This window comes from Bactrocera neohumeralis, chromosome 2 (assembly GCF_024586455.1).
Source record: "Bactrocera neohumeralis isolate Rockhampton chromosome 2, APGP_CSIRO_Bneo_wtdbg2-racon-allhic-juicebox.fasta_v2, whole genome shotgun sequence".
Taxonomy (NCBI): domain Eukaryota; kingdom Metazoa; phylum Arthropoda; class Insecta; order Diptera; family Tephritidae; genus Bactrocera; species Bactrocera neohumeralis.
Genome location: NC_065919.1, coordinates 32,284,940 through 32,357,028, shown reverse-complemented (window position 1 = coordinate 32,357,028; position 72,089 = coordinate 32,284,940). Strand labels below are relative to the sequence as shown.

General features: G+C 33.8%; 2 protein-coding genes across 2 annotated transcripts in view; both read right to left on the bottom strand.

Annotated features, from left to right (window-relative positions):
• Nucleotides 1-13,635, bottom strand: part of LOC126763972 (saccharopine dehydrogenase-like oxidoreductase) — a 123,776-nt gene extending 110,141 nt beyond the window's left edge. Inside the window, exon 1 of the mRNA XM_050481753.1 lies at nt 13,495-13,635. Coding sequence (XP_050337710.1) covers nt 13,495-13,573 — 79 coding nt within the window. The 5' untranslated portion in view covers nt 13,574-13,635. The remainder of the gene's footprint in view (nt 1-13,494) is intronic.
• A 37,218-nt stretch (nt 13,636-50,853) lies between these two features.
• Nucleotides 50,854-59,828, bottom strand: LOC126763480 (protein hunchback). The gene is made up of 2 exons (XM_050481022.1): nt 59,312-59,828; nt 50,854-53,892 (listed from the first exon to the last, which is right to left on the bottom strand). Exon 2 carries the CDS (start codon nt 53,835-53,837, stop codon nt 51,426-51,428), a length of 2,412 nt encoding a protein of 803 aa, XP_050336979.1. The 5' UTR covers nt 53,838-53,892; nt 59,312-59,828; the 3' UTR covers nt 50,854-51,425.
• Nucleotides 59,829-72,089: the final 12,261 nt, after the last annotated feature.

The following is a 72,089-nucleotide window of genomic DNA, read 5'->3' as shown; positions in this document are numbered from 1 at the left end:
CTGTTCTATATTGATGGTTTGGTCGCAAGTGTCTGCTAAGCCCGCATTCGGGTTAAGGGTTGCCCTAACTATGCTGGGCCCCTGCCTGTTTAACACGTCTAAAGCTACCCTTCCTATTAGGTTTACGAGGTCATCCTCGTTTATTGTAACGTTAGCTGATCCTGAATTTCCTGAAGGATCATTCGCCCTGATTACCGGTGGACGAACCAGATTATTTGGGTTCGACATTGTTTATTTTGTTGTGGCTGTTAAAGAGTTCGTTTTATATTTTTCCTCACTGTGCACTACTCTTTACGTATCGGTTTCTTTTCTACATCAATAACGTTTCAGTTTTTGCACTTACAAATTAATGCTTAAAGGTTTTATTTCAATTTTAGTTTGAGAAAAAAAAAATTCACAATCTGGGTTTCACTTAATGTTCATAATTAGTAATTATCACTTAACTTACAATACAATAACGACTTTCATTCTTTGCCTCTTGATATTGTTGGTTGTTAATGTTGATAGGTGCTGATGAGTTGGCTTGAGTTCCAACGCGTCCTTTTTGCTCTGCTACTAAGGGGCCTGATCTCACACTAGCACAGTTGTTTTTATTATCACTCCACGTTCTCCGAAGAAGGATTCTTAACGCCTTTTGTTTTCCTTCGCGACGTAGGAGCTTATTTTAGCTCGGGCGCCAGTTATGGGTTTACTTGTCAAACTTTGTAAAAATTATTTTATTTTTCCGGTCTTACGACCTTTATTGTTCAACCGCTCGCGTGTCTTTTGGTTGCTTTAAATGTTATTGTTGCTAACTTATATATCGCTTAGTTTTAGGTGGTACGTACAGCCGTTAGGTGAACAAAACTAGAATCCTGTGTAGCAACAGGTCGCAAGAGTATAAAAATGATAAATTTGATAAATTCCTTAACCAAATTAACCAGAAACCCGGAAATCAATAAGAAGAATCAGAATAACTTATTAAATTATGATGTCAATTGCTGAAATAGTGCTACAAGTATGTAAGTAAAATCACTACTGTACTGTTAACTTCAATTAAAATAATGAATAAAGTGTAAAATCCGTCTGATTCCAATATCAAAAAACTTCCAACGTGAATGTAAGACAAAATTGACGCAGTCAGAAGGATCCTTTGAAAACAAGTTCAGTGAAACAAATAAGTATCCAGTGATATGTGAAAAAAAGTCGTGACCGAAAGCCGTTACCTGTTATATAATCCCTAAAATAATTCTGCGAATCTGTAGCCAACTCAGGAGTTGACCAGACACTCCAGAATATAACTAAATAAAAACAAAACAAGTAAGGAAGGGTTAAGTTCGGGTGTCACCGAACATTTTATACTCTCGCACGATAAACATTTCAAATACCGTATTTGTGTAAAGTTTTATTCCGCCATCATCATTGGTTCCTAATGTATATATGTACTCATATTATACAGAGAAGGCATCAGATGGAATTCAAAATAGCGTTATATTGGAAGAAGGCGTGGTTGTGAACTGATTTCACCCATATTTTGTACATGTCATCAGGGTGTTAAGAAAATATTACATACCGAATTTCATTGAAATCGGTCTAGTAGTTCCCGAGATATGGTTTTTGGTCCATAAGTGGGCGACGCCACGCCCATTTTCAATTTAAAAAAAAAGCCTGGGTGCAGCTTCCTTCTGCCAGTTCTTCCGTAAAATTTAGTGTTTCTGACGTTTTTTGTTAGTCGGTTAACGAACTTTTAGTGGTTTTCAACATAACCTTTGTATGGGAGGTGGGCGTGGTTATTAACCGATTTCATGGAAATGTCTGAAGGAAACGACTCTGTAGAGTTTAGTTGACATAGCTATAGTAGTTTCCGAGATATGTACAAAAAACTTAGTAGGGGGCGGGGCCACGCCCACTTTTCCAAAAAATTACGTCCAAATATGCTCCTCCCTAATGCGATCCTTTGTGCCAAATTTCACTTTAATATCTTTATTTATGGCTTAGTTATGACACTTTATAGGTTTTCGGTTTCCGCCATTTTGTGGGCGTGGCAGTGGGCCGATTTTGCCCATCTTCGAACTTAACCTTCTTATGGAGCCAAGAAATACGTGTACCAAGTTTCATCATGATATCTCAATTTTTACTCAAGTTACAGCTTGCACGGACGGACGGACGGACAGACGGACGGACAGACGGACGGAAGGACAGACAGACATCCGGATTTCGACTCTACTCGTCACCCTGATCACTTTGGTATATATAACCCTATATCTGACTCTTTTAGTTTTAGGACTTACATCCAACCGTTATGTGAACAAAACTATAAACCTTAGCAACATTGTTGCGAGAGTATGAAAAAGTTAACACTAGGAAACTTGACAACACACTCTACATACACATTAAAAGTATGGTAGGGCTAAGATCGGGTGTAACCGAACATTTTATACTCTTGCAACTTGCAAGAATCAAAGCCAGGGAAATACTTTAAAGTTTAAAACCATATATTTCATATAGAGTAAAGTCAGCCGGATGTTCGAAATTACTGGTATTGGTAATATTGGCCAAGTTTTCGTTCAAATTTATATATTTTAAGTACAAAGATACTCTGTTATGAAGTAACACACTCTCTTATTTTCAATGAGATAACTCACATATTGGTACAAAAACATCCAGTAGTTCGAAAATCTTTATATTAAGTATATGTGGCTAAAGGAATTATTGGTCCGATTCAACCCATTTTTGACATACAATCATAGAATTATAAGAGAAGGATTATCCCTAATAAGGTGTCACACACTAAATACACTATTCGTGCAAAGTTTTATCCCTTTATAAGTATTAATTGCTTCTTGATTTGTGTACTTGAAACTGAACGAAGCAAGTGGAATTTAAAATTGTGTTATATGAGAAGTAGGCGTGGTTGTTATCCGATTTCGTCCATTTTCACAATGTGACATAAGAATATAAGAAGAACGCCACGTACTAAACTTTGTCGAAATCGGTCAATCGAGTCTAAGATATGGGATTCCACCAAAAAGTGGGTGGTGCCACGCCCATCGTCCAATTTTCACACCGGCTGCAATAAAGCTCTCTCAAACCATATCGGTGGTAAAATTTAATTTCTCTGGCATATTTAGTTATTGATTTATCGCGCTTTTAGTAGCTTTTAACAGTACTATTATGGGGGGTGAGCGGGGTTATCTTAAGATTTTATCCTTTTTCATAGTGTCGGTAGAAGTTCTTATAATATTTGTACTAAGCAAATTTGGTATATGTAGCGTAAGTGGTTTAGGAGATATGTTCACAAACTTGGATGTTCACTTTTTATCAAATTACAGCTTCTTAACTTAATTTAGTTATTAGTTATGGCACTTTGTATGTTTTCGGTTAATGGCCATTCGTGGGCGTGTGCAGTGGTCCGATTTCGCCCATCTACGAACTTGAAATTTTTTTTGTACTAAGGAACCCACATACCAAGTCTCATCAAGATATCTCAATTTTTACTCAAGTTACAGCTTGCACGGACGGGCGGATGGAAAGACAGACAGTCAACCGGATTTCAACTTTTTTCGCCTTCCTGATCATTTATACATATACTATATAACTCTATATCGATCTTGCTTAGTTTAGGTGATACGTTAGGTGAACAAAACTATAATACTCTGTAGCAATTGGTTGCAAGAGTATAAAAATTATACATATGTGTAAACAAATAGAAAGATTGTTAAAGTGAACACCACAAAAAGGAAAGTCCAGTGAACAAAAACAAAAACGGCAAAAATAAGACGACAAAACATAGACGACTAGAGAAGAAAAATGAATGGGGAGCAGGCTCCGACGACAGCAGAGATCTTGCCCGCGAGGAACAGTAATTAGAGAAAATGCGGCAACCCTACCTGGAATTAAGAAATAAGACGGAAGAAACTAATGGCAGCATATGCCTTACTAAAAACCGTGAATGATCGGCATATCTTCCCGGGAACGGGAGTTATAACTAATAACTCCTTCTTTAGAATATCTGCTATCTTTCCATCAAAAACAGTGACCTACAAAAATAATTAACAAGGATCTTATTTTAACGAACAATACAAGGAGAGGCAAATGACACAATTAAAAATATCCCTCAACTGGACAACTGGCAGCTGATCAAAGAAACCCTGAAGCTGAGATACAGACCAGACGTAAAGCCGCATCTCCTTTACAAAAGGATCAGGAACCTTAAGGTAAGTTCAATAAAATATAAGTCGGAAGAATTGACAGATTACTATAGAGGTTACCATTCCATTGACTTAAGCAACATGGACATTATATTAGTAAATAGAAATGACACAAGGCGCTTTGTTAAAGTAATGCATGTAGCACGCTGGCTAGATCCGAATGGATTAAAACGCTCCAGCTCTGAAAGTGGAAGATATACTAATAAGTGTAGACCAACAAATTCGGGTTATTCGCAAAATTTAGACAACTTTAGACAAAATTTCGATCAAAACAAACCGAATCAATTTAGATAAAATTGTGGTTAATTTCATAATAATCAATATAGACGAATCAAGGTGAACCAATGGAGATAGACAATATTGAACAAAGATCAAAGAGCTCTCAATTAGCAGGACACCCTATATCGCAGCATGGCCAAGATTGCCTATGCTAGAATAGGTAAAGCCAATCAGATTACTCCAGAACTGATGTTGATAAAGAAGAGATTAATATTAGCATTTTGTTTATGAACCAAACTCGGAATCCTTACCTAAAGACAATTAATATTAAAGGAAAAAGTTATATTGCACTAATTGATACAGGAGCTAGTTTAAGTCTGACTATTAGCGAAATTACTAATACCCCTAGGACTAAATTTAAAAAATCCGTTAACCTTTAGTACGCTAGCAAATGAGGATAAAATTAATTATAAAGTTCGTACAGTAGCACCAGAAGAATTTAACTTACCTAATAATGCAAGAACGAAGTGGAGGGTCACACCGCTCAGAGGACGAAAGTATAATTTTATAATGGGCATGGATATATTTAATTTTCTCAGTGCATATTCTATTTAGCCATTAAAAGGGTAGAATAACTTTACAGCGAGAGGAAAGTACTGTTTTAATCAAATTAAATTACTTAAATCAAATTTGTACCCTTGAAACTGCTGATAGATTAACTAACACAACGGAAATTCAACACGATATTAAAACCACAACGCTGCAACAGATTTAAATATTCGAGTCCATTAATAGTAGTGCCGGAGAAAAAAAGATAGCTCAGGCGAAAGCAAATACAGAATTTTAATAGACTATAAAAAATTGAATAAGGTCACAGTAGATGACAAATACCCTCTTCCGAACATTGATTCCATTCAAGACAAATTATGGAGAGCCTAGTATTTTACTTCTTTGTATCTAGTGAAAGGATACCATCAAATTCTAGTAAAACCAGAAGATTGGGAAAAAACAACTTTTGTAACATCACATGGACTATATGCATTTATAAGAATGCCTTTCGGACCAAAGAATGCCCCAGTCACATGTCAACGCCTAATGAATGAAATGCTGATGGGTTATATAAACAAAACATGTGTTGTGTATCTAGAAGATGTCCTAATTTTTAGTACGTCACTGAACGAACATATTAAGGCTTAGGACACATTTTAACAAAGAACTGCATGAAGTCAATCAATTTTTAAAAGATAACTCTGGAGTAGCCCAACCAATAACCAAATATTCGAATGAAAGAATTTAAAATAAGTAAGGTAGGGCTAAGTTTGGGTGCAACCTAACATTTTATACTCTTGAAACTAGCAAGATTTAAAACCAGGGAAATGCTTTAAGGTGTAAAGCCAATCATATAGAGTAAAGTCAGCTGTATGTTCGAAAATCCTGATATTAGTTATATAGGAAATGGGTCAAGTTTTCGCCCAAGTTTATCTATTTTAGACAAAAAGATACACTGTTTACATATGTTTTTACATATTGTACCGCATATACAAAGTCAATCGGAAGTTCGAAAATCTTTATATTCAGTGTATGGGGGCTAAGGGAAGTAGTGGGCCGATTCAACTCATTTTTGACAAATAGACATGCCTTAGTATAAGAAAAATTATCCCTGATTTTCAATTATATATCTCACAAATTGACCAATATTTTCGATCAAAAGTCAATTATAGGTACTGAGGTCGAATTAATCGGTATCTAGGGGCTTGAAAAAATGTTCAAATGTTGGATTTGAAAAATTTTTGGTCATACGTTAGCATACACTAAAGGCATTATTCACGCTTCTTGATTTGTGTACTGAAAAGTGAAAAAATCAAGTGGAATTTGAATTGTGCGATATGGAAAGTAGGCGTGGTTGTACTCCGATTTCGCTCATTTTCACACTGTGGCATAGTAATATGAAAATAATGCTACATACAACTTTTGCAAAATCGGTCAGTCAGGTCCCGAGATATGAAATTTCCCCAAAATGTGGGCGGTGCCACGCCCATTGTCCAATTTTTACACCGGTTCCAATAAAGCCCTCTCATACGATCCCGGTGGTGGTAGAATTTACGGTTCTATATCTGAATTTAGTGCTTAGTTATGGCAGTGGTCCGATTACGGCCATCTACGAACTTGTACTAAGAAACCTGCATACCAAGTTTCATCAAGATATCTCAGTTTTTACTCAAGTTACAGCTTGCACGGACGGACGGACAGACAAACAGACAATCAACTTTTCTCGCCACCCTGATCATTTATATAAATGTAACCTTATACAAATCTCGTTTAATTTTATGTGATACGTACAACCGTTAGGTGAACAAAACTGCATTACTCTGTAGCAATTGGTTGCAAGAGTATAAAAATGATACATGGTAAAAGAATTATTTTAATTTCGGAATATGATTTCGATAGTATGAGTGAAATATTTAGGAAATATATAACAAAAAGTAAAATAGCAATATTTTTAAAAATATCTGAACGTTACTACAATGTAGTACAATAAAAGCTTATTGGAATGTTTTAAAATGATAGTCCAATAGAATTTATTAAATGTGCAATGAGAGCACAAGATATTGAGGAAGAAGTAGAAGCATTCAAACAGATTTCTTTATATCAAAAGAAAAATTTACGTTCTTGTATAAATTGAACAAAGAACTACCAGTAAAATAACTAATTCAAAAAGCTATTAGAAATTTTAACGATAGATTTCATTGGACAATTAAATGTACACCAAATCAAGTAGATGAAGAAATAGTAGAAAATAATTGAATAGCAACAAAGAATAAAGTTATAAATATATTGACTCAAAAAAGAGAAAGTTATGTTGTTAGACATAAGGAATAGAAGAAGGAAAAGCTGGAAAATGTCCACCCTTCTAACATAAAAAAACCATTGAAATTTTCAGATATTCTGATAATGATATTAATTGTGACAACCACAGAATTGGCAGCCCAATTAAGATTTATAGACATTCAAATCAGGACATAAGAAATAGTCAAGGGCACAGAAATAGTTGTACACAAAACAAACACTGTAGAAATAAAAAAAAACTTATTTAATGACAATATTATTTTACTGAAAATAAATCATAAAAACACATTACAAACAGAATTGTTAGAAGTAAAAAATAAATGTAGCGTTAATACAAAAAATAAAAAGAAAAAAGAGAGGTTTAGTAAATGACAGACAGACAATTCAAATGAAGTTTTAATGTTATAAATAAAATATCAACCAAATACAGTAAAATCTTCTTTTACACGGTAGATACGTTCCTAAGAAAACCGCGTAAATCCAAATCGTGTAAAAAAATACACGATTTATATGTAAATTTGGAGATCTGTTCCAAAACAAATAAAAATTGTGTAAAATGAAAAAATTCTAATATTTTCTTAAAGCGAATTTCAAGCCCTCACGAACTAAATTAACCATTAAAACCTGACCTTCCATGGCAAAGGAAACATGTGTAATGCAATCCAAAATATTAAACTTTTTCCATGCTTCCATAACATTCAAATTGTATTCTTCCACTCAATCTAAAATATATCTTAAAATTTACATGATGTGGTACATTTTAAGTGTTGCTGTAATACCCTGATCGAGTAGCTGAATCAGAGAAGTGGTACTACATAGGCGGCAAAACCAGCAACTAATTATTCGAATGTACCAGCACTGGGTGGCTACATGCATTATAAACAAGCAGAAGTATTTTGAATTCTAAACCTTTTTGTGTTTTATATTTCTGGACTTTAGGAACAAATACGGTTATTAAACCAATCTTTAAATAGATTGTTCGCTATAACATGAACTGGATGGAAGTTGTTTAATGTGCATACCTTTAAGGCATAAGGGATTTGTTCAATAATAATGAAATTCTGTAAGCAGTCACTAGCCACTATTTGAGACATTTTGAGGTAAAGTCTCAATTTGAGACTAGTTACTATTCACAAACAATCTCTAACATTAGTCTCAAATTATTGACTCAAATTTGAGACCTGATAGTTAGCAGGTCACAAAACTAAAAAGAACTCTTGTTTGCCATTTTGAATATACTGAATAGAGATCATCATAGATTTTAAACGATTGTCGTTTTTTTATATTTTGTGAGCAACTCAAACATGAAAAGGTTAAAAATAATTCAATTTTACTTAAATTTCGTAAATGAAACGAATTCAACATATATTTTTATTTTTATTGGTAATATAGTTTAATATTAATTTAATTATTATATAAAATAGTTTTTTGACTATGTTATAGAAAATTTAACATTTATTATCGACATATTTATTTTCATTCAAGTGTGAAAACATCTCTGAATAACGAAATGTAATAGATTTTGTGACTGTCACTTACAGAATAGCAGAAGCGTCTCAAGTCACAAAAATTGTCCCTAACTTAAAATCTCAAATTTAAACACTTATGACTGTATCACAGTACAGAATCGCACGGTAAGAGTGCTTTCAACATTTTATCGCCAGATGCGTTACTACAAAGCAAGAGAGTCACCCGATCTTTGACTGCTTTAAAGCCACCAGCTGTCTTTTGTGATTTTGCTATGAATGTTCTTTTTGGCATTAGCTACCAAAACAATGCCGTTTCGTCGGCATTAAATATTTGATATGGAGTTGATCTGCCCTCTTGAATTATTTTTGCGAGTTAATCCGGAGAGTTTTTTGCAGCATTTTCGTCTGAAAATGCCAATTCTCCTTGAATTTTTACATTGTGAAAATGGTGTCTTTTCAGAAAACCTTTCAGCCATTCATGACTTGCATTGAAAGCAATTTTATTAGTTCCCTAATGTGGTACTGATGGTTCGAACTCCTGAAGTCGTTTGTACAAGTATATTCTAAGTGCTTTCTCCTTAATAATCTTCCCATGTACAGTATTTTTTTCTGTAAATCTTCAATCCATAACACCATATGTTTTTCAGTCTTCTCAAAAGAAGGATTTCGACTATAAGAAGTTGTTTTTGAACTAAGGCTGAGCCAGAAATTACTGATTGTCGAATGGAACTGTCATTTTCGTTTAAACCAAAAGCTCTACTAACAGATGTTGAACCTTCGCAACTTCTAAGATAGCCTAGAATTTTTATTTTCGTGTCTAATGAAATTGTTAGTCTCAAAATAAAATGAAATTCCTTATTGAAATTTTCTAAGATAACAATCTAACACAATTTTACCTTTTGAAAAGTTGTTAACAACTCCGATTATGTAATTTGAAGATTTCATCAATTAATAAAAAATAACTAACTTAAACTTTAACTTTAACTTTAAGAACTTTACTGAAATTATATATTGCGTCATGAGCAAATTGATATGTTAAATAAAAAGGGTATTTCCTTTAAAGTAAACAAGACGTGAAGTAGAGTTGCCATTTGGATGATATCCAACACTTCAGAAAATCATGTAAAAAATTAAAAATTGTTTGGAACTCGTGTTAAATCAAAAATAACGTGTAAACAATTTAAAACTTTTTCTTAACGAACCGTGTTATTTCGAAATTGTGTAAAGAAAGATTTTACGGTGTGTAACTGTATCAACTGTAAAAAAATAAAATTGAACAAATTCAAAATATTTATAGTCTCAGCGAAAGACGGGATTGTTAACCCAAGCATTATGCCAAATCATGAAATAACTAAATAACTAAATATAATATAAATTGTGATACTTTGAATATTTGCAATTAGGCACAACAACTTTTAAAACGTTTTTAAACTTGGAATAAAAATACTAAAAAATTTATACAAGCCAAATTAAGAAAAATTGTACTAATACCAAATAAATATCAAAAAGAATTTGGTGCGAAAATATAAGAAGTTTTTACGTATGAAAACATGACAATGTTATTTGAAAACAAGAAAAAACGTTAACTTCGGCGGCACCGAAGCTAATATACCCTTCACAGGTGCATTTCTTTTAGTAATTATGTGTTCAGTTTGTATGGAAGCTATATGCTATAGTAATCCGATCTGAACAATTTTTTCGGAGATTACATTGTTGCCTTAGAAAATAATCTATACCAAATTTGGTGAAGATACATTGTCAAATGTGAAAGTTTTCCATACAAGAACTTGATTCCGATCGTTCAGTTTGTATGGTAGCTATATGCTATAGTTAACCGATCTGACCACTTTCCACGGAGATTACATTGTTGGCTTAGAAAATAATCTATACCAAATTTGGTGACGATACATTGTCAAATGTGAAAGTTTTCCATACAAGAACTTGATTCCGATCGTTCAGTTTGTATTGTAGCTATATGCTATAGTTAACCGATCTGAACAATTTCTTCGGAGATTACATTGTTGCCTTAGAAAATAATCTATACCAAATTTGGTGACGATACATTGTCAAATGTGAAAGTTTTCCTTACAAGAACTTGATTCCGATCGTTCAGTTTGTATGGTAGCTATATGCTATAGTTAACCGATCTGAACAATTTCTATGGAGATTACATTGTTGCCTTAGAAAATAATCTATACCAAATTTGGTGAAGATACATTGTCAAATGTGAAAGTTTTCCATACAAGAACTTGATTCCGATCGTTCAGTTTGTATGGTAGCTATATGCTATAGTAAACCGATCTGACCAATTTCTTCGAAGATTACATTGTTGGCTTCGAAAATAATCTGTACCAAATTTGGTGAAGATACATTGTCAAATGTGAAAGTTTTCCATACAAGAACTTGATTCCGATCGTTCAGTTTGTATGGAAGCTATATGCTATAGTAATCCGAACTGAACAATTTTTTCGGAGATTACATTGTTGCCTTAGAAAATAATCTGTACCAAATTTGGTGAAGATACATTGTCAAATGTGAAAGTTTTCCATACAAGAACTTGATTCCGATCGTTCAGTTTGTATTGTAGCTATATGCTATAGTTAACCGATCTGAACAATTTCTTCGGAGATTACATTGTTGCCTTAGAAAATAATCTATACCAAATTTGGTGACTATACATTGTCAAATGTGAAAGTTTTCCTTACAAGAACTTGATTCCGATCGTTCAGTTTGTATGGTAGCTATATGCTATAGTTAACCGATCTGAAAAATTTCTACGGAGATTACATTGTTGCCTTAGAAAATAATCTATACCAAATTTGGTGAAGATACATTGTCAAATGTGAAAGTTTTCCTTACAAAAACTTGATTCCGATCGTTCAGTTTGTATGGTAGCTATATGCTATAGTAAACCGATCTGACCAATTTCTTCGAAGATTACATTATTGGCTTAGAAAATAATCTGTACCAAATTTGGTGCATATATCTTGTCAAATGTGAAAGTTTTCCATACAAGAACTTGATTCCGATCGTTCAGTTTGTATTGTAGCTATATGCTATAGTTAACCGATCTGAACAATTTCCACGGAGATTACATTGTTGCCTTAGAAAATAATCTATACCAAATTTGGCGACGATACATTGTCAAATGTGAAAGTTTTCCTTACAAGAACTTGATTCCGATCGTTCAGTTTGTATTGTAGCTATATGCTATAGTTAACCGATCTGACCACTTTCCACGGAGATTACATTGTTGGCTTAGAAAATAATCTATACCAAATTTGGTGACGATACATTGTCAAATGTGAAAGTTTTCCATACAAGAACTTGATTCCGATCGTTCAGTTTATATGGCAGCTATATGTTATAGTGGTCCGATATCGGCCGTTGCGACAAATGAGCAGCTTCTTGAAGAGAAAACGACGTTTGCAAAATTTCAAAACGATATCTTAAAAACTGAGACACTAGTTCGAATATATACAGACAGACGGACGGACAGACGGACAGACAGACGGACATGGCTAAATCGACTCAACTCAACATACTGATCATTTATATATATACTTTATAAGGTCTCCGACGCTTCTTTCTGGGTGTTACAAACATCGTGACAAACTTAATATACCCTGTTCAGGGTATAAAAACAAACATATTAAACAATTAAAGCCTATCTTATCTAATTTAATCAGAAGTAAAGAATAATCAATTATTGTTAAAAATGCCAATAATCTATTAATTAATAACACTTGTAATAATAATGAAACTATTTTATGCGGAAATTTTGTAATACAATATAATAACTGCTCTATAAAAATCATTGATTACCATTTTTCTAATTTAATTGAAACAGCCGAAGGAATCATTATGAACATGAAATACGAAGATTTTAAAAACTTTAAAGAAAAGCTATTATTAGATAAAATAGATGGAGAATACAAGTTACATTTTGAAAATATTTCTTAATTGAATTTTCACGATAAAGTAATATATGGCTGTATGATATTTATGAAAATATTTCCGAGAATCAGAATAACTTATTTAATTATGATGTTAATTGCTTAGTCAACAGTATTTATTGCAGTACAGTATTGTAAAACATATGTATGTAATAAGTATGATAAGTAATAGTGCTATGTAAGCAAAATCACTCCTATATTGTTAACTCCAATTAAAATAATAAATAAAGTGTAAAATCCGTCTGATTCCAATATCCAAACCAAATCGTCTTCTCTTTGTACTGATTCGGAAAAAACTTTTTTAAATAAGTTTAAATGAGAATGTAAAACAAAATTCGCGCGATGTGCTGCGAGAGCCGAACCTTTCTGGTATTTTGGTAATAAATTGTCACGATTTGAAAACGTTGTTCCGAAGTAAGATTGGTTATTATGAAATGGCAAACTAGACAGTCAGTAATATAATCTCCGAAAAAAGTGTTGCCTCATTGAAAATCATACGTCTAAAAAAAACCGTTCAAACGGCGTAATATCAAATGTTGGTTTTTTTAAGGACTTCGTCCATTGTTATTTTTAAAAATGTGGTTATTGTAGTTACTCGTTTGGTGTCCTTAAGGTTTTTTAATAGCAGTTGAAAATATCTATTGGTGCCCACACAAGGGAATTTTATTAAATTTGCTTAATGCAATTTATTTATTTCTATTGATGCCTGCAGACTTTTTTGATTCGAATTCTTTTCCGCTTTTTTGCTCAATAACAGTTAAAAAACATTGGCTGGATTATAAATACTAACATTCTCTTGCACATGAAACATACCTCTCCATCGATGATGTTTCTGAATATTGCTCTCCTCACTTGTCGACCCAGAGCAATACCCTCCTGATACGAAACTCATGTAAAATGCGAGTAAATATATTTGTTTGCGTTTTTTTTTCTGAAAAAAGATTTTTATTAGACATAAATAGTCTAAACACAAAATTAAAAATTTTAAACTTCAAAATTCAATAACAATTCGGATCTTATTATTCATATACAATTCATATTTCTTAACGCTGCCACATATTCAAAATGAGCAGTAATAAATGAGTAATAAGTATTATTTCAGATATTGCAAAGTTAATGCATTTTCATCGCCAAAAACCGATTTGGTTAAAATCTCCCTAAAAAACCGTCATAAAATAAGACATTTTATGCATTTCACAAAAAAAAAAAAAATTTTAATGTTTTATTTTCCATTTCATTTATTAATTTTTTAAGTAATTTTGACAGAATAATTCAAAGAGTTCGTTACCACAATGTACTATTTTCCTGGTAACAATACTAGCTAGAGCGTTAGTATATGGTGACACATAACCTGTATTGGTTTGTATTATAGTATTGTTATTGCATGTTTGCCGCAGGCATTGCATACATATTCATATATACATATGTATGTATGCATCCATTTATAATAGCGTATAATTTAACTTCATTTACTATATATGTACATATATTAAATACTTATGTATGTATACGTGTAAAGTAAACCTACAAAATTTATGTAATAAATTGAAATAAAAGTCGCTTGAACGATATTAGTAGCTTGTGGTAGCCAGAATTAATTTGGTATGCTATTTGTATTCACTAAATAAGTCTGAATTTGTATAAGTTAATCGGTCCATAAATAAGTCCCATAGACAACGAAATAACAGTGAAATCCACTTGACGTAACTTAATACATTTTATTTAAAACTTAAGCTTCTATTTTCTGTCATTTTAAATAAACTATACTTTGCTTAATCAAACCATTTACAATTTTATAAAAATATGACAGAGTTTTTCCTCGAATTTGTGGTATATGCTTCCTACAATTCGATGAACTCTACAAATTTTTAACTCTTCTTTCCCCGTTGGGAATTATGTAAGCTTGCTTTAAGGACTTTTAACTATTTATAGACGAGTGTTTGCTGTTAGAAAATATCTTTTTTTTACAGTTAAGAATAGAAGAAAGTACTTGTAGTATAATATCTAATAATAATAATAATAATAATAATGTGAATACAGACCATAAGATACATAGTCTATAGGTTCGACAGTATTCACACGGTAGTATTTTTGAAGATGGTTAACATACTTTGCACGTGATATCACTTTACTCCAATTTAAGTTTGCATTCGTCCTAAAAGCAGTGGACTTCGAGTCTTACTATATGATTTTTGTCGAAATGCAAACGTTTTTGCTGGAACTTAAATTGAACAGAATTGAAAAAGTAAGGTGATTTTTTTGATTTTTGCCTTTCACTTATGTACTTTAATTGTGAATTGTGAAACATCACACAACCAAGAAAAGAAAGCAGATATTATACAAATTTTAAAAGGTGTCAAATTAGTGTTCTCGTTACTACATATAGTATAGAGAGTAAAAAATATTGACTGTAAGAAACAGAAAATTAAAGATTTCTATTGCTAAATGGTGAACATATCTGTACCTATTAACAAAACACATCCTTACATATTTAAAAATGTTAATTCAACCCCGCAATGAGTTACAAAAAACATGTGAACTACATAATTTAGTAGTCGCGTGCGGCCACGCCGTTTGACACGGGTTTTCACAAATTGATATGGTCGATCGCGGTAGTCAACCGGTGTTTTGTAGCGCAAGTATAAATATGTGCACACTACTTTAGATACATATGCACATACTAGTTCGAAAGCGTGTTGCACTCGTCCACGCACATACACATATTATCACGGAGATCGTTAAAAGACTGTTTTAAGGATCGCGCCGCTGGCACACTTGAATAACATGCACATACACACACATACACACATCAAAATTAACATATTATTTTACGTATATTGTTAAACTGCTACGAGGGAGGGAGGGTGCCAATATGCATAAGCAATTCATTAGAAATCAATATCCCAACGGATTGATCAGTATCCCGTGCTACCTTCAGAAATGTATGTTGTCCCCATCTTTACTTCTGAACCGCTCACCCCTAAGTCGTGTATTCCACGACAAATATGCGAGTACGAAAATGCTGCATAGGAGTGCATAATGACAGGAAGAAGCAGACTTCTTAGGAAATTTGAAACATCGTATTTTCGGATCGTTACAGGACCCTTGACGAACAACATCTTTCATGCGCGCATACCTCACACACACATATGTATATATAAATACATTTGTATATTCATTTATACATATATTTGAGTGGACTTAAGTTGGCTTGTGTAAATATTAGGAACGGGAGCACGTATTATTAAGGACTGGCGTCTATTTTGGTTTCAGCACCTTTCGCCGGCTGCTTCGCCTTTTGCTTTTTTTGTGCGTCTACTTCCTCTCACTTATGTTTACAGTTCATAACTTCTGACATTGCGTTGAACTTTTGTGATCCCAATTATGTCACATTACGGCACATGGCATATACATACGTACAGACATATTAACTGAGACGCGTGTATCGCATGCGATTAAACATTTTATATTTTTTACTCTTGCAAAATGTTTGCTAAAGAGTATAATAGTTCCGGTTATGCGTATCACTTAAAACTAATCGAGATATATGTAGGATTAGAACATAAATTATATGTTCAGGATGACGAGATGAGTTAAAATCCGGGTGACTGTCTGTCTGTCCGTCCGTGCCAGCTGACTTCAGTAAAAATTGATGATACTTGGTATGCGCGTTTCTTGGCAAAAAAAATATTAGAAGTTCGTAGTTGGGCGTAATCGGACCTCTGTCACGCCCACAAACCGTTATTAACAGAAAACCTATAAAGTGACATAACTAAGCACTAAATTCAGATATAAAAAATTTGTAAAGTTCTAATAAGGTTAATATATGTACACTTAAGCAACAACAACCAAATTCGCCTAGCGAAAATATAATAAGAATTTCTACCGACAGAGGCGGGTGTGTATCTTGGCTGCAACAAGATAGTGGTCCGAGTGGATGTTAGGATATCGGACCGTACGCACGTCTAAAACACTGGAGGTATGTCTTCCCTTTATCACAACACGATCGATCTGGTTGGTGGCTTTTCGAGCCGGAGACAGCTGGGTAGCTTGCTTTTCCTATGCTGGATTCTAGTACTACAGATAACCATATTTCGGTCTCCGACGATTTCGATCAGCCTCAACCCATTTGAGGATGATTCTTCATGGACGCTAAATTTACCGACTTTTGTGCCAAAAATACCTTCTTTGCCACCCTGGCGTTAAAGTCGCCTAGCACAATTTTGATATCATGACGGGGCAGCTCTCATAGGTGCGCTCCTAGCGTTCATAGAAGCCACCTTTGGTCACATCGCCCTTCTCTTCAATAGCGGCGTGGGCTCAAATCAACAATATGTTGAGGAACTTTGCTTTTTGTGACTAGTCGCAAAATAAAAACAATTATACGCTCGATTAACATAGCCAGATGCTATTTATCGCTTGTCAGGATTAAAATCACAAGGAAATATGACTTAATATCCACAAAAGATCAAACTTACGCTTGAATTGTAAAACCCAAAAGAAATTTCAATGCAATTCATCACCCAACAACTGATTATATAAAAAACATTATTAGTTTCTAATCTTGTCAGCGTGTGATTGGCGTGTGTTCAAGGTGATATGCCACATTGCGAATGTTTCAAATTTTTGCGCATGTTAGAAAGGAAGGAAATACTTTGCAGCGGAGGCTCTTGTGTAGATGTTGTCCAAAGTGCACAGAAAGCAGACAATAAAAACCAAATTGCTATCCAATGTTGACAATCAAAATCGCCAACCAAAGGGAAATGTCACGCTTATCAGTGCCCAACAATGACTGATCAGTGAGAGTGACTTTGAATACACGTATTATGGCGAATATATGTATATGTATGCATATGTATATGTACATGTATATTTGTGAGGGGCTGTTGCAAAAAGGGAGTTTGGAGTGTAAATACTGTAATGCATGACTATTACTTTTAAGATTGCAAGAGAAGCCTGTGTTATCGATTCACTCATTCATTCGAAGAACTTAACCGAAAATCGTGAAAGAAGTGCAAAAATTATAAATTTATCTAATTTAATATTTCAAAAATAATAAAAAAATCAGACTGTGAGCAAAAGTTTATAATACTTATAATAATGACCGTTTTCAACTGGTAGTATATAGAACCTTTTTACCTGTATCTTTTTTAACACAATAACTAACATATCAACTCCACATTAGTGAATACTACTGCATCTATTTTTGGTTTTATAATCCCAGTTTATATCATAACGTTGTATTTGAACGAAGGATTTGTCGAAAAAACATTTTTCGATCGATTTTTGTGGGTCTAAAAATTCAGTTTTTTCATTCACAAAAAAAACTTTTGTTTCAAATAAAAAATCCTTCGTTCAAGTGTGAAATTACATCGATAGGTCACATGGTTATTGAGAAACGTTGCTCAACGTAACGGTACTTTTTAAAAAGACATTATTTTGATATAAGCGTGACGAGCGGTCGGCATGGGAGAAGCGCGCTGTTGACAGCTGTAAGTTTGGTTCTAGTGCTCAGATCTCTATGAAATGTGGAAGAAATAATCTTAAAAGGATATACTTTAAGAAAATGCAATAAAAACTATCGATTTTTCCAACTCACACAAGTGTATATAACCCCTTAACTTTATTAGCATAAGGGACTATAGAGCGTCAAGGTCATCTATATTCATATTTTTTTCTTAAAAAATAACGTAAAAGTTACATATATCTTAACACATTCATTGGTGCTTGATATGCATACTGGTAAGTGAAAGAATCATATGGAATTTTAAATTGTGTTATTTGGAAAGTAGGCGTGGTTGGAGTCCGATTTAGCTCTTTTTCACACTGGAACATAGGAATGTCAAGATAATATCATAATATTATGCCAAATATGGTCAATATCGGGCGGATAGGTTTTGATTAATTTAATATAAATACATATACATATATATATATATTTATTTAATATATATATATATATATTTAATATTTTTATTATTTTTTATTTATTAATATTTAATATAGTTTTTAACGAAACCGTTATATGGTGATCCATCCATCTGAACAGCGTCGGTTGATTTGCTTAAAGGATTTATACTGAGGATTTTTTGGATTTCGATTTTATATCCAAATGTTTTGGATAATTTATCTTAAATGGTTTAAGAGATATGTAAGTATGTACGTTAAGCCTCTTAGAGGGCGTTGTTACCATGATTCTCAGTGTCAAATAAAGTGTAATTAGGCATAGTTATGGCACTTTATAAATTTTCATTTAAGGGGTCAGTACGGTAATCTGGCTTGTTTTTTTACACTTTTTTCATAGAAAGTTTTATTCTACAATAAAACTTTTTTCACATATCATGAGGTATATCGTGGAGTGTATAAACAATTTTTTCGGAATTTTTTGATGGCATCTGTCGGAGAAATGGCTGGGTGAATGAGATGCGTTTTGGCGGACACGATTTCTCATGTTTAAATCATCTGAAGCACAAAAACCCAATTAATTCTTAAAAAGTAAGTGAATGGTTATCGTCCCTACTAGAATCATACAAAAATGTTGATAAATAAAAAAGTAATTAACGTTTTTTTTTTAATTTTTGCCCATGTTTTTTTACATAAATTTTGTCATAACATTGTCAATAAATTATAAATAAATATAGGGACGATAGCTAGGCGTTTTGTGAACATTAAAAACAAATTATGCAAATCGGCTGAGTAGTTCGACCGGAATCATGTCCGCCAGTTTAAAAAAGTGTGTTTTGAAAAAAACGAGTTTAAAGTTTAAGGTGTGCACTCCGAGCGCTCCGAACGTCTAGCGGTATTATTATTTTTGGACCTTTTGGACTCGAAACCTTTCAATGATAAAGTGGGTTTCTACATTAATTCTAAGGGTATAAAGGAACAGAAAATGCAAAAAAAAAAAAAATCTTTTGAAAAAAGATTACCCAGTGGTCCGATTACGTTTATCTACGAGCTCGTTCTCACTGTTTTGCCAAGGAACACGTGTACCAAGTTTTAATAAGATATCTTAATTATTACTCAAGCTCCATCAAGGACCAGTGTGTATCGATGGTACGGTGAATTCAATCAAGGTCGTAGATCACTGCAAAACGAATTTTGGGAAGGTCGTCCAAAATCAGTTATTGTTCCGGAAGCTGTTGATGCTGTGGCAAACTGATATTGCAAGATCGTCATGTGACTTATCTTGAAATTGAAACAACTATAGGCATTAATGGGACTAGCATATATTTAATATTGCATGAACATTTGATTGTAAAAAAAATTGTTCACGTTAGATCCCACACACAAAGTCTTGACTTGGCACCAAATAACTTCTTTTTATTCCCTTACGGAAAAAAACTAAGAGGTAAACGTTTTTTGACACCCAAAGAGTTGGTTGATGGGTTCAGAAGACATGTTTTGGAGATATCTCAATCAGAGTTGCTTAAGAAAATTGGTTCAAATGCATGAAAAAGTGTTTGTATCTTAATGGAGAATATTTTGAAAAACAATAAAGCCATTTTATATGATTAAAATTTGTTTTTGTTCTCGAAGCCCGAAATATAAAAGGTGCTCTACGTACATACATACATATGTATGTATATAATTATTCATAATGAAGAGCCCACGTCAAAAAGTTACATGCTCCTGGATCAAGTGAGGTTATGTGGGCAATTAAATTATCATATTTACATTTGCTCAATCTTATTCCATTTGTTTACATAAAAAACTCCCCTCCAAATTATCAGGGCATTTATTGTAACATTTACCCATGTTATTAGTATAAAAAATAGACAAAACCACATGTGAAATGGCCTCGTGATAGCGCCACTTAAAAAAATTTGTTTAAGTGGTGCTTAAAATCAAAATAAGGGCTGTTTTTAATTACTTATATGATTACAATCTAATTTACCTCATGCTATTTTTTATGTACTTCATAGGTCCGGAAGGTCGGATGCGTGTGTCCCGCGTTAGAAAAAACGGAAGTTGTTATTTTTTATTTTGTACGCCTTTTTATTGGTGGTTAATTTGACACTCGCTTGCTCGGCGTAATTGATATGACGAGGGCAATCCCCTCTCCATTTTTTTTTGACTTCTGATGCCTCGCATGCTCTTTTGTTTGTTGCGCAACAAGTAAGGGTTGTGTACAAAAAAATCATAACGATGAAAAGTAAAAAATTACTGAATTTGTTCGTAGGGAAGTATACCTGGTAGCACATTTGAACGAAAGTCTGCACGCTCACAGATGCATACATACATACATACATATGTATGTTTTGATCTATAGCCGTTGCGGTGGATATCCATGAAACAGCCGACCAATGAACTGCTGACATTCTTATATAAATAAACACGCAAGCAACCACTCAACAACATTGGATTATGAAAGGGTGTGAAATGGGATTTAATTTCATTTTAAATCTTTTAGGCAATAATAGTTTATATGTACGCATATGTCAATACATACATATTTACGCATGTGTACGCATTTTATGTGTTATTTATCAATATGAGGTTATGCTCTCCCAATTTCATATATGTACACTTGTGAAAGAGTAAAAATGTAAAAAATAAGCATACGTATACAAGCTACACTTTAATACATTGATAATTAATGTGTTTGAATGTACTAATATATTTCACATACATATGTATACTAATTAGTTCGCTTGTAACCGAACATTTTATACTCTTGCAACTTGCGAGCAAAGCAGGCGAAATACTTATAAATAGGTTTTAGCAGAACTTTATATTAACCTAGCGCATTGGCCGATATTTGTGATATAGAGTGATAACTGGAAGCTCGAAAATTTGTATTTCCTTGAATTTTAGTAAGGTATCTCACAGATTGACTAATATTTTCGGCAAAAAGTCAGCCAACGCATTGGGGTCCACATGTATGTATGTAGCGTCTGGGTTATTGAAAAGTTATGTATAGTTCCATTTCAAAAATTTTTGGGCTTAAGATAAAATACTGAGGGGGCTCTATTTGTACAAAGTTGTATCTGGATACATTGAATGGTTGTTGATTTGTATTGGTGTTTTACTGGAAATAGGCGTGCTTTTGTCTGATTTCTCAGTTTTGTAATAAATGGCAAGTTCCGAGATATGGATTTTCATCTAAATATGGCCGGTGCCGCGACCATCGTCCAATTTTGACACCTTTACAGGAGCATATCCTGTCATCCTGAATTGAATGTCTCTAACGCATTTAGTTACCATATTGATTTATCGTGCTCTTAGTTTGGGTTATTTGGGTAGTGGGTGTGGTTATCTTCCGATTTCATCTATACAGTACCCAGGGGCGTCGCGAGGATCCAGATCATGGGGGGGTGAGTCCCTTTGAAATGCCGACTCATTTCAAGAATTTGCCGATTTAATGTATATGTTTATAAATATATATAAAATAAGGATATCTTCATTTCTGATAAGGTATTACGGAGAAGTTTGACAACATAATAGCATAATTCATTATTTTATTCTCAAATAAGTATTGTACATATTAATCATCATTTAATATGTTTCTCTTAATATAAAATACAAAGAACGTTCACATGAAGCTGACGTGACAGGAGCGGTCATTATGTAATGAACAATTTTGTACGCAGAAGGAATGACCTTTCTCAATTTGTACGCTACTATAGAAATGTCATCGAAAGATTTACACTCTTTACATGAATCAAAAAGAATTTGTGTTTCAGCAAAAATGCAATCTAGATCTTCACTGAAGAACTTAGGTTCCAATTGCACAACAAATTGTATAGATTCTATTGTAATATTACTTCTGTTAGCTGGAATCCTGAACATCTCTTGAATGGGTTTGAAGGTTGACATAGTTTCTTGCAAATTATCTTGAATACAATTTGTGAAATTTTCGAGGACAATTTTGAATTCTTTTCTATAAAATGTCTGGAAATCAAAATTACAAGCAGTTGCTGGATTATCGTCATATTTCTTCGGAGCACGGCGTGTTCTGTGGTGTTTCGAAAAGTCATTTTCAGGGTTGATCTGACACTTTTCAGCAAATGCAACTGAACTCGCTAGCAATGCGTTAATTTGTGAATCGTCATTCATTTGTTGAAATGATGCTGATGTGCTTTCAATCAGCAATAATGCGTCAATGACGTTCAATTTCTCGGCTTCCAAACTTTCTGTCAAATTTTTTACTTTAAACATTACATTTTTACAAAAAAAAACGAGCTAATAAAATCAAAATCCAGAATTTTTTTAAGCAGACCAGAAGCTAATGTACGTGTATTGTTATCAAAATTTTCTGAATCTTTTTGAATGACTTCCAAAGCGTTAACAATACCTTCGAAAGAAATCCACACAGCTTTTACTGTTTCAGCCCGAGCAGTCCATTGTGTTATTGACAGGTTTTTCAGTTACAATGCATTCTCTATATCATTTAATTCTTTTCGCAAACTAAGAAAACGTTTCGTACTTCCAGAAAAAAAACGTACAGTTTTTTAATAATCCTCGTGGAAATTACGAAAAGGTGTCTTTTTAAGCTTGCTTCCGCAATTATTAATTATTATAGAGCTATTTATTGCGTTTTACTGAAGTTAGAATTTTCATAAATGCCGGCTAGTGAATTCGCAATGGATATGACGTAAAAATTAATGTGCAATAATATATTTTGATGAAAATCTTAAACATATTCAATAAGTTTTGACAACAAATTTCCGGGTACTTGGCAACTCTTACTGGAATTGCCGAAATGAACTTTAAAATTTTTAGTTATGATATTAAAACGGCCGAAAATGCCGACTCGTTCATAGATGGGGGGTGTCACACCACTCAGATGAAAGAGAATTGCATCGGAGAAGATTATTTTATTTAAAGAAATCGTTATCGTTTTCAAGTTGTTTCAAGATAAAATCAGCAAATTCACTATGTTTACGGTGATTCATTGGCTCCAGTTCTTGAAGGAGAGCAATTTTATCTGGACGAAAGCCCAAATCCTTTCTTAGAACCCGCCAGGTTGTGGTTTGAGACAGTCCCAATTCTTGAAAGCGTCTTAGTATCGACAAATTGCGGTCTTCAGCAACACTTGGCTGCAATATTTTCATTACTTCGAGCGGTTCTTTGACTTATTGGCACTTGAACATTATGTAAAAAAAACAAGTAAGGAAGGGCTAAGTTCGGGTGTCACCGAACATTTTATACTCTCGCATGATAAAGTGATAATCGAGATTTCATTATACGTCATTTACATATTTTTCAAATACCGTATTTTCGTAAAGTTTTATTCCGCTATCATCATTGGTTCCTAATGTATATACTCGTATTATACAGAAAAGGAAGGTATCAGATGGAATTCAAAATAGCGTTATATTGGAAGAAGGCGTGGTTGTGAACCGATTTCACCCATATTTCGTACATGTAATCAGGGTGTTAAGAAAATATTATATACCGAATTTCATTCAAATCGGTCTAGTAGTTCCTGAGATATGGTTTTTGGTCCATAAGTGGGCGAGGCCACGCCCATTTTAAATTTTTAAAAAAAGCCTGGGTGCAGCTTCCTTCTGAAATTTCTTCCGTAAAATTTAGTGTTTCTGACGGTTTTTGTTAGTCGGTTAACGCACTTTTGGTGATTTTCAACATAACCTTTGTATGGGAGGTGGGCGTGGTTATTATCCGATTTCTTCGATATTTGAACTGTATATGGAAATGCCTGAAGGAAACTACTCTGTAGAGTTTGGTTGACATAGCTATAGTAGTTTCCGAGATATGTACAAAAAACTTAGTAGGGGCGGGGCCACACCCACTTTTCCAAAAAAAATGCGTCCAAATATGCCCCTCCCTAATTCGATCCTTTGTGCCAAATTTCACTTTAATATCTTTATTTATGGCTTAGTTATGACACTTTATAGGTTTTCGGTTTCCGCCATTTTGTGGGCGTGGCAGTGGGCCGATTTTGCCTATCTTCGAACTTAACCTTCTTATGGAGCCAAGGAATACGTGTACCAAGTTTCATCATGATATCTCAATTTTTACTCAAGTTACAGCTTGCACGGACGGACGGACAGACAGACATCCAGATTTCGACTCTACTCGTCACCCTGATCACTTTGGTATACATAACCCTATATCTGACTCTTTTAGTTTTAGGACTTACAAACAACCGTTATTTGAACAAAAATATAATACTCTCCTTAGCAACATTGTTGAGAGAGTATAAAAATACAGATCATTACGTATTAAAAATGGCCGAAACTTAGAAGTCATATCGTCCCTACTGGAAAACATGGTACATATAGAATTGGTCACTATGACGATCTAAGTCGATTTAGCCATGTTCCTCTGACCACTATCAACCAAAAATTTTGCATATTTTTCTTTCTCTCAAAGCAGTGAATAGTTTGCTCACCGCCGATATGGGACCATATAAACAGACCGATCAAAATCGAAATCTATACCATTTTATGATATAAACAAGGAAAACCGTTAACTTCGGTTGCACCGAAGCTAAATACCCTTCACAGGTGCATTTCTGTTAGTAACTATGTGTTCAGTACGTATTGCAGCTATATGCTATAGTTAACCGATCTGAACAATTTCTTCGGAGATTACATTGTTGCTTTAGAAAATAATATATACCAAATTTCGTGAATATATCTTGTCAAATGTGAAAGTTTTCCATACAAGCATTTGATTCCGATCGTTCAGTTTGTATAGCAGCTATATGCTATAGTTAACCGATCTGAACAATTTCTTCGGAGATTATATTGTTGCCTTAGAAAATAACATATACCAAATTTCGTGAATATATCTTGTCAAATGTGAAAGTTTTCCATACAAGCATTTGATTCCGATCGTTCAGTTTGTATGGCAGCTATATGTTATAGTGGTCCGATATCGGCCGTTCCGACAAATGAGCAGCTTCTTGAAGAGAAAATGACGTTTGCAAAATTTCAAAACGATATCTTAAAAACTGAGGGACTAGTTCGTATATATACAGACAGACAGACAAACAGACAGACAGACAGACGGACATGGCTAAATCGACTCAGCTCGACATACTGATCATTTATATATATACTTTATAGGGTCTCCGACGATTCCTTCTGGGTGTTACAAACTTCGTGACAAACTTAATATACCCTGTTCAGGGTATAAAAAATGTTCCTATGAAGGGCGTAGCCGAAGTTAACTTTTTTTGTTTGCACTAACCAACTCTGACACTTGCTTGCGGTACATACGAGTACTAGTTGCAAAGTATAGTCCTTAGCTTATAATCAGTTGCTTCATCTTCGGGATCACTTTTATGAGTAACACCTCTTCCGTCAAATATTTAAAAACTGTAATTTGGCCAACGTTAAACACTTTCCAAAAGAATAGCAGAATTTTTTTGTTTCATTTACCGCTGAATGAGGTCACCGGTAACACCGGACTGTGATCTATGTGCCATGCTCTTAAACTTTATTCGTATGTACTATTAACAATATTTACATACATATATAATATTATGAGTGGATGCATCAATGAAACTCAATGAATTTGGTAGAATCGCTGACAGCTGAAAAAATGTAAAGAGGAGCTCCTACACATTTGCACACATACACACACATGTGCATGTATCAAATATTCAAGGGTATGAACAATGGTACTGATTTTAAAAGGATGAAAGTGAAAACAAAACATCTTGCAAAATTCCGTGGCGAATTGTTATAAAATTGATAGATGATTTTTAGAAGTGTTTCAATTATGTATTTACTGAAAAGTTTTGCGAAATTGAGTGAAAATGCAGTTGTTTTCGTGATTTGGCACCTGCGAAAATGACGGACGGAATACCCTTTTCAAACAATGACTTTTCAAATATGTATATGTACATGCCATGGTGAGGTGTTGAAGTACTACCATATCCATTCAAAGTTAGCGAATACAAAGTTAAGGGTGGATTAATTCTTTATTCCGGTTAACATCATGCAACTCACTACTCAAAATATCATTTGAATTCTGTGTACGAGTAGAAGAAGAGCACGTTAGATCGTGCAGCTGATTTTATGAATCAGAACTGGAGTTCCATACAATACAGAACTATATTTGTATATGCTGTCATAGAAATATACTAATCCTCTATATTGAAACTGTTAGGCTTTAAACTACCAGTGACGCACATGCCATTATGAAAACAAGGTATTTGATAGCTCATCCATCTGCACCTAATCTATCGCCACCACACCCAATTCAGCAAACCTTTTCAAACACATATGTATGACTCTGTCTAGAAGATGGGCGTATAACTGTTTCCAAAATGGATCATTGTTTTCCATACATCTTGTATTTCGCGTGTGCTAAGTTCCTTTTTGTAGGAAAACAGTTTCCGAAACTTTAAACCGCATCCGTGTTTTTAATACACTGCCGAAAATTGATACGGCAGACCACAATGGACATATACAAATACGTATCCAGTTATATAAGTCCTAAACACGGTATATACGTTTATATGTGAACCATTGTCGTTAAGTGATTTGTTCTCATATTTCTCCACAAGTTGTTATATTGACATTTTGGTCGGTTTAATGACAATGATATTTTAAACATCAAGCAATGTCATCATACATTGACATGCAGTAATAAAAATACTATATACTTTTCAGTATTGCTGAAAACATTTTGAGGAATACCTGTTTTACTCAAGTGTGTGTTGTTTCAGTCAGTGCAGATAACTAAAATTGGGTCTACAGCCTTGCATAAAAATTATTTTGAAAATTACATAAAAACAGCGTTAACTCCTTAAAGAAAAATGTCAGAAGCACTAAACTTTGCAAAAAAGTGGTACCTAAATGTTAATATGAACCTCATTACCCATAACTGACCTTATAACAAAAATATCGGGCAATATGAGAGATATCTTATTGAAATGCAAAGGGATAATAATGAAACATCTAATGTTCGACCGATTCCCAAATCTTCGCCAATACAGATACTGATCCCCTAAAGAATTAACTGAATATTCATTAGTACCTGAATAAAACTATTGAAATAAAAATCCTGCATAATAACAAAAAATACAAGTAAGGAATGGTTAAGTTCGTGTGCAACTGAACATTTCATCCTCTTGCATCTTGCATCAGAATTAAAGCCAGGGAGATTCTTTATGGTGTAAAACGTCAACCTGAGGATCGAAATCCAAGAAATTTTATATACATATATGTACATACATATACTATACATAACTCCTGTACTGACAGACACATAAGGTTTGTTAGAAAAACGAAAACCATTATGTGTAGTATATGGAAGTTGGGGTGTATTGACCAGATTTTATTTATTCTTCACAATACCACATACTATTATCATGTCACTTACTAAAAAACTAATCATATAGAGTAAACTCAGCCGGATGTTTGAAAATCCTGATTTTAGTTATATAGGGGATAGGCCAAGTTTTCGCTTGAATTTATCTATTTTTGGCACAAAGATACACTGTTATGAGTAAAACATGGTACCTAGGAGCTAAAAGAGTTTTTGTTGGACTTTAACAATTTTTGGTCATAAGGTGGCATATGCTAAATGCATTATTCGTTCAAAATTTAATCTCGTTATATATTATTAATTGCTTCTTGATTTGTGTACTGGAAACTGAACGAATTAAGTGGAATTTAAAATTGTGTTATATGGGAAGTAGGCGTAGTTGTTGTCCGATTTCGTCCATTTCTACAATGTGATATGAAACTGTCAGTTGATCGGGTCCGAGATGTGGGTTTTCACCAAAAAGTGTACACCCATCTTCCAATTTTTATACCGGCTCAGATAAAACTCTCTCATACCATTTTGGTGGTAAAATTTAATGTCTTTGGCATATTTAGTTATTGATTTATCGCGCTTTTAGTAGTTTTCAACAGTACTGTGGGGTTATCCTCCAATTTCATCCATTTTCGCACTATCGGTAGAAGTTCTTATAGAATGCGTACAAATCTTATCGGTTCTTGTAGCTTAAGAGGGCGGTGCCACGCCCACTTTTTCAAAAAAAATTTGCCACAGATACTCCTTGCTACTGCAATCCTCTGTACCAAATTACAGTTTTAAATTGATTTTGTGCTTAGTTATGTCACATTATATATTTTCGGTTAATGGCGATTTGTGGACGTGGCAATGCTTCGATTACGCCCATCTACGAACTCGAATTTTTTTTGTACTCAGGAACCCACATACCAAATTTCATCGAGATATCTAAATGTTTACTCAAGTTACAACTTGCACGGACGGACGGACAGACAGACAGTCAACCGGATTTCAACTTTCCTCGTCCCTATATTTATCTCGATTAATTTTAGGTGATACGTACAACCGTTAGATAAACAAAACTATAATACTATGCTGCAACTGGTTGCAAGAGTATAAAAACATGGACATCTCAATATAAATGGGCAGATTTTAGTTTTTACTTATGCTTATATTTGTAGTAGTAGCATCTACTGACTAGATAAACATTTTTGAATTTTTAATCCAGTTCGTTAATAAAAAGTGTTGAAGCATAAAAAAAACAGTTCATAAGTATACATATAATAAGGAACATTTCTCTATATAGTATTGTTATGTAGAGAAAAGTGTATTTTTATGATGCTCCAGTTTCTCGTTTCGGCCGTTTTTTTAATCATTGCGGATTAATCTTTTTTATACCCTGAACAGGGTATATTAAGTTTTTCGCGAAGTTTGTAACACCCAGAAGGAATCGTCGGAGACCCTATAAAGTATATATATAAATGATCAGTATGTCGAGTTGAGTCGATTTAGCCATGTCCGTTTGTCTATCCGTCTGGCTGTCTGTATATATACGAACCAGTCCCTCAGTTTTTAAGATATCGTTTTGAAATTTTGCAAACGGCAGAAGATATCGGAACGGCCGATATCGGACCACTATAACATATAGCTGCCATACAAACTGAACGATCGGAATCAAATGCTTGTATGGAAAACTTTCACATTTGACAAGATATATTCACGAAATTTGGTATATATTATTTTCTAAAGCAACAATGTAATCTCCGAAGAAATTGATCAGATCCGTTAACTATAGCATATAGCTTCCATACAAACTGAACACATATTTACTAACAGAAATGCACCTGTGAAGGGTATTTAGCTTCGGTGCAACCGAAGTTAACGTTTTTTCTTGTTTTTGGTTGCGATCACTGCTGCAGTGGATGAGTTTTTGTAACTTCAATTTTTTGACTGAGTTTTTTGATAAAAACTCTTTAATAAGAATAATAATATTTTAAATTTAAAGAGAATTAACAAAGTGAAAAACATAAACCTAAAATGACATGCAAAAAAGAATTGGCCAAAAATGGCATAAGCAATTCTTTTGGCCCATACTGCTCTATGCTTATGCCGATTAATCGATTGGAGTTAGGAAACATAGTCTCGAACATTTAATGCCAAAAATAAAAGTAATATACTCACTTTTGTGATTTCCGACGATTTAGTTGACTTTATATAATTTGCGTATATTAACTAATATGGGCGATATTTTAATGAAATTAAGTTGTCATGTTTTCTTAACCATAATGTGAATTAGTACGTTGCCATAAACAGATTTCGAAGCATTTCTTAACATTTCTCTCGACCACACACGAGCCATTTTTGAGCGACGGAAATATTGTGAGGGATCTCACGAGAAGAAATGAATGTACGCTAGTCCCACCAATGGCTATATGAAGATTTTAAGTAACTTTAAGCAACACAAATAGCGGTGGCATGTCAAAATGTTCTGAGTATGTATAGTATGTTATAAAAAATGCCAAACATTACGTAAAAGTTGTGAGTTGCCAAATTGCAACCCAGGGTTGTCAAATCCCGAAAAATAAAACTAATAGGCGAAATAAATTACTGATAGCGCTAAAAATTAGTCGTATCCTCCACTGCTTCAGTGATTCCGGTAATGGGTTTTTTTGTAGCTTTTAGCTAAAAAGTAAAAATTCGAGTTTAATTACTCGTACTTCAATTTCGTCTTTATATATAAAATAGATAATACGGTTTTCTACATTCCGTTTTGGTGTTATAAATTGTGTGTAATTTTCCATAATGAAACGATTTTTTCTTATTCTTAATTTGACGACCAAACTAATGCATGAGTTCTCATACCTTTATTAATTAGGAATTAATGGTTAGTTAAAACTTGTTGAGATACTTGTTAACGAATTCAATATCGAAAAGTTTTCAGCTTTATTGAACTGTAAAGAGTGTACGCTATATACTAAAGCCTTAAAAATTAATGAAGATTTATTCAGATTAAGATTTTAGATTTTTGAGGATTAAAAAAATACTGTATCAATTGTTTTAAAATTATTTTTGGAATATTCATGCATATTTTAAGAATACAGAATAAATTTTTTTACGAACATAAATATTCTTCGATTTCCGATCTCCGAAAGCGCTAAAAAGGGTTATCCACTGCTTCTAGTGATTCCAGCCGTATCCGTGGATGAAACCTAAAAACTAATTTTCTACTTACAGATATTGTCTAAAGTAAGTCGAGAAACAAATCAAAATCTGTCCAATTTGGCGGCGTTTAAAAAAATTAATTTTTCTCTAAAATATTGATTATAAAAATGGTATGTTATTTTTTTAAGGTAAGAGATATCGATATAAGGTATATCAATTTCAGAAAAGTAACTGAGGGTTTTCAAGTAGTTCATCAATTATCGCTGGCTTGATGGCATAGACCACAGACCTGATGCAGCCCTACAGGAAATAGTCTAACGGCGTCAAATTGCATGACCGAGGCGGTCAATTGACTGGGCAATTTCGTGAGATAACACGTTCACCAAACTTGTTTTTCAATAAATCGATTGTGACATTCGCTGTGTGGCTTGTGGCGCCGTCCTTTTGGAACCACATGTTGTCCAAGTCCATATCATTCACTTCAGGTCAAAAATATTCGGTTATTATTGAGCGGTAGCGATTCCCATTCACAGCAACGTGCCGGTCTTGATTATTACGGAAAAAGAACGGCCCAATGGCGCCGCCGACCCATAAACCGCACCAAACAGTAATTTTTACGGGATGCAATGGTGATTCTTGGAGTACATGTGGATTGCTGCCTGATCAATTAAGCATATTTTGCTTATTGACGAAGCCATTTAGCCAGAAATGAGCCTCATCACTTAGGATGATTTTTCGATGAAAATCCGGATCATTTTCAAGTTGTTGCTCAGCCCAATTCACGAACATACGACAATTATGGTGGCCAAGCGGCTTCAGTTCTTGTGTCAATTTGATCTTGTAAGGATGTAGGCCAAGATCTTTTCGCAAAATTCGCCACAACGAAGTCAGAGATGCCCAACGAATGTGAACGATGTGTGAGAGACTGAGTTGGGTCTTTCTCAATTGATGCGCCAGCGACAGCAATATTCGCGACACTTCGAGCACTTCTTTGGCTCACTGGTACGGGAACATTTTGTACTGTGCTCGTGGACACTCAATTGTTGATCTGACAGTACGATTATGACGACCATACGTAGGGCTCTTAAAGTTGAGGCCACTTACACCGAATTTCGATAGTCAATTTGAATAATTTCGACTCGTTGGTTGATCGCATATCTTTCCATGATGAAATGGAAACTTTACTGAAGAGAAATGCCAAAAAAGCGGCAAAAATATGGTGTCTTTTTCTATCCCTATCGGTCTAGATTTGTAGCGTCCTTATAGAAAAACCCGTTACCTATGCATTCAGTTAAAGCCCTAAAAAAGCAATAGATGAACATCAAATACAAGTATGAGCGCTAATATGGTAACTATGTGTTTGTATGTCGATATTTACATATGCATATGTATATACCATATACATTTAAATCTATATATCTATATATATAAATGGATGTTGGCTTCTTCGTTACCACCGTCATTGTCACGCTCTCGCACACAATCCAAGTAAATAATAATGAAAGAGTGATGGAAAAAATAGAAAAATCAGTAGTAAAAACATCTGCTTGTAATGGCACTTTAGCAACCAAATAATGCACCGCCAGCAACTGCGAGTTTCTTTCTATGAAAATACAACACAAAATATAGAAAAAAAAATTGAAATAAAATAGCAAAACGAGTGCACAATTCACACAAAACAATTTTTGAACTTATAGTCGTATTTTTTATACGAGTGGCGTTGCCTATGTCCAGTTGGTTGGTAGCGGTAGAAAGCATCTGTTAAGGGTCGATTTGGTGCCGTTTTAGAACGGGGAAGTAGATGTAGGGATGTTCAATGCATTGTTTAGTGCACGCCAATGTCCATCGATGACAAATAAATAGGTATGAATAAATATGTTCATTTGTGTGGCCCGTTCCTTACTTTGTGTATACATATGGATGTCCATATGTACATATGTATGTAGGAACTTGTTTAAACTAACGGAAGTGAATTGTCTGTCTGTTGGAGTTTAGTGTGCACAGCTGATTGACATAATTTTTTTAACAAAAATTCAATTGTGTCTTAAAAAACGTAATTACTAAATAGAAATACATAGTTGTTTTTTCATCATAATAAAATAACTTTTTTAAAATATGCATACATATTGAGCTCTTCTAATAATTTTTACACTCTTGCAACCAGTTGCTACAGGGTGTTATAGTTTTGTTCCCCTAACGGTTGTACGTATCACCTTAAACTAATCGAGATAGATATAGGATCATATACTATATGTGCCCAAAAAACAAGGTGACATTTGAGTTTAAATTGCGCGCGTCGAAGGATTTGGAGAATTATTTTTTTTTTTTAAGTTGGTAGTACTGTCAGTCACATTTATGTCAATTTTCATGTCAAAATATTCATTAGTGTTTGAGATACGTGTCGTTTTGTGAGCTGCTAAAAGTAGTTTTGTTGAGCAAAGAATTTGCATTAAATTTTGTTAACGGAATCAATTTTCTGCTGCGGATACGTTGAGGATGGTGCAGAAAGCCTTTGGTGATGAGGCTATGTCTAAAAAAAATGTTTACAAGTGGTATAGTGAGTTCCAAGCCGGTCAAACAGTCAACAAGGAATATTATTTGAACGTTATGCGTCGTTTGCGTAACGCTATCCGCCTAAAAAGGCCGGAATTGGGGAGAGACAATTCTTGGTTTTTACACCACGATTATGCACCATCCCATACTGCCCTCGTAATTCGTGATCATTTCGCCAAAAACTCAACCCATATCGTTCCGCAACCACCGTATTCGCCTGATCTGGCGCCGTGCGACTTCTGGCTGTTCACCAAGCTCAAAAGACCGCTCCGGGGACACCGTTTTTATACGATAGAGGAGATTCAAGCCACAGCGAAGACGGAACTGAAGGCCATCCCGGAAAGTGACTTCAACCAGTGTTTCGAAGATTGGAAAATCCGTTGGCATAAGTACATTGCATCGGGAGGGGATTACTTTGAAGGGGATGAAATTGATTTGGAAGAATAAATAAAGAATTTTCAAAATAAATGCAATGTCACCTTATTTTTTGAGCACTATATAAATTATCAGGATGAGGAGAAAAGTTGAAATCCGGTTGACTCTCTGTCTGTCCGTCCGTCCATCCGTGCAAGCTGTAACTTGAGTAAAAATTGGGATATCTCGATGAAAAAAAATTTCGAGCTTGTAGATGGGTCTAATCGGATCACTTCCACGCTCACAAATCGTCACATAAAGTCCATAACTAAGCACTCGACTATATAAAACTGTATTTAATACAGCGTGGTCTCGCCTTCTAACAAGTCCAATGTACATATCCCGTAAACCACTTAAGCTACAAAACGAAATTTGCTAATACAAATATTATAAGAACTTCTACCTACAGTGTGAAAACCGATGAAATCGGAGGATAACGCCGCTCAATCCCCATGTAACGGTACTGTTAAAAACTACTAAAAGCGCGATAAATCCATCAACTTGTAAATATGCCAGAGACATTAAACTTTGCCACCGATATGGTTTGGGAGAGCCTTATGGGTGCAAGTGTGAAAATTGGACTTTTTGGTGAAATCCCATACCTCGGGACTCGTCCAACCGAATTCGAAAAAATTTTTGTTCATGGCATTTTTCTTAAATTCTTGTATCACATTGTGAAAATGGAAATCAGCAACAACCACGCCTACTTCCCATACAGCACAATTTTAAATTCTACTTGATTCGTTCAGTTTCCGGTTCGTAAATCAATAAGCAATTATTATAACGGGATAAAACTTTGCACGAAAAATGTCTTCAGTGTGTTCTACCTTATGCCCAACAATTGTTTAAGTCCAATAAAAAATGTTTAAGCCCCTAGGTACAAATAGTTGACTTTTGATCGAAAATGTCGGTCAATGTGTGATATAATATATGTATATAACTGAAATTAAGTTATAATCCTTCTCTTAAAATGGTAAATCTGTGTGTCAAAAATGAGTTGAATCGGACCAATACTTCCCTTAGCCCCCATATACTTAATATAAAGATTTTCGAATTTCGGGGTGACTTTGTACCGTATATATCGGACAATATATTAGTTATCCCAATGAAAATAAGAGAGCGTATTTTATCCATAACAGTGTATATTTGTGTTTAAATAAATAAGTTCGATGAAAAATTTGGCCAAGATCCTAAAAACTAATATTAGGATTTTCGACCACTGACTATACTCTATATCAGTGTTTTCCAAAGTGGGCGATAACGCCCCCTTGTGGGCGCTGCAGGTATCAAGGGGGGCGGTAAGAGACCCAGAAAGAAAATGGGGGCGTTGTGTAGAGGCCTGGGGGGTTATTTGTAATTTTATTTAGCTAGGAGGCCTCTTAGACAACGACTACATGAGCTCTCGACTCTCAACAACAACTTGTGAACATCAACTAATATGAATTAAAAGATTGCTCAAACTCGGTTCTATATTTCTCTCCGCGTAGTTCATATATCTGTCCTATTTTATTGAATATAAAAAAAATACTAACTGTCAAACGTATTGCTATTGCCATTGCCAAATCTGTATGTGGGCATTTGCTATCATAGTATAATCATTTGCGCAAAGGTGTAGGGTAGGTATGTAGGTTCGAGCTGATGTAGCGAATGCTTTGAGCTCTTGAATAATTTATTTTATCACTTGCGAAATGACGTCGGGTAGGTAGCTGATGTAGCGCACGTTTTGAGCTTTTGAACTCCTTAAATCTTTTACGTGGAAAATAAAAAAAGGATCTTTATCCTTTCTTACAAATGTTCTGGGGAAAATAAAAAAAGGATAAAGATCCTTTTTTTACAAATGTATTTCTGCAAAAAATAAGATAATAAGAAAAGGAGAAAGATCGTTTTTTACAAATGTATTTCTGGGAAAAATAAGATAATACAAAAAGGAGAAAAATCCTTTTTTTACAAATGTATTTCTAGGAAAAATAAGAATTCATATTTTTGGACTACTATATAATACTTGTGCTTAAGCATTCCTATATAAACAATGTAATATTTATTTTATATTCATTTGCGGTTTTGCGCGCAATAGATGAGCATTACTTACGCCTCCTTTTACTCGCGAAGTTAAACGTATTTCTCAAAGCAAAACAATGACGGAAGTAAAAAAGAAGAGACGGCAATACTGTGCGGAAATTGAAAATCCCACAAACCCATCCTCGCCTTTGTAGCATATTTTCAAGACCTAGAGAAAGCATAATACTCAACCAAGTGTAGCAAAACAATTTTCGGCGGCTGCTAAGCAAGATGACGACGGACTTCGAGCTTCGTACAATATCTCTTTGTTAATTGCTCAAAAAGGCAAACCACATAACATTGGAGAAGAGTTAATATTGCCAGCAATAAATGAAGTAATAATTACCGAGCTTCATAAACCGGCCGCAGATATTATCCGAAAAATTCCTTTGAGTAATAATTCTGTGCAAAGATGAATTGATGAAATGGCTGAAAACATTGAAGAATCATTGTACGATCACCTGAGGTCAAGTCAATTTTCAATTCCACTTTACCAACTAATGAAGCATTGTTGTTGTCTTACGTGAGCTTTATTAAAGATGAGAAAATATGTGAGAACTATTATTTGATAGAAATTTAGAGACCGATACAAAAGCGAAACCATATTCAATATATTGGAAAAGTTTTGCGATGAGAAAGAAATTCCTTTGAAAAATATTATTTCAATTGCTACGGATGGCGCTCCGGCAATGACAGGGTGCCATAAAGGCTTCATAGCGTACTTAAAAAATAAAATTCTAGATGTCCTTGGTGTACATTGCGTTATTCATAGACAACATTAAGCTGCTAGAAACTTAAGTGAAAAACTATTTCAATCACTGCAATATGTCATCAAAGCAGTCAATAAAATCCGCAACAGCTCTTTGAATGATAGATTATTTCATCAGCTTTGTGTTTCTAATGACGAGGATTTCAATCGTTTGTTGTTTCATACTGAAGTTCGTTGGCTATCAAGAGGCAATTGTCTGACTCGATTCTACAACCTGTTTGACTCTGTTATAGAGTTCTTGGAAACTAAAGATACAGACTTTCAAGACAAGCTCATAACATCAAAGAATGATATATGTAGCTTACATGACAGACCTGTATAAATTGTTCAACGACATGAATCTCCAACTGCAAGGCGGTAAACTAAATTTAATTAAAACAAAAAACGTCGTTGCTGCTTTCGCAGCCAAACTGCTTCTACACAAAAAGAATGTGGACAGACTTGAGTTTCACAATTTTCCGAATTTATCAGTATCATGCAGTAACGACGAATTGTTTGCCTACTGCCAACATTTGGAAAACCTCCACATTGACTTCACCGAACGATACCAGGACATTTTGAACTTGGAAATACTAGACTGGGTGTTGGATCCGTTTCAACACAGTCAACACAGCAATGTCACCTCAGCTGGAAGAAGAACTTATAGAATTGACAACAAACGAGGAAATAAAAATCAAGTTCAAAAATGGTTACCAAGAATTTTGGCTACAAAAACCGATCTCGCAATTGTACCCTGGATTTTGGTAAATCGATTCTTGATAGCCATCGTCATATTTGTGTGAACGTGGATTTAGTGCTGTGACAACACTGCTTACTAAAAATAGAAATCGTTTGCTTGTTACCGAACGTGGCGACTTGCGACTGTTCTTGAGTAAATTGGAACCTGATATTAACAAAATTATTAAACAGCATCAGATTCATCCCTCACATTAGTTTTTATATATGGATCGATAATTTTAGTTTTATTTTTAATAAAATATTCTCTGTTTTAATACTATAAAGTTGTGTTTCAATAATCATTCTTATTGGCAGGTGGAGCCAGGTGGAGGAGGTTTCGTTTAAAATTCTCCGTTAATATACATATATAGGTCACAATAATTAATTTGAAGTTATAGTGGTTTTTAAATAGGTGAAAAATGGGGGCGCTAAAAAAATATTTATTCTCAAAGTGGGCGGTAGACAAAATAAGTTTGGGAACCACTGCTCTATGTGATTGGTTTTACACCTTAAAGTATTTCCCTGTTCTGTTGACCCCGAACTTAGGCCTGCCTTAAATGTTATAATTAAAATTTTTGTACAAATTCTTTTTCAGTCAAACGTACATGCATGTAAGTATATAATTCGACTCTGGAATTCAATACGCAAACATAATTCGTAGCCACACTCATTATAAAAAATTTTAAGGTGCAACAAGAAACACCATTAACTTCGGTTGCACCGATGTTATAAAATTCTTCACAGATGCAACTAAACTGTTTAAAGCCGCAAGCGAGGAGCTCGAAAGGGTCATGTTTTAGCTACTAAGCATGATTTGGCCGGTTAAATGTATGTGCAAGAAGGGAGATCCCATAGTTTGCGCTAATTATCGCGAAATCGGTGAAAGAATTAAGCCAATTGTAAATAAACTGATCAGTGTGACTTTAGGCCTTGCAAATCCACCATAGACAAGAATTTCACAATACCATATCGTTCACATGGAAAATTATGCTCCAGCTCTTTCGACTCGAGACCCATGGGTGGACAGCGGAAGCAAATGCGTTCACGTTCCAATAAAAGAACAAATTGCATAGCAACCAGTATGCACTTGGGTCACTGGCGTGACCTCAAAAGAGTAGACAACTGGCGAAGTTTTGTGTTCTCGACCCGGCCCGACCCTACAATCGTAGGCCAAATAAGAAGAAGAGATACAAAAAAGATTCTATATAAGAATTTGATTTTAATCGGTTAATTTGTATGTGGTCCGATCGGAACCATTTCTTGGGAAGTTGCCGCTGCCTTAAACAACTTAAGAGATCGTCTCAGAGTAACCCTCAGAAAAGTCACTGATTTTCGTGAGTTTTTTTATGTTGAAATCAATTAATCGGTCCGATTTTTATATAAATAAATACATTCAAAAAAGATCATGTACGATGTCCACGATTGCGATCATAATTTTTGTCTAAAACCAAAATTTCAAAAAGATTATTCAACTAAAGAAAGACGCTATCGCGCTATGGATTTTTTTTTGTTTTTTTTTTGGAAATTTTACAAAATGGCGGCGGTTTGAACAAAAAGTATCGAATTTTACCGTTTTTCGTAGAAAAAAATAGGAAGATTTAAAAAATAAAAGCTTCCAAAGCGCGATAGTGAATTACGTTAAAAATGTTTTCTCCAAATTGGAACTAGATATCTTCTAAACTCTTCCTTTGAGAGTGGAAACCGGTTTGAGAAACACCATTCTGAGGAAAACGCGTTAAAAGAATTGGAGTTACAGTGTAGACCGTAATAATCGATTTCTCTAAAATTTCACACTGACACGATCTCTTAAACGGTACCGACAAAGGAGCAGATTTTGGGGAGAAGAGGACGTGTGCAAAATTTAAGAACGGTATCTCAAAAACTGAGAGACTACTTTACATATACATACATATACATAGAAGTACAGACAGACGGACATGGCTAAATCAACGCAGCTCGTCATGCTTGTCATTTATATGGATGTACTTATGTATGTCGACGTTTTTTTTAGGTGTTACGAATGATTAAGTTTTACAGAAATTTGAAATATTTACTATACGTTAAATCAATCCCACTTTTTTAAATTTTAAATTACCGAGGCTCCTTTTGTGAGCCCCTGTACCAAATTAAGAATTGGGAATAAAAGAACTGCCTTACTCAGTCGCACTATAATCTATTTACAAAAAGACTACATTGCAGTAGTTATGAGTTATTATTTTATACAGTGTGCTAAATTTTACTAAACTCGGTTCATTAGTTTAGGAGTTTATCTGTTGACAAAAAATGACAGTAAAAGCTCTATAAAAAGGACGCTCAATTAAGCTCTATTAACCGGGCACCGGATAACTCTATTAAACTGGCAGAAAGGCTGATCTGGCTGGCTGGTAAATCACTATTTGATTTTAAGGAATTATTTTTATTTCCACTTTTCAATTTCCATATTTACGATGAATTCCAATTCAGTCAAATAAGGATCTGAGTTGTTGATTAGTTTGTCCAAAAATTAAATGTAAATGTAATGTAAATGTCCAATCTGTCTTGTGCGGCTCTTTTGTTTAATCACACACACTCCGGTTACTAATTTCAAATATTTCAGCAGAATTTCACCTTTTTCATCCATTTTTATTGAAACCTCCATGCAACGCCGCTTAGGACTACAGAGGCTGATTTATCAGCAAATAGTTTTACTAATCGTATTTAGCCAAAGGAATGGTCATATACATTTGTATGTATGTATATGCAAGTACATATTTTAGTACGTAACTTTAACTTTGAACATCGAATCCATTTCGATTTAATTCATTCTTTACTTGTATTCCTCTGTATAGATAGAAGTACTACTTGCTGTTCATAATAATGTACGAATATATCAACATATATGTATGTAGTTGATGCGTATGTTTTACGTAAATTTGAAATGTAGTTTTGCTTAACGACATGTGCATTACACGCGCTTGTTGCAATATGCCATAAAAACATGTTTATACTTAGAAAACCGTGGTTTGTTGTGCGGTGTTTGACTATTAGCATCACCTTAACGAAAGTGAAATTTATTTCTATAAATATACATAAGTATGTATGTACAAAATATTTTTTCCCTATACATTCGTCCTTTGTACGGCTATTTTGTAAAAGGGGCAGTTTTCAATTAGGAACGCTGGTCAATGCTTAAAGTAGGCGTTTAAATGCATGAATAATGAATATTCACATGCGTTTATATGTATAGTTATAATATATACACAAGTATATAGATACTAATAGTATATTTATATAAATAAAATACTTACTCTTATTACCTGCGGTAGGTGAGAGCAATTATTCATTTTCATTTGCCTTTGTTCGCAATAAATAAATAGTAATTAGATTAAAGTGTGACATTCTTTTTAAGCCGCTTGATGCCGAACATGTGGATCTTAGTTCTTAAGGTCTGTTGAATATATTATTAAAATGTAATATTTTCTATTAGTAACTAGTAGCGCCTTGCGCCAAAAATGGTTAATATACCTCATACAATATGTATGTATAAGAATTCTCAAAATTTCGGTTGACTACATTCCATAAATAACGGTCAATTTTTGAGATATCTCAATGAAATTCAAACAATTGTTTCTGATAATAGTTTGTCAATCGGAAGTGAGGTAGGTTCTCTGATCGCCATTCACTTGGGAGTGGCCAGAAACGATTCTTTTACACATGGCTCAAGCAGCTCACGACTTACGGTCTTTGACCAAGTATCCTCTGGGGAGCCTAAGAACATCCGTTCGAAAGCGAGCTAAAGTGAGAAGGCGAAACATCCCCTACATAGGGTTTTGCGCTGGGTTTGGGACCAGCCACTTAAAAAACTCTACCAATGAAAAATTACCAACAGCCTCGGAAGAGCCTTTGCGCATTGGCCACGGCGAATATCGCATTTGATGGAACTATGAGCTGTACGAGATTTACGACGACATTGACATAGTTCAGCGAATTAAAAGACAGCGGCTACGCTGGCTAGGTCATGTTGTCCGGATGGAAGAAAACACTCCAGCTCTGTAAGTATTTGACGCAGGACCCGCCGGGGGAAGCAGAGGAAGAGAAAGACCTCCACTCCGTTGGAAGGACCAGGTGGAAAAGAACCTGGCTACGCCTGGAATATCCAATTGGCACCACGTAGCGAAAAGAAGAAACGGCTGGTGCGCTGTTGTTAACTCGGCTATAATCGCGTAAGCGGTGTCTACGCCAATTAAGAAGAAGAAGTTTGTTAAGATTACCCCTATGTATATATAAGGGCTACACGCAATATAATATATCAAACATCTGGTTGCCTTTGTACCTTATATACCGGTCAGTATGTAAGAAATCTTGAACGTTATATTGGATATACTCGTACTACTATTTAATGCCGAAAATACGCTCTATCGGTCCATCAATTATAATTGATAATTATCTATGCTCCCATATACTACATTTACTGTGTTTCCTTATTCTAGTAGACTAGCATGACTTGTCAGTCAGTCAGTGTGTGAGTTATCTTCATAAAATTTTTTGGAAATTTGTCCTCAAGCTAAACATTCATTGAATACCAAAAGTAAAAATCAGTTCAGCTTGCTACCTGACCTTAAAGAATTTATGTTTTTATTAATATTTTAAGTTGACATGCTTTCTTAAATTTTTGGGACCCTTTATATCAAGTTTTTTTCTGTAGCATTATGAATATCTAGAATAGTTACTTTTAAAATTGAAACTAAGAACCAAAAAGTTAATAAACAAAAAACGGCAATTATTAAAATAATTGATGGCAACTACATACATGGTATGAATGACTGAAATTTCATCAATTGAAATAAATTGTCGCTTATGTAGATCATATAAGGCATTTTGTAAAATTCATCATTGGTTTTTTAATATTTATTTAAAAATTCAAAATTATGTAATGTAATGCCATTGTAGGCAGTTATTTCATAAAAATAAACTAATTTAAAATAAATAGTAAAGAACTTTTTACCTTCTTGACTTTCTCTCTATTCTCCTAGTCTTTTAGCTGAGCATTTCGTGCAGAAACTTTACCCACCGTGTTAACTCAAAGAAACATTAAATATTGTACATGCGGAAATATGTATGTATGCATATATAAGTATACATACATACATATGTAAAAATAAATTAAAATATATACATACATACATAAGTATGTATATGTACAATTTTTTGTTAGCTTCCCCTCGTTAATTTTGATTTCAAGCTGCCAACCCCAGCTTAATTCGTAGCCATCAACACTTCAATGAATAACTACTCCTCTTTTTTCTTACTTTCGCCGTTGAATGAATCGATCGATGGCTCGGTTAGCTCACACCCACGAATATTAAAATGGATAATAATCCATTGAAAAGAATTTTGGCGTACGTTTCTCCACGCGACATGATGCAGAATCTTGTAACGCTTCCACCCTCGTTATTTAGCTAATGTTGATGTGGTACATAACAGCATGCTGTTCCCCGCGGTTAGGAATATTTTTAGATTTCATCCGCATACATTTACGTAGGCTTATATGTTTATTCAGACATACATACGTCTAAGTTATATAAATTTTTACATACGTTGCATATATTTTGAGTAAAGGGTGCTAAAATTTTGCTTAATATGAACACCAGACTATAGGAAGAAAATGGCGTCATAGTTCTGGGTAATGACGCGACATTAAGACGGAATAGTTTTGTTTGAATTAATTTTTATATTCTTGCAACATGTTGGTTGTTTGTTTCATAATACAGGGTTATACAACTATATGTATGTATGTAATTGATCAAGATGATGAGACTAGTTGAATTCCAAGTGATTGTTTGTCCGGCTGTCTGTCCGTGCAAATTATAACTTAAGTAAAAATTGAGACATCGTAATGAAACTTTTTGCACGTATTCTTTGACGAAACAGTAAGAGCGACTTCGTAGATGGACGTAATCGCACCACTTCTAAGCTCACAAAGCTCCATTAAACGAAATCAAATAAAGTACTATAAATAAGCATTCAATTAAGATATAAAACTGTAATTTGGCACATCGAATCCCATTACTAAGTGGCACCTTATTTTGAAAAACCTTATTTTGAATGAACGTGTTGTTCAGAACAAATTCCGTAAGCACCATATGTATACTATAAAAATATTTGAAATCGGATGATAACCGCGCCCAGTCCCCATATAACGATATTGTTAAAAACTGTGCGTCAAAAATAGCTTGAATCCGGTAAATATTTATGTCAGTGAAAATGAGATAGCGTGTTGTAGACATTAACAGTTTATCTCTGTGCCTAAAATGAATAAAATTGGCGAAAACTTGACCTAGTCCTTATACAACTAATATCAGGATTTTCGAACATCCGGCTGCCTTTACTCCATATAGATGGATGATTGTATGTGAGGTACCTCAATGAAATCCTGGTACCATTTTATTACTATGAAGCATGCTAAATGTATGTAGTATTAGCAAAAACAGATAAATCAAGTCAATTCTGCCCAACTACTAAGTTTTATGTCGAATATGTCATTCAATGAGCATTGTTTACATATGTATATATAAAATTGTTTCAAAATATATTATCGAGTATACCTCAGCGATGTCAAAATGTGTGCATTTCTCTGCCCCAATATACCCCATAAGGCAGTAAAGTCAAGGTAAAAACAATAGATTTTTTTTGGAATATATTTCTTAAATATGGATTGAGTAATTTAATTCGGACCTTTTGTATGTATATTATTGTACACACTTTTGACAATATAGGGTAACGGTTCATGAAGAAATATTGAAGCATAAGCCGGTAACAGAGCTTCCTCCAGAAGTGTAACTGTTATTTTCCGATAAAAATTCCGCCATTCTGTGGGTGGAAAATACCGTTAATGTAAAAAAAAATTACTAAACGTTGGGGGGCGGTATGATATGTGTTAAAAATGTGTACACAGTTTGAAATTAATCGGTCAAGTAGTATTGAAATGACAGTGAACACGGACTTTGAAAAAGTAGTTTTGAAAAAAACGCGTCTATAGTTTAGGAGCTAAAAAAGTGACGAAAAAAAATTACTCTACATATATTGTCAAAAGTGTGCTCAATAACGTACAAGAGGTCCGAAAAAAACTACGCAATCCATGTTAATCAAATAAATTCGGAAATAAATTCTGTTTTTCCCTTGAAACCGCAACGCCTCCCATAAAATGATTTCCGTCTTCCCTGTACCTGTATTTAAAAGGTTGGTCACAATGTAATATTTTTATGAAACTAAATAGATAAGTTTTCTTAAAAATTCTGAGTTTTAGCGCTGAGTTAACATGGAATTGGTCTAGACCTCGGTCTAATATAATGAATTCCGATCCTCTGACTAACGTTTTCCACAATAACTCGATATATTAAATTTAGCCTCTTCGGTCGGGTTAAGATCGTATGTACATATTTAGATATATGTATTATATATAGTAAATTTGATATATGTATGTATGTATTTGAAAATATGAACCAAAATATATCGATAAAACTAAGGCGGACTTTATTGCCATCAATATATGTCAAGAAGATACCAAATTTGATTGTTAACCATTCACTATTTTATCCAATAATATATGATTAATTCTTTAATATAAAGTTTGAAAGAATTTCGCAGGATTTGATTCCTGTAAGTTGCAAGAGTATAAAAGGTTCGGTTACACCCGAACTTAGTTTTCCTTAAGGAAGAACATAAAATAAATGCCTTTTCTCCTTGACCTATTTTTCTAATTATATATTTCGAGCTAGTATAAGACTGTTTTATGTTGAACCGATATTAATTATTTAGTTAATATCTCACAGGACTTCATAATATAACAAATAAGGAAGGACTAAGTTTGGGTGTAACCGAACATTTCGTACTCTTGCAACTTGCCAGAATCAAACACGGAAATAATTTCGTGCGAATAAGTTTTGTAGGTTATATGAGATCCAGGACAAGTTTTAACCCGATTTTATTGATTTTACACACAAAGATGCATCATTTTGGTCCTATTTGGACAGCTTTTGATCATAAGATTGCCTACTTAAAGTGCACTTTTCGGGTAAAGTTTTATCCCAATACACTCATTGGTTCTTTAATTGTTTACTAGAAAGTAGTAGGAAGTAGAATTTGGTCGATATCGATCGAAAAGGTCCTGAGATATGACTTTTCACCGAAAAGTGGCGGAGTCACACCCATTCTCCATTTTCCGGGTGTAACCGCGGCTCATAAAAAGTCCTTATCATTCCAGGTGTAAAGTTGAATGCATCTGACGAATGTATTTATTAATTTATCATGCATTTAGTGCTTTTTAACGGAATCGTTCTTTGAAGAGGGAGCGAGATTAACAACCGATATCATCCTTTTTTATAGCGTCGATTGGAGTGCTTAAGTGATTTGTCCTGAGCAAATTTTGTTGTTATAGCTTTAGTGGATTAGGAGATACTTATGTACATTAGATAGCGTTCATTCTTTCGAAATTTTTACCTCACCTGTGTCTCCTGTGTCAAACTATAGTTTTATATCTTAATATAGTCTTTAGTTATGGCACTTTAAAAATGTTCGTTTAATGGATGTGGCATTGATCCAAGTACGCCCATCCACGAACTTGTCTTCACTTTTTGGCCAAAGATCACGTCTACCCAATTTCATAACGGCATCCTAATTTTTACTCAATTAGTTCATAAAAAGGATAAGATAGTCAGCTGGAATCATTAGCAATGATTAACGAGTAATTGTTCTATTAAATAAAACAACAATCAGTGTTTCACCTTTTTCCAAACTTTTTATAAATTTTTTTGTAATCGCCATTAACAATTTTAATTAGGTCATAAGGTTATCACTATCACCCTTTTTAATATTCTTCAACATTTTTAGCGAAAAACAATGAGTCGATACCGCCTTGTTCAGATCAGATCTTTAAAATCCAATTATGTGCCGATTCTTACACTTTTTCAACATAATTTGAAGAAATTTATGACCAAGCTTTTTAATACTTTTAACTAATACTGTTGGGCAAACTCAAACAATTTGCGAGCAAACCATCCCCAACCCCCAACCGTTCTATTACGTAGGTTGCCTTTTATATTTCATCGTAAATTTTGACATTTTTGATTGTGCATTAGGGTGCTTCAAAAAAATGATTGGAATTTTTTTTAACTCATATTCAGAAAAGAGCCTTTTCAAACTTTAAAAATTCCCGCGAATTGTTAAGTTAAGCTACTGCGCATGGCTTGAGGGAGGATTTTTTTTTGTCAATCAATAACATTTAGAAAAGAAATCAAAATTTTTTTTGAAGCACCCTATTGTGCATATTCCGAACCTTTTGACAAACAACCGTTATTTGTGTTGCTTACAGTAACTTGATACATGCATCTCGGCCAAAAAATAAAATTAAACCGCAAACATTTTCAAGCGATTACATTTTACAAAATTTGACGTGAATTAATGAATGAACTTAATTTAGTTTTTGGCGGTGACGCTCCATCAAGGATCAGTGTTTATCAATGGAATGGTGAATTTAATCGAGGTCGTAGATCACTCAGAGACGGCTTTCGTGGAGGTGGTCCAAAATCAGTTGATGTTTCAGAAACTATTGATGCTGTGCACAAACTATTATTGCCAGATCGTCATGTGACCAGCAGCATACATTCAATATTGCATAGAATTTTGAACATTTTTCACGTTGGATCCCACACAATTTGCCAATCGCTCAAAAAAGGCTCCGTCGATTAGTCGGGAGAAATGGTAAAAAAATGCGACTTCATGGGTGTTCCCAGATGAGCGGAATCCAAAGAAAGACGTTTCCACATTGCTACCACAAAGAGTTCAACCCGCATTAGTGATTAGTATGTATTACCGATTTGGATTGATGTAATCTTAGCACTCCATCATACTTGTGGTTCCATAGCTTGGAGTCTAAAACCGAACTTCACGGTACTGCACTTGAAATAGAGTAGCTCTGCGTGCCTTCGTCCGTGAATATGAAGACACATATGGATATGTATGCATAAGTATGTATGTATATATGTACATACTACTACATTTTACTATTCTAAATGTACAAGTAAATAGGCAAACGTTTTACCTTTAGTTTTCATTGACCGCAAAATAAGGATGTTAACTTTATCCATAAATTATAATGCAGCTGATACAAGCCGATGTTTTCTCCCTCACAAAATACCTACATACATATGTATATGCCGAACACACTGCGATATTATAAATAGACCATAAATGCGCAAGTAACAAAACCTAAATTACACCTTTTCATTTTATCCAACTACTTTTTTGTTGATTTCTTTGTTAGGCTTGCATTTCCGATATATGTACATACATATACTTACATATATGTACTTGTATTATTGTTGCAACTATTAGATTTTTTTTAAATGGGTACAAAAAATTTGCTATTTTTATCTTACCTATTATGAGTGTGAACAATGAATAGTAAGAAAATCCCTCAGAAACAATCCACAATCGGAGATAAATGAAGAAAACAACCCGAAACTGCAAAAGACGGCAAATAAAAACTATGTCCATCTCCGCAATCAACTTCTCTACAATTTCCCTTCCGCTGGCACCCTGAGGTCGCAAGCTGGTGGTTGACTCTTTTGTCATTATATTTGTTGTACGCACAGAAATCACATTCATACATATGTATGTGCGAATGTGTGTCAGCGTCTTATGGTCATAAGTATTTCTAAGCATATGAATGTATGTGAATGGCAGTGTCCCTATCATCTATTCGTATTTATTGCAGTTTGTTAATGTAAAGTAGGGGTCAGGGAATTCGGTCATTCTGTGGAATAAAGGAGCACTTCAGGCGCACTTCAGCCACATGCCAACTGCCAGCTAGCCAAATGAGCCTATTGTGCCGAGCCAATCACTGAGCAGATGGGTGATGGTGGAGTTAACAATTTTTTTTTAGTTTGCTTGAGTTAACGAAATGTTTGAAAAATTTATCTGTGCTAATTTGTGTGAGTATGAGCGTTTTTTGCAAAAGTATTTAACAAAATAGAATTTTTATAAGCACATACATACGTACATATGTACATATGTATGTATATGGAGCAATGGAATTAGTATATGTTTCCAGTTCGTCAATTCAATTAACTAAGAAATTCTTCACTCAAACCCCAGTACTTATTTCATGCAGCGCTTAAAATTCCTTGGTAGAATCGAAAATCGGATTTCCCGAGACATCTGATATAGCGGGCGCCAACTGTCAACCCGAAATGCATCTAATGAAGTATTGAGAATCTCGTAAGTGCATTAAGTATTCGTTTCAAATATGAAAATAATGGAAAGAAAACCTTAAAAATGGATTTGATAATAGTAATATGCAACATCATTTGCTAATTGTGCGTGATGAATCCGTCTTTTTAGACAACTCAGTGAATCGATTGTTCGTTGCCCAAATAATGTAGTTGAACACACATGAATGCATAGAAGACCGTATGTGTGTTGATACGAGTACATAAGTTCAGTCGAATACGAGTATATTACTTGTATACAAATTATGAGCGAGAAGAAAACAATGAATTCATCAATGCGATGACGAACATGTGTGCGTTTTCTATGAGCGCATGGGCAACCGCAAATCCGATGCAACTTTTCAAAGAACGAAGGCAAATTCTACAAAAAATAAACAGAAATAGCAACTCCCCGATATGGGCAAATGAATTAATATCTTGACATCAGGACACGAACCATTTCACTTTTCAGTGCAACATATACGCGTATCTATCATCTTTCGTTGGCAAATACAATTAAAAAGGGACAAAGGAAGCAGTTCCATCATGTGTGACATTTGTGCATAAAGAAAACGCCTATCGTTTAAGTATATACTTGTACACATGCATGTATACGCGTATATAAGTATGTATTATATTCAAGGAGCGTATAGAACTTTCAAATTGTTAAACAATAAGTTATGATGTGCATGACTCCGCAAATATAAAAAAAAATCAACATTACATCGCGTTCACTCATACATACCATTTACGAATACATAGTATTTAATATATATACATACATACATATATGATTTATATATAATGTTTTATTTTCAGGTTGAAAAAATCTGATAATACATAAACTTAATAAGGTATAAGCATATTTTGTTGCACGAATTCAAAAGATACGGTCAAAATAAACAGTCCCATACCATGTTATGATATTGAATGCCAAGTTTTTATTATAGAATGGCCGCTAATCGTATACATTTCCTTATTTAAACGAAAATAACTAATGAATCTGCAACAAAGGTTATTTAAAAGCTATTTAGTTTTTAATTGATTTGTTAAATTGATGTTAGCGAGTTCTCCAATGGATTTGAGTGATAACGAAGGCTTTTTCGTTTGCGCACACACTAGTTTTGGTCCAAACAAATCGTTGTTATGTACATACATATATCAAAAGAATGTCCGTTTTAATATTTATTCACTGTTACTTGAGAAATTGTATTGCAAAATAAAATTAAATTTTTTAAAACAACAATTAGGAAGGGATAGGTTAGGGTGTAACCGAAAGAATTATACTATTGCAACTTGCAATAAAAAATTAAGAGAGTTGGGAGTTAATATCGACCTGATTTCATCTATTTTTGCCAATAACACATACTTTTAACAAGCCAGCAGTTAATATAAAATGGGCATATATCAGCGATTTTAGCCAGTTTGGTAATAAATATATTACATATTAGAATATACATACGTATACATATGTATTCTATCTAAGTTTCATTAAACCACCTCACAGATTGACCATTCATTATCAAAGGCACAAAAGAAAGCGAATGTGCAACATTTCAAAGGCTTAAAATAAAAGAATCAGACTGAATTTAAAATAAAAATTAAAAAAAGTTATATATGGATTTTCACTGTGTTGGATAATGGGCCAAAAAGATTGGTCCTCAGCGAATTTGGTTTGTATAAAGCCAAGGAATATGAGTACCAAGTTTCTTAAAGATATTTCAAATTATATATATTCAAGTTACAGATGGTACAAACAGACGAACGGGCGGACGGGCGGACGATCAAACGGAATTCAACTCTTCTCGTTATCTTGATCATTTATATGTATAATATATACCATACATAACTCTATATCTATCTCAATACAGGAAGCAAGAACATCAGAATGTAATTTAATCGAGTTTGGAGAATATACGCATAAATTAAATTAGTTCTTTTAACCAATTATTATTTCTACTATTCTATGAATGGTGTTAGAGAGAGTCAAGTTGTTATCTTCAAATAAATGACAGATTTTATTAATAAATGTGTTTTTATTACAAATATTTTTGATCGTACAATTTGGATATTTCTTCATGTCATACATATACATATACCTAAACTCATACATATGTAAATGTCAGTATATATGTACATAAATAACTCTTGACATGGTGGCAAATAATATAATCTCAACTAAATACTAGCAATTGTTACAAATATTATACATACATACACAAATAAATACATATAAATTAATTTTTGTACAACAAAGTATATTTGGTTTCTGGGACTATTTGAGTAGCATAAATACTTAGGAACGTAACCATTTTCTATGACTTCATGAGCGTTTTAGATTATTTGTAAAATTGTTTTATCATTTTATTTATCATCTCTTAAATATTTTACACAAATAAATTAATTGTTTTTAAATAAATTAAATGTAAGCCTAACTACAATAGTGGTGTGAAGTATATTCCTTATGATTATTTAACGATTTACATTTTACTAACTCAAATCTACAATTACAATTTTAAATCTATAAATACAAAACTATTTACAATTCTATTCCAGCGCAGCCAGTTTTGTCTAACAAAGAGGTTTTTGAAATAAACATTCGATTCTACTTATGAATGCGCATTTCGCGCCATATGAACGAAGAGGCCGACAGGACCGTCGCACTTCTCGCCGCACATGTTGCATTTGAAAACATCATCGCAGCTGTGATAACCCATGTGGATGGTGTATATCACGGTATCTTTGAAGTAAATATCACAATATTTGCACTCATATATGGTGCCAGTAGCCGCTCGTTCATTTGTCGTTGCGGTTGAAGAAGTGCTGGAACTATTTGAGCTGTTTCCCGACGACGAGGCGGTCGAACTGGTTATTTCTTTAGCGGTAAGCAACGTATTGTGCACAAGCTCATCACTCTCTTTAGAGGTTCCTTCCACTTGAGCAGTTGAAGTGACAAATGAGGTTGGCAACGGTGGTGGGGCAGCAGATACTAGTGCATCGGTATTTATGTGACTGAATGTATCCTCTTCTTTTTCGTCTGGTGATTGTGACGTAGACTTTACTTGCAAAAAAGCATCTAGCTTGAGCACTCGTCCTTTCCGTTTTGCAGCACCATTAGTGCTAACAATTGGCGTATTGTTAGATTCGTCTTGAAGTCTTATATTAGAAGCAATGACGGGAGTTTTCCGATTGTCCGGGTCATCTTTAACTGGAGAACCTTGTGAGAGATCCATTGCTGAGTCTGTTGATTTTCGGTCAACTTCATCTTCTACGTCGTTCACTTCCTCGTCATCAGCCTCAGTCGATTGAGCATTCTGTAGTTTCCGCAATGCTTTCTCTCGCCTACTGGGGGACATTTGAGCTAGAACCACAGCTTGTTGTTGGGCAGCTAACATTTGTAGGTTTAAGTTCCAGTAGGGAAAGAATGCCATATTGGGATTCTGTTGGAGTAGCGTAGCGAGAGGTGGTAGCAAGCTTGTCATAGGGGCATTCGTATCCGTAATAGCGGAAATGGTAGAGGATGTTTCAGTGTTTTCTGTTGGTAGATTCTGTTTCTGCTGCTGACGTGTATTTTGTTGAGATAACCCCTGTGAGTGAGAAGACAGATCTGATATTGAGCTTGGACTCTTTGCAGGTGACACAGGCATCTGGTGATGTTGAGTTGGTAATGAGAAAGATTGTAAAGCTGTCGAAAGCTGCGCTTCAGACAATTTATATTCTGTGCTGTTTTTCTGATCTTGTAGTGATTTCACCGTCAAGCGCTCATTGACGTTGTTACTGTTAGTATTATTACTTCGTTTGATTCCAGATGATGTGGACTTTGATTTAGGGCCGCGCCGTGTGCCATACACGTCAATAACTACCGATGGATTCGGTACACCTTCTTCATCTAGCACCAAACCAGGTTTGTGCTCATATTTGCGTAGATGTAATTTAAAAGAATGACAGTATTTTGTGGCATAATCACAATCTGCACAGCGATACTGATAAACAGAGGAGTGCGACTTGCGATGAGAGTTCAGCATTGATTTATTAACACAGGTATAAGAACATTTATCACATTGAAAGGGCTTCAGATTTTTGTGCTTCCGTATATGATATTCCAGATGATGCTTCAGCTCCGTCACAAATGGGCATTTAGGACATTGTAGAATCTTGTCGGGCTTCATATGTGTACGTACATGATCCCAAAATTGAATCTTTGTTACCCAAATTGCACCACAGGTCTTGCACTTGTAGTTTTTCATTTTACCATGCGAATTGTAAAGTGGGAACCGAATTGATTCGTCGTCTCCTGATTCGCCTGCATACTTCATGTCATCACTAGAATTCGACTGCACATCCTGATCCTTTTCCAGCGAATTTATTGTTTCGGAACAAATTGCACTTTGAGGTTTTGGCGATTTAGGCGGTGTAATATCCATTGGAGGTGTATTACGTGGTGTCAATGCGGTCTGCAATTTCTCACTTGAGTCCATAGGTGTAGTCATATGTGTTTGATGTGAAAGAGGACTGGGCGTTTGAGGTTCCGTTCGCATATTACTTTGCGGCAGGTGATGATAATATTGGGATATGGAGGGCATAACCGCTGATGGTAATCCGGGCGGAGTAAGCGGATTGAAACCAAGCGGTAAATTCGAGGACGTAACTTGATTGTGTGCGGCTGCTTGTTGAGCTTGTTGGAAGTGCTGTTGATAATGTTTCTGCTGTAGTAACTGTTGCTGCAGACTTCCATCATATAGATGTTGCATACTATCTGTGTTGCTGGGGGATGGCGTCATCGCTGATAGCGTATCCATAGCGGATATTTGATGTGAAGTCTGTTGGTGATGTTTTAAATAATTTTCCAAATGTGAAATAACATCAACATTAGACTCTGGCGACTTTAGCTCTTGTTCCAAAGATGGGCTTGTAGTGCCTGGTTCCGTTTTAATATTTGTATTGGTAAACATACTGTTGTACCATGAGTTATGTTGTTCGTAGCTAGCCGATGTAGCCTGCATGGTGTCCCAATTTTGCATATTGTCGCCAAAATATCACTGTTTGTATTTAATTTTGCTGTATGAAATATGCAGCCTGTAATAAAGAATAGAAGAAACTGTAATTAGTAATATGAAATAGTGTGTTTAGCAAAAGCAGGAGAAAATTATTAATTCAGTTTTGACACACTTATTGCGCGTGCGCTGATTTTTCATTTCCATTCTTTTATTATATTTTTTTATTTCTCTTTTTTCCACATTTGCCACCCTTAAATACTGCCTGCAAGTAGAAAGCAATTTAAATCTTTTTGTTCTCTTTTCTTTAGGGCTGGGAGGGTGGAATATAGTTCTCATCGCCATTATGCCACTCATTTTTATCTAAGCCCTCCCGCCCCTCTTGCCATGTGCGGCGGCTGACAGTGACTTTCACATCGTCAACAGCATACAAGTTTCGCATCGTTGTGACTCAAAGAGGAGTTCGTGCAAAAAGTGGGAAATGGGAACACAAAAAAGGCAATAAAAATCGAAATTTACTGCCATTTTTAGCACGCGTACAGAACAGAAGCCCAAGGGGAGGTTTTTTCCAGTTAGGCTAAGTGGAGTGTAGTCGAAGGTTAACAGTATATTTCGCTTATGTTTGTAATCGTTTGCACCACTATGCTTATGCATGCTTATATGCTTGTATGTAATATACATATGTATGTATGTATGTGCCTATAAAAGTAGTTAAATACATAAGCGTTTTATTTATGTTTGATGCTTTCAACGTTGGGTATAATCACTTTTTTGGGGGTTGCACAAATGTGTAAATGTATGTATATGTTTATGATCTTTTATGTAACCGTAAAAAAATAGAATTTATGTTTTTTAGAGTATTCTCAAGGGGACGATTTGGTTGGCTTTTTATATGTACTGCATTGCGATTGGTGACTGTTGTTCCGTTAAAAATGGAGTCTTCTTCACTATGTGGTTTTTACGTACGTTTAAAATCTGTGCGTTTTCCGGTACTTTCTAATAATAAATACTTTGTAGGTTGCCGTTCCGGCAGTGATCTACACTTCGGTAAGAACTCATTAACACTGACTGTGAAAATCTTTCTCCGCCGCTTATATGCAAATAGCTTGAACCGGTAGTCCTTTGTAAATATCTGTAGTCAAATACAGGTAAAAATCTGAAATACATGCACGCGTTTCCGAACAAGCAGGCAATCTCATGTTCTATTTGCATAAGAAGTTCAATAGAATATAATGCATTTCGAGTATTACAGGTAGCACCGAAGCGATTTCTGTAATGCGGGTTTTATTAATGCATTGAAACGGTTAATCTGCCTATGTCCGCCTAGAGATTTGCATATGACCTTAGAAACGCGTAAAACAGTGGACTATGGTTGTTCATAGGTGTTGCAGTAAAACAATTTTAAAAGATATCAATGTTTTGTAGAAAGATATAATTAACTTTTCAACTTCAAATCTTTATACATAGTTCATTAACAATAACATACACATTTATGTACATATGTAGTTAAACAAAATAGGACTATGTATCCTTAGGTAGAATAGCAAACAAAAAATGCGCAGCCAAAGGCGTTGACTTTAAATGTTACACAAAGCTGAAACTTTAGAAGTTAGCAAAAGTCACCAAAACATCTATACATCCATACTTACAAATTATTGTATGTACGTCCGTAACATTTGTTTATTCACAAACATGCTAAATTACTTTTTGATAACAATCGACATACTCACAACGCAGAATTCTAGTGAATACAATGGAAAGCTACCGAATTCTCAAAAATCTTATACCATTGACTTAAAATTACTTGATTCTTTTACACGCGGCAATGATAGTATGTATGTATGTCAAGACTCCAATATTGCAGTTTTTCAATGCAACTATTTAGTATATTGTATATACATATGTATGTATGTACATGTACACTTGAACCTTTGTTTAAGAATCTTAATTTTTTTTAAATATAGAAACTCATTGACTATGCACCTAAATTACATTAACTATATAACCGCTAATAATTACAAAGAAATTTGTGATTATTACTGATCTACACAACTTTTCTTCTAATTTTTTTCAAATTTGTGGTTGAAGCAATTGGAAAGGTAAATTGTGACTGACTCTTGTATTTTGTTGTCTTAAACAATCGATACATTGGGAAAAGCCAAAACTCAAGTCCAGAAGAAATAAATTGTTTTTTTGCACCGTAGTTTTTAATATTAAAGTGGTCAAGTACACTCATAAATATACATACATACATATGTATAGGAACATTAAAAATAAAACATTGCTTGGCGGAAATTTGCAATAGGCGAAACATACATATTTACTACAGAACGATAAAAATTCAGTTCAAGTGTGCAGTTAATATTTGTCTTGTGAATTTTTTCCGACAAGAAACCCCATCAATAAAGTCCGTCAACAACAGCAACGATTGTCAAGTTTTGTAATACATGTACACCTCTATTTTATTGAAAATATAATTATTATAAAAATTAAATGAAAATAAATCTAAGCCAATAGTTGGCTTTTTCGTGATTTGTATTTTCTAAATAAAACAAGAAAGTATATGCGAATTTTTGTACGCAACTTATATACATATGCATATATTTAAGTACGCTCCTCGCAGATATTCAAATGCTCTAGCGCATATATTCATATGTATGTAATCTCTCTTTTTTATATATGTATATGTATATATATGGCTCACATACACATTCATGGATTCATGCACATTCATTGTACGTGCGCACTCTCCCACCGCCCCAGAATTCGTCCTCTTTGGCGGTGCAACACACAAAATTTGCATGCCTCGTCGTTTTTAAAGGCCAAGTGTAAAATTAATATTTGCACTTGCTGCTATTGTACCCTGCTGGTCGGTTAAGATGCTACGAATGTGTTTATATTGAAACGAAAATCCGCGCACTCATACATATATCCTAATATATGTAGATGCATCTAAATGCACTTACGTTCGTATACATACATACATATGTATATATGTATAAGTTTATGCATGTGTAATAGAATAAAAACATGTGCCGCTAATTTTTAGACATTTCATGCGATAGAGAAGGAACTGTTGCCAACAACTAAAAATGGGAAATGGAAAATGTTTATGGATGCATTTTTTGCAAGTTATATTGCTTAGGAGCAGCGATAAGTTCTATCGGAGATGAAATGAACAAAAACAGAACAAGAGACTTTGGAAGAGATCTCAGATCTCCTTTCCTCACCTCCACTAAATAGCGTCATCGCATGCGCAAGAAAATGCAATGAAAAAGTAAAAAAATTGCATATATTTGCCTTTGTTGCAGGCTACGTTTGCGAATAATTTGGAAAAGCAACTTGTTGTTTATACTAATCGACAGCAAAAACGGCAACAACATACACGGTAACGGCAACCCAATAGCAGGCATCAGCGTTTATTTTTAAAAGAAACAAAAAATGGTTAAAAGGAAGACAAATGGAGGCGGCGACAACATGGGGATGAAGAAACTTGGTGGGCGCTGGATGGGAGGCAATGTGGCGGTTTATGAAAATCGTCGATATCAATTGATTTTGGCTTTCATTTTTGTTTGTCTAAATCTACATATAAAAAATTTTGCAAAAATTATAAAACGCTCGGTTACAACAGCACGAGTTGTGCAGGAGAATCCACATGCGGGAACGAATAATAAATGCAGCCGGCAGAGGTTTGGATATTATGCCGATGTGGGTAAGCGAGCATTGAGAATAGGGAACGATAGGTTTTCGGTGCGGTTTTTAGCAAATGCGCAACAGTGAGTTGCAACGCAAAAAAATGAAAATGAATTGTTGAAAATGTATGCACCGAGGCATGAAATGATGACCACCGCTCTCTTCGACCCCAGGTCCAAAGAGATGTAAGTATAGTAATTGTGCAGAATACAACTATACAAGTCAAATGTATTTAATTAAATGATTTAAATGATGATTAACTCTATACATTGGCTTATATGTATATATGTACATACAAACACATGCTAATATATATACCTATATGGTATTTTGCTATAGAGAGATTAAAAAATTAAATTTTTCTTTCTTCTTTATAATGCGGCAAGCGGCGATTTTGAGGAAAAATTTAAACGAAATGCTTAATGAATTTTCTAGAATTACATACATATGTAAATAGTGTGCATAAAAATAAGCATTTTTTGTATCCATTATCGGCTGTTCTTTTAATACAATTTTGTATAAGACAATATTTGAATTAACGCTCCTGTCATTCAAAGATATAAACAACTTATAAATTTGGTACCTTTTGACTTTTAATTTGTGTTACTACTCCCAAAAGTCAAAATCAAGGTTTTGCCAACAATATACGATATAATATACATATGTATATTACATTAAACATAACGAACAGTTGACTAGAAAATAATTTAAACTAGATTGTATTACTTCCTACTTAAAAGCCATTGCTTTCGGCTTTTCAAAGTCAAGGTCGAGTCATTTAACTTTAAATTCAGTAGTTATTCAGGTAAACAAAGGAATTACATATGTATACATATGCATCTGAAATATACATATATTTAAACGATGTGTAAAGAGTTCCGTATATGTACATTGTACATACATATGTGTATGGATAAACGTATATGTGCATACATATCTAAGGAAGATTTTGTTATCACATCCTAATTTAAGTCTCGAAAAAAATGTTAAGACATTATGTATGGTATATTAGCTAAATGCATTTATGTCAACAAAATACATACACAGAAATCGTCAGCACGCTTGGTGCACTTGACATTCAACAAGCAGTATGTGTACATTTTTTGTGAAATAGTATTTTTTGTGAAACTGCTGAAATAAAATTGAGAATTTTCAAAGACAAACTAGAAAATAAATAAAGCATATGGTATGTGAAAGAAATTACAAATGTACATATGTATGCAGTGCAGTTATACAAGAAAGTAATTGACGTAATTAAGTAATTGTTTATGTCAACCATAGCTAGGAACGATTAAAGTCAATATGATTACAATCATCACTATAACTATTTTTGTGGCCCTCTTGATAACTATAATTTACTCTAATTTTAATAATGAGCATTATGATTTTTCTAATTACTGCCTCAGGTTTTTTATAAATTTTTCTCTCGGTTAAATCGAAACTCGTCTTAGGTCTATATAAAGTGTTTTTAAAAAATGTAAGTATTACACATTTACATTGTAAATTAATAACAGTGTTGAAATGAAATCTTATTTGTCTTTCAGGTTCTTACTTATAGATACCATTAAATCACCTACATACATATGTACATATGTAAGTAAATATGTGTTTCACAAAAATACCTAATAGTTACTCTAATCAATACGCAATTATTTTGTTGTTAGGTGATTCAGAATACATAAATACATATATAATTGAATTTCCTTCTGCCGGTGGTTATATTACAGTAAAAGCATTTGTACTAATATCTAAACTTTCAATACCTAAGTATGTGAATAAATAAGAGGATAATAAAATTTTGTATTTACCTGCAAATCTCGTCGGCTGATGGTGAATTCTATTTGTATACTCCAGCGAAGTAAAATTTCTGCATTCAGTTTTGTTCAATACGTCGATATAATAAGATATTGAGCAATCCTCTATTTGCTAACAGTTATGGCAATTTGAAGAGTTTAGATTTTATTATTTTAGGAGAATAGCGTGATGCGTGGCGTTTGCAACTTCCAATTTGCCCGATTCACGATTCTCACACCACGAATGGCACGCGCCACTTTTTAGCCTCTATACAATATTTCTTTCGAAAATTACGCATGAGCAGAAATTTAAAACACGTTCTTATTTGTCACAGCTTCACGATAATTTGAATAAGATTTAATAAAAAAATATATTCAACAAATGTAATATGAAATCACTCACTAAAATCTACAATGTATTTTATTTTATATATTTTCGTCAATTTGCATAGTAATAGTTTTCATTTTATTCAAGTGTTTATAAAGTCTTAAACAATTTGTAAATTGCGGATGATGCGAATCCTTCCTGCATCAAGGCTCTGAGCACAACTAACTGATTAGATGCTCAGCGCCGCAAATTGTAGACATGAAAATAATTTCAGAATTCTGTTTTGAAAAGTATAAATGCGTAAATGTCAAATGCATACTCACACATATGCGAACTCACAACACTACAGTCGTCTGCACAGATGCTGCATTGATACGTTTGGGAGAGAATTTTCAGGTAGATTTTTAGTTTGGCAGTTCATTGCATGGCGAATGCATTTTCATTCTATACAGTGTATGAAGGAATAATAAAATCGCATGAAAATAACATTAGTTTTATAGCGGAATTCTGTAAGCGGTCTCTAGTCACTATTTGAGGCTAGTTTGTTCAATTTGTGACTAGTTACTATTTTCTAAGCAGTCTCTAGTGTTAGTCACAAAATATTGTTTCAAATTTGTCACCTGATAGTTAGCAGGTCATAAAACTAAAAAGAAATCTCTTGCTTGCCATTTTGAGTTCTGAATAGAGATTATCATAGATATTAATCGATTGTCGTTTTTTGTTTATATTTTGTAAGCAACTCAGACACGAAAAAGTTAAAAATAAACCAAATTGACATACATTTCGTAAATATCATGAAACAAAGTCAACATATATTTTTATTTTTATTGGTAATTATGTTTTTTGACTATGTTATAGAAAATTTAATATTTGTTATCGACATATTTATTTTCATTCAAGTGTAAATACATCTCTAAATAATGAAATGTAATAGGCTTTTGTGACTGTCACTTAAATTGTCACTTAAAATTTAAAATTTTAATTTTAGAGACTTGTGACTGCATCACAGTACGGATTCGCTCGGTTATTTTTCTTATTGTAGGAGATGAATGGCAAAATAGTAAGCCATCTTCAAAAACTACGAAATATCCACAATTAAAGCTTTCTGCAAAAGGTACACTAATTTGTTACTTAAACTCGACTGAACTGCGTAATAAATAGTACACTAGTACCTCAGTTTATATTAGAAAGTTCAACCATTTTCTATTTCTAAGTATCTATGTCCAACTTTTTTAATATTATACCAAAAGCAATTAAAATATTTAAAATGTAAGAACTCTTTTAAACGAAATTTAGTATAAAGACATGAATGTCAAAAAGTTTTAATATTTTTGTAAAGCTAATCTTTTCATACCAATTTAACATTTTTAGTAATTTTATATTCTCCATAATATTTTAATGGACAACTTTGTGTAAAAAAATCACTATTAAATTGGTTGTTCCAACTTATCACAGAAAAAAATGTTATTTTCTAATTTTATTTAAAAATGATTTCGTAATGAGCTCTTCCAAAATATTTCACTGTACTCTCTTTTGCATTATTCGACTATATTAACTATCCCTATTCCTTTCTCAATTCCTATTCGTTCCATAGAACAGTATACCAGTAATCGTGTGTCATTCGGCTCTCCTTTGCAGATATAAAGTTAGATTTTTGTTCAGTATACTTTTTCTCTCTCTCAATTTCCCTCCCTCATACGATGTTATTATTTACATGTTTATATATGCGCATATATTTGTATATTTAATATATGTATGTTTTTTATACATATTCGTTAAATAAGTGCAATTTTTGGATTATCTGTCTTTTTTATTATATACATATGTACATACTACGTACTTATGCTTGTCAAATTAATTTTCAATATTAAGATATTTGTTTTTGTAATTCTGTATCTTTGATAAATTTTCACCATCCGATTAGGAATATGTATGTAAATATGTACCATAGTAGGGCTTTTTATATCGATTCTTTTTGTTTAGATTTTTTCAAAGTGATCTGGGAAGACAATACAGGTAACCGGGATATATGTACATACATACATACATATGTACATAAGTTTATCCAATGTATGTATGTATATTAATAGTACCAAATTAATGTTAATTTTAGAGCAAAAACACAACTTTGCTCAATTAGCTTATCAAATGTATATTTCAGCCTCCAAAGTTTAAACTTTTTCTTCCAAAAAAATATATATGTATATATACATATATATACATACATATGTATGAACTTGCTATGGTCGAATCGTTATCACCCGAAAGGGTTAGGTTCCTTTAGTTCGACCGTGTTAGAAAATAGAATTTAAAGCCACAAAGAAACAATGATCAAAGAAAATCATTTGGTAGACAACACTTAATGGATTTTTGTAACAGTGCAGGGTCACCTTTGGTTATTGTCCGTTTTAGTGAACGTCGGAAAGGGTTAAAGTGGAAAAACCTTCGCATTCATATTTGTAGAGGATTTCTCTTTGTTAAAAAATAGCAAAGCAATAGGATTCATGGAAGCAGTTACCCAAGGATAGTTAAAAAATGATATACAGATAACCAGCACTATTTAAGTGCTTAAGCATACATTTAAATAAATGGTTGCCCCTACATAGCCATGGATCTGAATATCTTGCTGATACGCTCGCAATAAACAAGTAAACTCTGAAAACCTCTAAAGCCATTATTTAGTACATTTGTATGTATGTATGTCTACTTGTTTCGTTTAGCGTAAAATAACTGGGAATAGTATGGTCATTTAAAATATAGAGCGTGTCCTTTGAGGGTCTTGCCGTTATACTATGTACATAAGTATGTACATATGTATATGTATGTGCTATTTTGCGCGTGTTGATGCTTTACACCGCGAGTCGAAGAAGTAGCAAACAATATTCCAAATAATGACGATTATATATGGCAATAATAGTCGGCTTATTCTGCCCCGCGAATGTCTGTGCATATATAAATATGTATGTATATTTACCATACATATATACAATATATATAACATAAGTGCTGTTATTTGCTAACTATGCTTTCTAGACTCTGCGTTCTATGTGCCATGGAAATTATCTATGCAGATTCACACCAACATACACAAATACCCAAATACTTGCAGAACAATGCTATCGGTTAAAGTCGTCGAAACATACCTGATGGCTAAATAAAGATTAAAATGTGAAATTCTTTGCAAAAACCGTTCTTATTAAAAACTGTTCTGGTTTAACTTCACTTTCCCAAGACCGCCCAAAATATTTGCAAGACTCATTTACCTATATTAATGTGCTACAATAATAGTTGCATGACGGATAGCGGCCAGCGGTTGGTGGTTTACGTATGTCAATGGCACGCACATTCATCTCTGCATCTAAGTAAGTACATAATATGATATACAAATGCGTCGATCTTTCCTTATAGTTAACGTTCTTATGTGTGGGTGCCCGGTGTTACTTGTCGCTGTCACATTGTCTTTATCATTCTCGGTCAAATATGCACGGACGCACGCCAGACGTTAAGCGAAACTTTTAACCGCGTAACAAACACATAAAACTTGACCTTCACGCTATCATTTCCCATTTCGTGCCCCCGATCATTAAAGACACAATGAAAAGTAGAGCAATGACCCGACGTGAAAATGCATTTCACTTGAACCTTTCGTCATTCTTTGTCATTGTGAGGAAAACAATGCTTGACCGCTCCAGTTTCGAGTTTTTTCGTGTACTGGGTTACCATGACTCTATGCTTAATCCCTTACAGAATTTCTCGGAATGCCGTTCGGAACAAAAAAGGATATTTTTATTTGTTTTCGCACTTTTAAATACTGTCTTGGTCTAAATTTTCCTGGACTGGGATTAGTTTTTACGATGGTTGGTTTATCCTTGTTCTAAATTAGTGTATCGCATATTACCTTTTAGTACCATTGGACATGCACACTTAATCACATACACAAATATGAAAGTTTGTTAGATATTTGAGTATATATTTAGACGGACTTTGTTGATAAATCTATAAATTACCTTTAGTTAAATAATTTCAGCTACCACAATTTCAACTGATTTTCGAAATTGGAGTAGGCAAGCAGTAATTGGGAAGCAGCGAGGCAAACATAATTAATCGACACAATGCAAATAATATTACTGAAGCTCCATTTCTACCAAATTCACAATTCTATAATATTATTATTATTATTTTTTTTATGTGACAATTGTTTTGAAATCTTAAGGGCGTGTTTATACATGTTTTAAAGAAACTCAGCAAACTTTTTAAGAAAGAATTAGATGTTCTTCGAGGGCGCTTTTTAAAATCGATTTTTTATCAGGTGAAGAATACAAAAAAAAAAGTAAATACAAATGCTATTTGAGATATTAGTTTAAGTATTAGTTATAATATACTAGTTATTTAGTTTTTAAAGTATGTATAACCTGCGAAATACAAAAACAATCATTTGTTGTTTTAATTTATACTAGGTTTGGCCCTCAGCAAAAAATTAAATGCATCCCAACATTAAACCACCACAATTTATTCTTACTTGTTGCTTGGAAGTTCCAAGGGATTTAAATGATCAGCCTTCTAAGTATGCGGAGCACATTAATTTTGATTACAATAATTTCGTTGATGTAGTATAAATTAAAACTTCATTTAATTTGTTCACACTCTCGCAAAAAATAACAAAATGTTATTTTTAATTTGTATATTGTCGATAATTATCTAGATATATATAGGGTTGGTCCGGAAAGTAATATGAATATGATGAGTCCATTTAAATAAATTTATTGAACCAATCGTTTCAATTCTTTAAAAACTTTACTGTCGTCTCAGAATGCTTGCCTTCCATCGGCCTTCTCAGGCAAGGAATCAAAAAAATCTCGGGATAAGACTCATTCATGACTCATCACTTGTGATTACTTATAATAACTCTATACCTAATATAAGAATTTAAAACTTCCGATTGAATTTCTAACGTATACCTATATCGACCAACAATACATCTTTGCAAAATTAAGTGAACGTTTAACATTGGATATACACTACTTAACTCCGAATATGTATGAGCTATTTTTTAATAAAATTAAGTAGATTTCTTAAAAATAAAGTGGTCTATACTTGAATCGATTTAAATTTATCAGTTGTTTAATTGTCGTAAGAATCTTTACTAAAAGCGATATTAGATAGTTAGATATCGGTGAACTAATTATTGATAGGTTGTGAAGGGTATGTGATTTACATAATATATTTTTCGATAAATTTAATTAGTTTGCAAAGTTTTCACTAGACACCATATTTAGTTTCACTAGCGGTAAAGGATGAATAAAAATAAGTTAAAAAACGTTTACGTTTCAAAAAAATTAAATCAATACCATCGATATAAATATAACACGGATATTCTTTGTTGATCACAATAAATAGAAGACACATAATTTTAATACGCAAAAGTTAAAAGAGAGACTTAATAAAGCAATATTTGGATGCTTCAATTGGTCCCTATTTGGTTTGAAAGGCGAAGAATTCGTGCCAAATATACAAATGCGAAATGCTTACAAAGTGTTGTTCATAACTTACTTCTTCATGCAAGCCTTCATATATTTTTAATATACTTGTACATATTAATAATTTCAAATGGTATATTCTGTTTGAAATATTAGTATGTAAACTGGATTTATATTGACTAAATGTAATTATCATTCTGAAGATGTTTTTTTTATGGATGTCTTCAGAACCGAAAAATAACGTATGTATGTAACTACGAAAACCGCAAAAAGGTAAAAACAGACTGCATACAATATTTTTTATTTATGTAAGTAGCTAAACCAAAGTGCTAGAAATTCGCTTAAAAATATTTGCCCGTGAACGTACTTTTTGATGACCTCTTGTATGTATGTATTAAAATGAATGAAATTCAAATATCTCTATTTCAGAAGTCACAAATATGACCTGATGTTGAACCACTGGCAAATCTCAATTATATGGCTATAATTGTAAGAGTCTTATCTGCAAAATCAGCTTACTTCGATGGATCAATTTTCCTCAAGCGTAAAAGCGGGTGCCAAACTGAAAGCATGAAATGCATATGTATGTAAATGCAATGAAAATATAAGTACAAACGCAAAGACACGCAACGCACACGTAGATATGTATGTATATACATATATCTACATAAATATGTGTTATTTTTTTGAGTGTTTAAAAGAAAACAAATATGCAGATATCAACAATGTTTGTACCGATTTCATCACATCTGCAAATTTATCTCTTGAAAAGAAAATTAGATTATGGTTTACCCCATAGAAAATGTCGCGAATCTTCGGCTACATCTCTTAATTATATGTATGTACATATATACACACATATATACTTAGTATACAATTTTATTACAGCTGGCATATAAAAAATGGAAATATAGAAAATGAGTGATTACTAGTTTAGTGATTATAAAAATATATGTACTATATATATGTTATACGTTAGATCTACATACATATGTACATAAGAAAGCAGAGTATTTATTGTAGTGCAATTGTTCAGTGGACGCAAATTCTTAACATTTAATTGGAAAGGCTAATTTGGTAAAATTGTGTAATAAACAAGTAAGGAAGCCTTAGTTTGTGAGTAACCGAACATTTCATGCTCTCATATCTTGCGACGTACAAAGCCGGGAAAACACTTTCAAGCGTTAGCACAACTTTAAATTAAACAATTAAGTTGTGTTGTAACCGAACATTTTATAATATCGCTATTTTCAAGTATCAAATTAAATATTTTAATAATTTATTTTGCCGTGTGTCTGAAATATTTATTTTAAAATCATATAAATTTACCCGAACTTATTCAATTCAACTCGTCTTGTCATCTCGATGCCACTCTGTAGCGACATGTCACGACAATATATTTAAAGTGAGAATTGTGAAATCCGTGAAGGAATTTATTTATTTTTAAATTAAATTATAGGTCATATCTAAGTTTTAGATAAATATTCTGGTTTATGTCCGCGATATTTACGTTTAATTCAACCTAGTTAACATAAAAGAGGTATGATATAAACTCCGTAAATTTGATATATTGGTATAAAATCAATTGAAAGTACGAAATTTTCTATTTCGCTCTATTAAGCTGGATGTGATTAACCCTGGAATGTCATGCTTACTTTTAATACACTAAATGAATGAAACCAAAATGGATTTTATTATTTTCTTTATTTAATTTTAATCGCACGACTTCGTTTTTGTCCCACTTTAAACGATCTATTTTTACTGAGACATAACGATACAAATATAAGGTTACGGTCTATTTCGTGAGATTTCACCATTTCCCATTTCCTTGACATCTGCGCCATTTTTTAGCTGGTAAGCAATAACATTTCGGTCCATCCTGTCAACCCGACCCATACCAGTTTTCTGTTCTCAGTTCTAGAATATCTGCGAACTGACAACAGTTTCTGGTGACTCCAAAAGACTAGTGCCTACATTTATGCTCTTGCAACATGTTGCTACAATTAGTTTCGTTCATGTAACGGTTGTATGTTTCACCTAATACCAATCGAATAGTAATAGGCAAAAAAATTTTGAAAAATTGGGCGAGGTCCCGCCCTCTAAGAGGTTTAATGTAGATATTTTCTAAACCATTAAAACTGCAACAACCAAATTCGTCTAACACAAATACTATGATAACTCCTATGGTAAGTGTGAAAACAGATAAACTCGGAAGATAAACCCCCCCACTATAACGGTACTGTTAAAAACTACTAAAAGCCCACACTACATACGCCAAAGGCATTAGAGCGTGGCTCCACCCATTTTTAGGTGAGGTCACATATCTCGAGACCCGCCCGACCGGTTTCAACCAAACTCGAAATATAACATTCTACTGACGGTCCTATATTATAGTGTAAAAATAATTGAAGTCAGAATACAACCACACCAACGTTCATAAGACAATTTTGAATTACATTTGATTCCTTTACTTTCCTGTATACAAATCAGGAAGCAATCAATTTAACGAGATAAAACTTTGCACGTATAGGGCCTTTGAAATATGCCACCTTATGGCCAAAAAGTGTCCAAATCGAACCAAAACTGTTCAAACCCCTGGGAACATACATACATATATACATAAGTAATATGTCTGATTATATACATTGAGCACAAAAAATATACAAGTTTTTTGTAAATGCTATTTTCTGCACTAAACATAACACCATTGTATAAAAAACTTAACAATTTTTATTACACAAACTCAGTTTGGCATCTTCTATTTTTATACTCTTGCAACATGCTGCTACAAAGTACATATAATAGTTTTGTTCACCTAAAGGTTGTATGTAGAACCTAAAACTAATCGAGTTAGATATAGAGTTATATATACCGACTGACGGTCTGTCTGTCCGTCCGTTCGTACAAGTTGTAACTTGAGTAAAAATTGAGACATGTTAATGAAACATGGTATATGGTAAGGACGACTTTCCACGAATAGTTCTTTGAGTTGTGGCACCTTATGACTAAATGTGTCCAAATCGAACCAAAACTGTTCAAGCCCCTAGGTAATGAATATGTGGACTCAGTACTTAAAAATGACTTTTTACTGAAAATATCGGTCAATGTGTGAGATAATAACACTGTTTTAGCCCCCATATACCTAATAAAACGATTAAAATTGAGAGAGCGTGTTTTACTCACAAAAGTGTATTTTTGTACTTAAAATGGGTAAAATTGAGCGAAAACTTGACCTAGCCCCTATTTAATTAATGTCAAGATTTTCGATCACCTTGCGACCTTACACCATATGATTGGTGATGCTATGTGAGGGACCGTGAATACACCTTAGGAGTATTTTATTGGTCTTTGACCTTTTAAATTCATGTAATATTGACAAAAAATAGATAAGATCGGGTCAATACCATCTTCTATATATGTATGTACATACCTAATATGAGAACGTCAAAATCTAACAAACCTTATGCCAAATATGGTGGTAATTGATTGGATTCCGATCCCTTGGTTTACGTTTTTCACCTTAAGGTATTTCCCAGGCTTTTGTCCTGGAAAGTGTGAAATTGTAGTATACATAGCCTTTCCTTACTAATTTTTTTAGCTTCGTACAACAAACGAAACTAAACGCGGTTGCTTTGCTCTGCTAACTTGTTTAAACTGACCTACTAACGACACAAAACGATTAAAGGTTCTTCTCAAGCATATAGTACATTCGTCGTTAATGGGTTAAGTAAATTTCTTTATGATTTTGTTATGTTTTCAGAAATACAAGGAAGAGTTAACTGTAATCGAAAAGAAATAAGAAATAGAGCAGCAGAATTTTTGGTTTATGGAAAAAAATGAGGGACGTAAAAAAATTAATTAAGAACAAGTAAGAAAGGGTTAAGTTCGGGTGCAACCAAACATTTTATACTCTTGCAACTTGCAAGAATCAAAGCAAGGGAAATACGATTCAGCTTTTTTATCCTCAATTGAGTCAAAACGGTATCCTCGGAGGGGTCATGTGAATTTGCTGAATAGCCAGAAGTTACACGAAGGTAAATCAGGCGAATGCGGTGCTTGCGGAACGATATTAGTTGAAAATGTGGCGAAAAGATCACGAATAACCAATGCAGTATGAGATGGTGATTATCGTACTTCTTTGTTCAATAAATTCAGACATAGTAAAAGTCGAGGAATTCACTTTTAGAGCCTCACAAAACGACACGTATCTCAAATACTAATGAATATTTTGAAATTTAGCATAGATGTCACTAACAGTATTACCAACTTACAGAAAAACACGCAAAGTATAAATTAAAAATTCACCTTTCAACTTGATCACATTAGTAAAACCAATCATATAGACTAAAGTCAGCAGTTTGTTCGAAAATCCTGATATTAGTTACATACATACATACATATGTATGTATATAGGGACTAGGCCAAGTTTTCGCTTCAATTTATTTATTTTAGGCACACAGTTAGATTGTTATGAATAAAACAGGCTCTCTTATTTTCATTTGGATTACTCACATATTGGTCGATATATGCGGTACAAAGTCACCCCGAAGTTCAAAAATCTTTATATTGAGTATATTTGGGCTAAGGGAAGTATTGGTCCGATTCAACCCAATTTTGACATACAGACCTACCATTATAATAGAAGGAGTATGCATTAATTTTTATATATAACACACATTGACCGACATATTCGATCAAAAGTCAGCTATAGTTACTTGAGTCTAAATATTTATTATTGGATTTAAACAATTTCTGGTCATAAGGTGGCACAGACTAAAGACATTATTAGTGCAAAGTTGTATCCCGTTATAATAATTGCTTCTTGATTTGTCTACTGGAAACTAAACGAATCAAGTGGAATTTAAAATTGTGCTATATGAAAAGTAGGCGTGATTGTTGTCCGATTTTGTCCATATTCACAATGTGACATAAAAATAAAAGAAAAGAATACCACGTAGGTACTAAATTTTGTCGAAATCGGTTGGGCGGGTGCCGAGATATGGGATTTCACCAAAAAGTGGGCGGTGCCACGCCCATCGTCCAATTTTCACACCAGCTCCCATAGAGCTCCCTCATATCATCTCGGTGGTAAAATTTAATGCCCCTGGCGTATTTAGTTATTGATTTTTCACGCTTTTAGTAGTTTTTAATAGTACCGTTTGTTATTGCTCAACGTCAGTTTACACAGCTGTGTTAGTTTTGGGGGGATACCAAATTGAGACATCACGGCATTAAGGCAGCTCCTTTTCGCTTCTCACATGCATAAATATGCATAAATAACATAAACATACGTATACATATGTACATACATACTTATGTATCTAGGAAGAATCGACTAAAATATCAACTTAAAAAGTTTGTAATAGGTGCAAATATTGTTTTATTATTCGTATTGTATTAGTTTTAACGGTACAATAGTAAGTAGATCAGCTTCCAACTTTTATTGATGAGCGCATAAAATATTTTTTTTTATAATAAAACAGCGAAGGTCAGAGACTAACTAAGAGCTGTCAGGGTTTTTTTGTAAAGAAATGAGGTTTGCAATATACCAAAAAGGAAAAAAATAATTGACTTTAATAATTGATATTTTCGTAGAGTTCACTGTTTTAATTGGGCAAATTGTGTGAACCAATGTAAATTCTTAAATTTTTCAAAATCCATTTTATAAGATCCCTCGTATATGAATAAACGCATTACCATTTTCAATCGCACCTATTTACCTTCATATGTATATGTGTATATTATATGTATACACATCATATTTTATGTCTGCCCTGTGTAAATTGTGTGCATTTCGGGATCAAAACTGTTAATACTTATATCAAAAAGTAGATTGCATATACATAGTATGTATGTATATACAGCAAATATTTTTGATTCCGTTAAAATTGTTGCCAAAAGCGCTAGGGGTTTCCTAGCTCTTACAACTGCTATCAGCATAACAAAGGGATTGTAAATATATTTGTACATATGTATGTATGTAAATGGACATAGTAAAATCAAAAAAGGTAATAAATTTAAAATCGAGCGCCAGCTAACCGGGTCATCTCTACCAGATATAGCACAACAATTGCGGCTGTGGCAGTTGCATTATGATCATCCGTTAATTTCCACCCCTAAAGTGTTGAATTTCTTTTACAGCTTCTTATACGTGACCTCTGAGACCGTGTAGGATCGTACGCAATACACATACACATGCTTACACACCCATGGACATAAAGCAAAATAAATGTTGAAAATTTAGGGAAAGGATCATTTGAATTTTTGTTAAATGTTTAATTTTTCTCTTTGTGTTTCTCGCCACGGCTGACCCCGATTTCGCAGCAATTGGTGCGAAGTTGCGGAAATTTATAAGGTCACATTATTTCTGCTTTTATTGTTACTTCGTTGACAAGGGGTCATGCACTCCTGCACTCGCAAACCCATTCGGTTGACCATTGCGTTCGGTATATGCAGTTGGCCGTTATCTACACCCTAAGTGTGTCCACTCGGTCTTCAGCGACACCTCGCTGGCCGTGCAAAATGTTTTAAATAATTCGGATTTTTAAACATAATCAAAATGCTCACTTTAATGTAAATGCACTCGTACATACTTATTATATATGTAAGTACATACATATGTACATATTTACATGTATATTGATCTTTTTTGTATACATTTTTTTGTAATTGTTCACCAAAATCCTCGCCACAGGGATCACCAAAGTGTAAAGTTTGTGTTTTGTTTCGAATAGAGATTGGCGTTGAAATGAAAACGGAACGAACAACTATTAAGGAAAGCATGGAATTGGATAGATCTAAGCTTCAGTAATGTAATACCCTGTTGTAAGCGCGTTGGCGCGAAAAATTCCCATTTATGTCCATCGTAGATGTTTGGTTTTGGTGCTATTACAAACGTATGTACATATGTGAACAATAATACTACTGTCTTATATACTTTTACACACACATATGAATGTATGTTCAGACGTAAGGACGAACATTAAAT

What these genes read in the sequence shown, in the direction of transcription:
- LOC126763480 (XM_050481022.1), bottom strand. Translation starts at nt 53,837, where the DNA reads ATGCAAAATTGGGACACCATGCAGGCTACATCGGCTAGCTACGAACAA.